Source organism: Aquarana catesbeiana, linkage group LG09, assembly GCF_042186555.1.
Source record: "Aquarana catesbeiana isolate 2022-GZ linkage group LG09, ASM4218655v1, whole genome shotgun sequence".
In the NCBI taxonomy this organism is placed as follows: domain Eukaryota; kingdom Metazoa; phylum Chordata; class Amphibia; order Anura; family Ranidae; genus Aquarana; species Aquarana catesbeiana.
The window spans coordinates 295064103-295135516 of NC_133332.1; the positions used below are offsets into that span (position 1 = coordinate 295064103).

Consider the following 71414-nt stretch of genomic DNA (forward strand, 5'->3'; position numbering starts at 1 on the left):
CGTTTCGGGCGAAAAGGGCCGGGGTGCGATTTTGGTCATTTTTGACCCGTTTTGGGCTAAAAGGGCCGGGGGTGCGATTTTAGTCATTTTTGACCCGTTTTGGGCTAAAAGGGCCGGGGGTGCGAATTTGGTCATTTTTGACCCGTTTTGGGCTAAAAGGGCCGGCGGTGCGATTTTGGCCATTTTTGACTCGTTTTGGGCTAAAAGGGCCGGGGGTGCGATGTTGGCCATTTTTGACCCGTTTTGGGCTAAAAGGGCCGGGGGGGCGAATATGGTCATTTTTGACCCGTTTGGGCTAAACGGGCCGGGGGTGCGAATTTGGTCATTTTTGACCCGTTTTGGGCTAAAAGGGCCGGGGGTGCGAATTTGGTCATTTTTGACCCGTTTTGGGCTAAACGGGCCGGGAGTGCGAATTTGGTCATTTTTGACCCGTTTTGGGCTAAAAGGGCCGGGGGTGCGAATTTGGTCATTTTTGATCCGTTTTCGGCAAAAAGGGCCGGGGGTGAGATTTTGGTCATTTTTGACCCGTTTTGGGCTAAAAGGGCCGGGGGTGCAAATTTGGTCATTTTTGACCCCGTTTTGGGCTAAAAGGGCCGGGGGTGCGATTTTGGCCATTTTTTACCCGTTTTGGGCTAAAAGGGCCGGGGGTGCGATTTTGGCCATTTTTTTACCCGTTTTGGGCTAAAAGGGCCGCGATTTTGGTCATTTTTGACCCGTTTTGGGCTAAAAGGGCCGGGGGTGCAAATTTGGTCATTTTTTACCCGTTTTGGGCTAAAAGGGCCGGGGGTGCGATTTTGGTCATTTTTGACCCGTTTTGGGCTAAACGGGCCGGGAGTGCGATTTTGGTCATTTTTGACCCGTTTTGGGCTAAACGGGCCGGGAGTGCGATTTTGGTCATTTTTGACCCGTTTTGGGCTAAAAGGGCCGGGGATGCGATTTTGGCCATTTTTGACCCGTTTTGGTCTAAAAGGGCCGGGGGTGCGATTTTGGTCATTTTTGACCCGTTTTGGTCTAAAAGGGCCGGGGGTGCAAATTTGGTCATTTTTGACCCGTTTTGGGCTAAAAGGGCCGGGGGTGCGATTTTGGTCGTTTTGGTCTAAAAGGGCCGGGGGTGCGATTTTGGTCATTTTTGACCCGTATTGGGCTAAAAGGGCCGGGGGTGCGATTTTAGTCATTTTTGACCGGTTTTGGGCTAAAAGGGCCGGGGGTGCGAATTTGGTCATTTTTGATCCGTTTTCGGCTAAAAGGGCCGGTGATGCGATTTTGGTTGGCCATTTTTGACCCGTTTTGGGCTAAAAGGGCCGGGGGTGCGATTTTGGTCATTTTTGACCCGTTTTGGGCTAAAAGGGCCGGGGGTGCAAATTTGGTCATTTTTGACCCGTTTTGGGCTAAAAGGGCCGGGGGTGCGAATTTGGTCATTTTTGATCCGTTTTGGGCTAAAAGGGCCGGGGGTGCGATTTTGGCCATTTTTGACCCGTTTTGGGCTAAAAGGGCCGGGGGTGCTATTTTGGCCATTTTTGACCCGTTTTGGGCTAAAAGGGCCGGGGGTGCGATTTTGGTCATTTTTGACCCGTTTTAGGCTTAAAGGGCCGGGGGTGCGATTTTGGTCATTTTTGACCCGTTTTGGGCTAAAAGGGCCGGGGGTGCGATTTTGGCCATTTTTGACCCGTTTTGGGCTAAAAGGGCCAGGGGTGCCATTTTGGCCATTTTTGACCCGTTTTGGGCTAAAAGGGCCGGGGGTGCGATTTTGGTCATTTTTGACCCGTTTTGGGCTAAAAGGGCCGGGGGTGCGATTTTGGCCATTTTTGACCCGTTTTGGGCTAAAAGGGCCAGGGGTGCGATTTTGGCCATTTTTGACCCGTTTTGGGCTAAAAGGGCCGGGGGTGCGATTTTGGTCATTTTTGACCCGTTTTGGGCTAAAAGGGCCGGGGGTGCGAATTTGGTCATTTTTTACCCGTTTTGGGCTAAAAGGGCCGGGGGTGCGAATTTGGTCATTTTTGACCCGTTTTGGGCTAAAAGGGCCGGGGGTGCGAATTTGGTCATTTTTGACCCGTTTTGGGCTAAAAGGGCCGGGGGTGCGAATTTGGTCATTTTTGACCCGTTTTGGGCTAAAAGGGCCGGGGGTGCGAATTTGGTCATTTTTGACCCGTTTTGGGCTAAAAGGGCCAGGGGTGCGATTTTGGCCATTTTTGACCCGTTTTGGGCTAAAAGGGCCGGGGGTGCGATTTTGGTCATTTTTGACCCGTTTTGGGCTAAAAGGGCCGGGGGTGCGATTTTAGTCATTTTTGACCCGTTTTGGGCTAAAAGGGCCGGGGGTGCGTATTTGGTCATTTTTGATCCGTTTTCGGCTAAAGGGGCCGGTGATGCGATTTTGGTCATTTTTGACCCGTTTTGGGCTAAAAGGGCCGGGGGTGCGAATTTGGTCATTTTGACCCGTTTTGGGCTAAAAGGGCCGGGGGTGCGATTTTAGTCATTTTTGACCCGTTTTGGGCGAAAAGGGCCGGGGGTGCAATTTTGGTCATTTTTGACTCGTTTTGGGCTAAAAGGGCCGGGGGTGCGAATTTGGTCATTTTTGACCCGTTTTGGGCTAAAAGGGCCGGGGGTGCGATTTTAGTCATTTTTGACCCGTTTTGGGCTAAAAGGGCCGGGGGTGCGTATTTGGTCATTTTTGATCCGTTTTCGGCTAAAAGGGCCGGTGATGCGATTTTGGTCATTTTTGACCCGTTTTGGGCTAAAAGGGCCGGGGATGCGATTTTGGCCATTTTTGACTCGTTTTGGGCTAAAAGGGCCGGGGGTACGATGTTGGCCATTTTTGACCCGTTTTGGGCTAAAAGGGCCGGGGGTGCGAATTTGGTCATTTTTGACCCGTTTTGGGCTAAAAGGGCCGGGGGTGCGATTTTGGCCATTTTTTACCCGTTTTGGGCTAAAAGGGCCGGGGGTGCGATTTTGGCCATTTTTTTACCCGTTTTGGGCTAAAAGGGCCGGGGGTGCGAATTTGGTCATTTTTTACCCGTTTTGGGCTAAAAGGGCCGGGGGTGCGAATTTGGTCATTTTTTACCCGTTTTGGGCTAAAAGGGCCGGGGGTGCGAATTTGGTCATTTTTTACCCGTTTTGGGCTAAAAGGGCCGGGGGTGCGAATTTGGTCATTTTTGACCCGTTTTGGGCTAAACGGGCCGGGAGTGCGAATTTGGTCATTTTTGACCCGTTTTGGGCTAAAAGGGCCGGGGGTGCGAATTTGGTCATTTTTGATCCGTTTTCGGCAAAAAGGGCCGGGGGTGAGATTTTGGTCATTTTTGACCCGTTTTGGGCTAAAAGGGCCGGGGGTGCAAATTTGGTCATTTTTGACCCGTTTTGGGCTAAAAGGGCCGGGGGTGCGATTTTGGCCATTTTTTACCCGTTTTGGGCTAAAAGGGCCGGGGGTGCGATTTTGGCCATTTTTTTACCCGTTTTGGGCTAAAAGGGCCGCGATTTTGGTCATTTTTGACCCGTTTTGGGCTAAAAGGGCCGGGGGTGCGATTTTGGCCATTTTTTACCCGTTTTGGGCTAAAAGGGCCGGGGGTGCGATTTTGGCCATTTTTTTACCCGTTTTGGGCTAAAAGGGCCGGGGGTGCGAATTTGGTCATTTTTGACCTGTTTTGGGCTAAAAGGGCCGGGGGTGCAAATTTGGTCATTTTTGACCGGTTTTGGTCTAAAAGGGCCGGGGGTGCGATTTTAGTCATTTTTGACCCGTTTTGGGCGAAAAGGGCCGGGGGTGCGATTTTGGTCATTTTTGACTCGTTTTGGGCTAAAAGGGCCGGGGGTGCGAATTTGGTCATTTTTGACCCGTTTTGGGCTAAAAGGGCCGGGGGTGCGATTTTAGTCATTTTTGACCCGTTTTGGGCGAAAAGGGCCGGGGGTGCGATTTTGGTCATTTTTGACTCCTTTTGGGCTAAAAGGGCCGGGGGTGCGATTTTGGCCATTTTTGACTCGTTTTGGGCTAAAAGGGCCGGGGGTGCGATGTTGGCCATTTTTGACCCGTTTTGGGCTAAAAGGGCCGGGGGGGCGAATTTGGTCATTTTTGACCCGTTTTGGGCTAAAAGGGCCGGGGGTGCGAATTTGGTCATTTTTGACCCGTTTTGGGCTAAAAGGGCCGGGGGTGCGAATTTGGTCATTTTTGATCCGTTTTCGGCAAAAAGGGCCGGGGGTGCGATTTTGGTCATTTTTGACCCGTTTTGGGCTAAAAGGGCCGGGGGTGCAAATTTGGTCATTTTTGACCCGTTTTGGGCTAAAAGGGCCGGGGGTGCAAATTTGGTCATTTTTGACCCGTTTTGGTCTAAAAGGGCCGGGGGTGCGATTTTGGTCATTTTTGACCCGTTTTGGGCTAAAAGGTCAGGGGGTGCAAATTTGGTCATTTTTGACCCGTTTTGGGCTAAAAGGGCCGGGGGTGCGATTTTGGTCGTTTTGGTCTAAAAGGGCCGGGGGTGCGATTTTGGTCATTTTTGACCCGTTTTGGGCTAAAAGGGCCGGGGGGTGCGATTTTGGTCATTTTTGACCCGTTTTGGGCTAAAAGGGCCGGGGGTGCGAATTTGGTCATTTTTGACCCGTTTTGGGCTAAAAGGGCCGGGGGTGCGAATTTGGTCATTTTTGACCCGTTTTGGGCGAAAAGGGCCGGGGGTGCGATTTTGGTCATTTTTGACTCGTTTTGGGCTAAAAGGGCCGGGGGTGCGAATTTGGTCATTTTTGACCCGTTTTGGGCTAAAAGGGCCGGGGGTGCGATTTTGGCCATTTTTGACCCGTTTTGGGCTAAAAGGGCCGGGGGTGCGATTTTGGTCATTTTTGACCCGTTTTGGGCTAAAAGGGCCGGGGGTGCAAATTTGGTCATTTTTGACCCGTTTTGGTCTAAAAGGGCCGGGGGTGCGATTTTGGTCATTTTTGACCCGTTTTGGGCTAAAAGGGCCGGGGGTGCAAATTTGGTAATTTTTGACCCGTTTTGGGCTAAAAGGGCCGGGGGTGCGATTTTGGTCATTTTTGACCCGTTTTGGGCTAAAAGGGCCGGGGGTGCGATTTTAGTCATTTTTGACCCGTTTTGGGCTAAAAGGGCCGGGGGTGCGAATTTGGTCATTTTTGACCCGTTTTGGTCTAAAAGGGCCGGGTGTGCGATTTTGGTCATTTTTGACCCGTTTTGGGCTAAAAGGGCCGGGGGTGCAAATTTGTTCATTTTTGACCGGTTTTGGTCTAAAAGGGCCGGGGGTGCGATTTTGGTCATTTTTGACCCGTTTTGGTCTAAAAGGGCAGGGGGTGCGATTTTGGTCATTTTTGACCCGTTTTGGGCTAAAAGGGCCGGGGGTGCGATTTTGGTCATTTTTGACCCGTTTTGGGCTAAAAGGGCCGGAGGTGCGAATTTGGTCATTTTTGACCCGTTTTGGGCTAAAAGGGCCGGGGGTGCGATTTTAGTCATTTTTGACCCGTTTCGGGCGAAAAGGGCCGGGGTGCGATTTTGGTCATTTTTGACTCGTTTTGGGCTAAAAGGGCCGGGGGTGCGAATTTGGTCATTTTTGACCCGTTTTGGGCTAAAAGGGCCGGGGGTGCGATTTTAGTCATTTTTGACCCGTTTTGGGCTAAAAGGGCCGGGGGTGCGAATTTGGTCATTTTTGATCCGTTTTCGGCTAAAAGGGCCGGTGATGCGATTTTGGTCATTTTTGACCCGTTTTGGGCTAAAAGGGCCGGCGGTGCGATTTTGGCCATTTTTGACTCGTTTTGGGCTAAAAGGGCCGGGGGTGCGATGTTGGCCATTTTTGACCCGTTTTGGGCTAAAAGGGCCGGGGGGGCGAATATGGTCATTTTTGACCCGTTTTGGGCTAAACGGGCCGGGGGTGCGAATTTGGTCATTTTTGACCCGTTTTGGGCTAAAAGGGCCGGGGGTGCGAATTTGGTCATTTTTGACCCGTTTTGGGCTAAACGGGCCGGGAGTGCGAATTTGGTCATTTTTGACCCGTTTTGGGCTAAAAGGGCCGGGGGTGCGAATTTGGTCATTTTTGATCCGTTTTCGGCAAAAAGGGCCGGGGGTGAGATTTTGGTCATTTTTGACCCGTTTTGGGCTAAAAGAGCCGGGGGTGCAAATTTGGTCATTTTTGACCCGTTTTGGTCTAAAAGGGCCGGGGGTGCGATTTTGGTCATTTTTGACCCGTTTTGGGCTAAAAGGTCAGGGGGTGCAAATTTGGTCATTTTTGACCCGTTTTGGGCTAAAAGGGCCGGGGGTGCGATTTTGGTCGTTTTGGTCTAAAAGGGCCGGGGTGCGATTTTGGTCATTTTTGACCCGTTTTGGGCTAAAAGGGCCGGGGGTGCGATTTTGGTCATTTTTGACCCGTTTTGGGCTAAAAGGGCCGGGGGTGCGAATTTGGTCATTTTTGACCCGTTTTGGGCGAAAAGGGCCGGGGGTGCGATTTTGGTCATTTTTGACTCGTTTTGGGCTAAAAGGGCCGGGGGTGCGATTTTGGCCATTTTTGACCCGTTTTGGGCTAAAAGGACCGGGGGTGCGATTTTGGTCATTTTTGACCCGTTTTGGGCTAAAAGGGCCGGGGGTGCAAATTTGGTCATTTTTGAGCCGTTTTGGTCTAAAAGGGCCGGGGGTGCGATTTTGGTCATTTTTGACCCGTTTTGGGCTAAAAGGGCCGGGGGTGCAAATTTGGTAATTTTTGACCCGTTTTGGGCTAAAAGGGCCGGGGGTGCGATTTTGGTCATTTTTGACCCGTTTTGGGCTAAAAGGGCCGGAGGTGCGAATTTGGTCATTTTTGACCCGTTTTGGGCTAAGGCCGGGGGTGCGATTTTAGTCATTTTTGACCCGTTTTGGGCTAAAAGGGCCGGGGGTGCGAATTTGGTCATTTTTGATCCGTTTTCGGCTAAAAGGGCCGGTGATGCGATTTTGGTCATTTTTGACTCGTTTTGGGCTAAAAGGGCCGGGGGTGCGATGTTGGCCATTTTTGACCCGTTTTGGGCTAAAAGGGCCGGGGGGGCGAATATGGTCATTTTTGACCCGTTTTGGGCTAAACGGGCCGGGGGTGCGAATTTGGTCATTTTTGACCCGTTTTGGGCTAAAAGGGCCGGGGGTGCGAATTTGGTCATTTTTGACCCGTTTTGGGCTAAACGGGCCGGGAGTGCGAATTTGGTCATTTTTGACCCGTTTTGGGCTAAAAGGGCCGGGGGTGCGAATTTGGTCATTTTTGATACGTTTTCGGCAAAAAGGGCCGGGGGTGAGATTTTGGTCATTTTTGACCCGTTTTGGGCTAAAAGGGCCGGGGGTGCAAATTTGGTCATTTTTGACCCGTTTTGGGCTAAAAGGGCCGGGGGTGCGATTTTGGCCATTTTTTACCCGTTTTGGGCTAAAAGGGCCGGGGGTGCGATTTTGGCCATTTTTTTACCCGTTTTGGGCTAAAAGGGCCGCGATTTTGGTCATTTTTGACCCGTTTTGGGCTAAAAGGGCCGGGGGTGCAAATTTGGTCATTTTTGACCCGTTTTGGGCTAAAAGGGCCGGGGGTGCAAATTTGGTCATTTTTGACCCGTTTTGGTCTAAAAGGGCCGGGGGTGCGATTTTGGTCATTTTTGACCCGTTTTGGGCTAAAAGGGCCGGGGGTGCAAATTTGGTCATTTTTGACCCGTTTTGGGCTAAAAGGGCCGGGGGTGCGATTTTGGTCGTTTTGGTCTAAAAGGGCCGGGGGTGCGATTTTGGTCATTTTTGACCGGTTTTGGGCTAAAAGGGCCGGGGGTGCGAATTTGGTCATTTTTGATCCGTTTTCGGCTAAAAGGCCGGTGATGCGATTTTGGCCATTTTTGACCCGTTTTGGGCTAAAAGGGCCGGGGGTGCGATTTTGGTCATTTTTGACCCGTTTTGGGCTAAAAGGGCCGGGGGTGCAAATTTGGTCATTTTTGACCCGTTTTGGGCTAAAAGGGCCGGGGGTGCGAATTTGGTCATTTTTGATCCGTTTTGGGCTAAAAGGGCCGGGGGTGCGATTTTGGCCATTTTTGACCCGTTTTGGGCTAAAAGGGCCGGGGGTGCTATTTTGGCCATTTTTGACCCGTTTTGGGCTAAAAGGGCCGGGGGTGCGATTTTGGTCATTTTTGACCCGTTTTAGGCTTAAAGGGCCGGGGGTGCGATTTTGGTCATTTTTGACCCGTTTTGGGCTAAAAGGGCCGGGGGTGCGATTTTGGCCATTTTTGACCCGTTTTGGGCTAAAAGGGCCAGGGGTGCGATTTTGGTCATTTTTGACCCGTTTTGGGCTAAAAGGGCCGGGGGTGCGATTTTGGTCATTTTTGACCCGTTTTGGGCTAAAAGGGCCGGGGGTGCGAATTTGGTCATTTTTGACCCGTTTTGGGCTAAAAGGGCCGGGGGTGCGAATTTGGTCATTTTTGACCCGTTTTGGGCTAAAAGGGCCGGGGGTGCGATTTTGGCCATTTTTTACCCGTTTTGGGCTAAAAGGGCCGGGGGTGCGATTTTTGGTCATTTTTGACCCGTTTTGGGCTAAAAGGGCCGGGGGTGCGAATTTGGTCATTTTTGACCCGTTTTGGGCTAAAAGGGCCGGGGGTGCGATTTTGGTCATTTTTGACCCGTTTTGGGCTAAAAGGGCCGGGGGTGCGAATTTGGTCATTTTTGACCCGTTTTGGGCTAAAAGGGCCGGGGGTGCGATTTTAGTCATTTTTGACCCGTTTTGGGCGAAAAGGGCCGGGGGTGCAATTTTGGTCATTTTTGACTCGTTTTGGGCTAAAAGGGCCGGGGGTGCGAATTTGGTCATTTTTGACCCGTTTTGGGCTAAAAGGGCCGGGGGTGCGATTTTAGTCATTTTTGACCCGTTTTGGGCTAAAAGGGCCGGGGGTGCGTATTTGGTCATTTTTGATCCGTTTTCGGCTAAAAGGGCCGGTGATGCGATTTTGGTCATTTTTGACCCGTTTTGGGCTAAAAGGGCCGGGGATGCGATTTTGGCCATTTTTGACTCGTTTTGGGCTAAAAGGGCCGGGGGTACGATGTTGGCCATTTTTGACCCGTTTTGGGCTAAAAGGGCCGGGGGTGCGAATTTGGTCATTTTTGACCCGTTTTGGGCTAAAAGGGCCGGGGGTGCGATTTTGGCCATTTTTTACCCGTTTTGGGCTAAAAGGGCCGGGGGTGCGATTTTGGCCATTTTTTTACCCGTTTTGGGCTAAAAGGGCCGGGGGTGCGAATTTGGTCATTTTTGACCTGTTTTGGGCTAAAAGGGCCGGGGGTGCGATTTTGGTCATTTTTGACCCGTTTTGGGCTAAAAGGGCCGGGGGTGCGAATTTGGTCATTTTTGACCCGTTTTGGGCTAAACGGGCCGGGAGTGCGAATTTGGTCATTTTTGACCCGTTTTGGGCTAAAAGGGCCGGGGGTGCGAATTTGGTCATTTTTGATCCGTTTTCGGCAAAAAGGGCCGGGGTGAGATTTTCGTCATTTTTGACCCGTTTTGGGCTAAAATGGCCGGGGGTGCAAATTTGGTCATTTTTGACCCGTTTTGGGCTAAAAGGGCCGGGGGTGCGATTTTGGCCATTTTTTACCCGTTTTGGGCTAAAAGGGCCGGGGGTGCGATTTTGGCCATTTTTTTACCCGTTTTGGGCTAAAAGGGCCGCGATTTTGGTCATTTTTGACCCGTTTTGGGCTAAAAGGGCCGGGGGTGCAAATTTGGTAATTTTTGACCCGTTTTGGGCTAAAAGGGCCGGGGGTGCAAATTTGGTCATTTTTGACCCGTTTTGGTCTAAAAGGGCCGGGGGTGCGATTTTGGTCATTTTTGACCCGTTTTGGGCTAAAAGGGCCGGGGGTGCGATTTTGGCCATTTTTTACCCGTTTTGGGCTAAAAGGGCCGGGGGTGCGAATTTGGTCATTTTTGACCCGTTTTGGGCTAAAAGGGCCGGGGGTGCGATTTTGGCCATTTTTTTACCCGTTTTGGGCTAAAAGGGCCGGGGGTGCGATTTTGGCCATTTTTTTACCCGTTTTGGGCTAAAAGGGCCGGGGGTGCGAATTTGGTCATTTTTGACCCGTTTTGGGCTAAAAGGGCCGGGGGTGCGATTTTAGTCATTTTTGACCCGTTTTGGGCTAAAAGGGCCGGGGGTGCGAATTTGGTCATTTTTGACCCGTTTTGGGCTAAACGGGCCGGGGGTGCGATTTTGGTCATTTTTGACCCGTTTTGGGCTAAAAGGGCCAGGGGTGCAAATTTGGTCATTTTTGACCCGTTTTGGTCTAAAAGGGCCGGGTGTGCGATTTTGGTCATTTTTGACCCGTTTTGGGCTAAAAGGGCCGGGGGTGCAAATTTGGTCATTTTTGACCGGTTTTGGTCTAAAAGGGCCGGGGGTGCGATTTTAGTCATTTTTGACCCGTTTTGGGCGAAAAGGGCCGGGGGTGCGATTTTGGTCATTTTTGACTCGTTTTGGGCTAAAAGGGCCGGGGGTGCAAATTTGGTCATTTTTGACCTGTTTTGGGCTAAAAGGGCCGGGGGTGCGATTTTGGCCATTTTTTTACCCGTTTTGGGCTAAAAGGGCCGGGGGTGCGATTTTGGTCATTTTTGACCCGTTTTGGGCTAAAAGGGCCGGAGGTGCGAATTTGGTCATTTTTGACCCATTTTGGGCTAAAAGGGCCGGGGTGCGATTTTAGTCATTTTTGACCCGTTTTGGGCTAAAAGGGCCGGGGGTGCGATTTTAGTCATTTTTGACCCGTTTTGGGCTAAAAGGGCCGGGGTGCAAATTTGGTCATTTTTGACCCGTTTTGGGCTAAAAGGGCCGGGGGTGCGATTTTGGCCATTTTTTACCCGTTTTGGGCTAAAAGGGCCGGGGGTGCGATTTTGGCCATTTTTTTACCCGTTTTGGGCTAAAAGGGCCGGGGGTGCGATTTTGGTCATTTTTGACCCCGTTTTGGGCTAAAAGGGCCGGGGGTGCAAATTTGGTCATTTTTGACCAGTTTTGGCTAAAAGGGCCGGGGGTGCAAATTTGGTCATTTTTGACCCGTTTTGTTCTAAAAGGGCCGGGGGTGCGATTTTGGTCATTTTTGACCCGTTTTGGGCTAAAAGGGCCGGGGGTGCAAATTTGGTCATTTTGACCCGTTTTGGGCTAAAAGGGCCGGGGGTGCGATTTTGGCCATTTTTTACCCGTTTTGGGCTAAAAGGGCCGGGGGTGCGATTTTGGCCATTTTTTTACCCGTTTTGGGCTAAAAGGGCCGGGGGTGCGATTTTGGTCATTTTTGACCCGTTTTGGGCTAAAAGGGCCGGGGGTGCAAATTTGGTCATTTTTGACCCGTTTTGTTCTAAAAGGGCCGGGGGTGCGATTTTGGTCATTTTTGACCCGTTTTGGGCTAAAAGGGCCGGGGGTGCAAATTTGGTCATTTTTGACCCGTTTTGGTCTAAAAGGGCCGGGGGTGCGATTTTGGTCATTTTTGACCCGTTTTGGGCTAAAAGGGCCTGGGGTGCAAATTTGGTCATTTTTGACCCGTTTTGGGCTAAAAGGGCCGGGGGTGCGATTTTGGTCGTTTTGGTCTAAAAGGGCCGGGGGTGCGATTTTGGTCATTTTTGACCCGTTTTGGGCTAAAAGGGCCGGGGGTGCGATTTTAGTCATTTTTGACCGGTTTTGGGCTAAAAGGGCCGGGGGTGCGAATTTGGTCATTTTTGATCCGTTTTCGGCTAAAAGGGCCGGTGATGCGATTTTGGCCATTTTTGACCCGTTTTGGGCTAAAAGGGCCGGGGGTGCGATTTTGGTCATTTTTGACCCGTTTTGGGCTAAAAGGGCCAGGGGTGCAAATTTGGTCATTTTTGACCCGTTTTGGGCTAAAAGGGCCGGAGGTGCGAATTTGGTCATTTTTGATCCGTTTTGGGCTAAAAGGGCCGGGGGTGCGATTTTGGCCATTTTTGACCCGTTTTGGGCTAAAAGGGCCGGGGGTGCTATTTTGGCCATTTTTGACCCGTTTTGGGCTAAAAGGGCCGGGGGTGCGATTTTGGTCATTTTTGACCCGTTTTAGGCTTAAAGGGCCGGGGGTGCGATTTGGTCATTTTTTACCCGTTTTGGGCTAAAAGGGCCGGGGGTGCGATTTTGGCCATTTTTGACCCATTTTGGGCTAAAAGGGCCAGGGGTGCGATTTTGGCCATTTTTGACCCGTTTTGGGCTAAAAGGGCCGGGGGTGCGAATTTGGTCATTTTTGACCCGTTTTGGGCTAAAAGGGCCGGGGGTGCGATTTTGGCCATTTTTTACCCGTTTTGGGCTAAAAGGGCCGGGGGTGCGAATTTGGTCATTTTTGACCCGTTTTGGGCTAAAAGGGCCGGGGGTGCGATTTTAGTCATTTTTGACCCGTTTTGGGCTAAAAGGGCCGGGGGTGCGAATTTGGTCATTTTTGACCCGTTTTGGGCTAAAAGGGCCGGGGGTGCGTATTTGGTCATTTTTGATCCGTTTTCGGCTAAAAGGGCCGGTGATGCGATTTTGGTCATTTTTGACCCGTTTTGGGCTAAAAGGGCCGGGGATGCGATTTTGGCCATTTTTGACTCGTTTTGGGCTAAAAGGGCCGGGGGTGCGATGTTGGCCATTTTTGACCCCGTTTCGAATTTGGTCATTTTTGACCCGTTTTGGGCTAAAAGGGCCGGGGGTGCGATTTTGGCCATTTTTTACCCGTTTTGGGCTAAAAGGGCCGGGGGTGCGATTTTGGCCATTTTTTTACCCGTTTTGGGCTAAACGGGCCGGGGGTGCGAATTTGGTCATTTTTGACCCGTTTTGGGCTAAAAGGGCCGGGGGTGCGAATTTGGTCATTTTTGACCCGTTTTGGGCTAAACGGGCCGGGTGTGCGAATTTGGTCATTTTTGACCCGTTTTGGGCTAAAAGGGCCGGGGGTGCGAATTTGGTCATTTTTGATCCGTTTTCGGCAAAAAGGGCCGGGGGTGCGATTTTGGTCATTTTTGACCCGTTTTGGGCTAAAAGGGCCGGGGGTGCAAATTTGGTCATTTTTGACCCGTTTTGGGCTAAAAGGGCCGGGGGTGCAAATTTGGTCATTTTTGACCCGTTTTGGTCTAAAAGGGCCGGGGGTGCGATTTTGGTCATTTTTGACCCGTTTTGGGCTATTTCGGCTAAAAGGGCCGGTGATGCGATTTTGGTCATTTTTGACCCGTTTTGGGCTAAAAGGGCCGGGGATGCGATTTTGGCCATTTTTGACTCGTTTTGGGCTAAAAGGGCCGGGGGTGCGATGTTGGCCATTTTTGACCCGTTTCGAATTTGGTCATTTTTGACCCGTTTTGGGCTAAAAGGGCCGGGGGTGCGATTTTGGCCATTTTTTACCCGTTTTGGGCTAAAAGGGCCGGGGGTGCGATTTTGGCCATTTTTTTACCCGTTTTGGGCTAAACGGGCCGGGGGTGCGAATTTGGTCATTTTTGACCCGTTTTGGGCTAAAAGGGCCGGGGGTGCGAATTTGGTCATTTTTGACCCGTTTTGGGCTAAACGGGCCGGGTGTGCGAATTTGGTCATTTTTGACCCGTTTTGGGCTAAAAGGGCCGGGGGTGCGAATTTGGTCATTTTTGATCCGTTTTCGGCAAAAAGGGCCGGGGGTGCGATTTTGGTCATTTTTGACCCGTTTTGGGCTAAAAGGGCCGGGGGTGCAAATTTGGTCATTTTTGACCCGTTTTGGGCTAAAAGGGCCGGGGGTGCAAATTTGGTCATTTTTGACCCGTTTTGGTCTAAAAGGGCCGGGGGTGCGATTTTGGTCATTTTTGACCCGTTTTGGGCTAAAAGGGCCGGGGGTGCAAATTTGGTCATTTTTGACCCGTTTTGGGCTAAAAGGGCCGGGGGTGCGATTTTGGTAGTTTTGGTCTAAAAGGGCCGGGGGTGCGATTTTGGTCATTTTTGACCCGTTTTGGGCTAAAAGGGCCGGGGGTGCGATTTTAGTCATTTTTGACCGGTTTTGGGCTAAAAGGGCCAGGGGTGCAAATTTGGTCATTTTTGATCCGTTTTGGGCTAAAAGGGCCGGGGGTGCGAATTTGGTCATTTTTGACCCGTTTTGGGCTAAAAGGGCCGGGGGTGCGATTTTGGTCATTTTTGACCCGTTTTGGGCTAAAAGGGCCGGGGGTGCGAATTTGGTCATTTTTGACCCGTTTTGGGCTAAAAGGTCCGGGGGTGCGATTTTAGTCATTTTTGACCCGTTTTGGGCGAAAAGGGCCGGGGGTGCGAATTTGGTCATTTTTGACCCGTTTTGGGCTAAAAGGGCCGGGGGTGCGATTTTAGTCATTTTTGACCCGTTTTGGGCTAAAAGGGCCGGGGGTGCGTATTTGGTCATTTTTGATCCGTTTTCGGCTAAAAGGGCCGGTGATGCGATTTTGGTCATTTTTGACCCGTTTTGGGCTAAAAGGGCCGGGGATGCGATTTTGGCCATTTTTGACCCGTTTTGGGCTAAAAGGGCCGGGGTGCGAATTTGGTCATTTTTGACCCGTTTTGGGCTAAAAGGGCCGGGGGTGCGATTTTGGCCATTTTTTACCCGTTTTGGGCTAAAAGGGCCGGGGGTGCGATTTTGGCCATTTTTTTACCCGTTTTGGGCTAAAAGGGCCGGGGGTGCGAATTTGGTCATTTTTGACCCGTTTTGGGCTAAAAGGGCCGGGGGTGCGATTTTGGTCATTTTTGACCCGCTTTGGGCTAAAAGGGCCGGGGGTGCGATTTTAGTCATTTTTGACCCATTTTGGGCTAAAAGGGCCGGGGGTGCGATTTTGGTCATTTTTGACCCGTTTTGGGCTAAAAGGGCCGGGGGTGCGATTTTAGTCATTTTTGACCCGTTTTGGGCGAAAAGGGCCGGGGGTGCGATTTTGGTCATTTTTTACTCGTTTTGGGCTAAAAGGGCCGGGGGTGCGATTTTAGTCATTTTTGACCCGTTTTGGGCGAAAAGGGCCGGGGGTGCGATTTTGGTCATTTTTGACTCGTTTTGGGCTAAAAGGGCCGGGGGTGCGAATTTGGTCCTTTTTGACCCGTTTTGGGCTAAAATGGCCGGGGGTGCGATTTTAGTCATTTTTGACCCGTTTTGGGCTAAAAGGGCCGGGGGTGCGAATTTGGTCATTTTTGATCCGTTTTCGGCTAAAAGGGCCGGTGATGCGATTTTGGTCATTTTTGACCCGTTTTGGGCTAAAAGGGCCGGGGATGCGATTTTGGCCATTTTTGACTCGTTTTGGGCTAAAAGGGCCGGGGGTACGATGTTGGCCATTTTTGACCCGTTTTGGGCTAAAAGGGCCGGGGGTGCGAATTTGGTCATTTTTGACCCGTTTTGGGCTAAAAGGGCCGGGGGTGCGATTTTGGCCATTTTTTACCCGTTTTGGGCTAAAAGGGCCGGGGGTGCGATTTTGGCCATTTTTTTACCCGTTTTGGGCTAAAAGGGCCGGGGGTGCGAATTTGGTCATTTTTTACCCGTTTTGGGCTAAAAGGGCCGGGGGTGCGAATTTGGTCATTTTTTACCCGTTTTGGGCTAAAAGGGCCGGGGGTGCGAATTTGGTCATTTTTGACCCGTTTTGGGCTAAACGGGCCGGGAGTGCGAATTTGGTCATTTTTGACCCGTTTTGGGCTAAAAGGGCCGGGGGTGCGAATTTGGTCATTTTTGATCCGTTTTCGGCAAAAAGGGCCGGGGGTGAGATTTTGGTCATTTTTGACCCGTTTTGGGCTAAAAGGGCCGGGGGTGCAAATTTGGTCATTTTTGACCCGTTTTGGGCTAAAAGGGCCGGGGGTGCGATTTTGGCCATTTTTTACCCGTTTTGGGCTAAAAGGGCCGGGGGTGCGATTTTGGCCATTTTTTTACCCGTTTTGGGCTAAAAGGGCCGCGATTTTGGTCATTTTTGACCCGTTTTGGGCTAAAAGGGCCGGGGGTGCGATTTTGGCCATTTTTTACCCGTTTTGGGCTAAAAGGGCCGGGGGTGCGATTTTGGCCATTTTTTTACCCGTTTTGGGCTAAAAGGGCCGGGGGTGCGAATTTGGTCATTTTTGACCTGTTTTGGGCTAAAAGGGCCGGGGGTGCAAATTTGGTCATTTTTGACCGGTTTTGGTCTAAAAGGGCCGGGGGTGCGATTTTAGTCATTTTTGACCCGTTTTGGGCGAAAAGGGCCGGGGGTGCGATTTTGGTCATTTTTGACTCGTTTTGGGCTAAAAGGGCCGGGGGTGCGAATTTGGTCATTTTTGACCCGTTTTGGGCTAAAAGGGCCGGGGGTGCGATTTTAGTCATTTTTGACCCGTTTTGGGCGAAAAGGGCCGGGGGTGCGATTTTGGTCATTTTTGACTCCTTTTGGGCTAAAAGGGCCGGGGGTGCGATTTTGGCCATTTTTGACTCGTTTTGGGCTAAAAGGGCCGGGGGTGCGATGTTGGCCATTTTTGACCCGTTTTGGGCTAAAAGGGCCGGGGGTGCGAATTTGGTCATTTTTGATCCGTTTTCGGCAAAAAGGGCCGGGGGTGCGATTTTGGTCATTTTTGACCCGTTTTGGGCTAAAAGGGCCGGGGGTGCAAATTTGGTCATTTTTGACCCGTTTTGGGCTAAAAGGGCCGGGGGTGCAAATTTGGTCATTTTTGACCCGTTTTGGTCTAAAAGGGCCGGGGGTGCGATTTTGGTCATTTTTGACCCGTTTTGGGCTAAAAGGTCAGGGGGTGCAAATTTGGTCATTTTTGACCCGTTTTGGGCTAAAAGGGCCGGGGGTGCGATTTTGGTCGTTTTGGTCTAAAAGGGCCGGGGGTGCGATTTTGGTCATTTTTGACCCGTTTTGGGCTAAAAGGGCCGGGGGTGCGATTTTGGTCATTTTTGACCCGTTTTGGGCTAAAAGGGCCGGGGGTGCGAATTTGGTCATTTTTGACCCGTTTTGGGCTAAAAGGGCCGGGGGTGCGAATTTGGTCATTTTTGACCCGTTTTGGGCGAAAAGGGCCGGGGGTGCGATTTTGGTCATTTTTGACTCGTTTTGGGCTAAAAGGGCCGGGGGTGCGAATTTGGTCATTTTTGACCCGTTTTGGGCTAAAAGGGCCGGGGGTGCGATTTTGGCCATTTTTGACCCGTTTTGGGCTAAAAGGGCCGGGGGTGCGATTTTGGTCATTTTTGACCCGTTTTGGGCTAAAAGGGCCGGGGGTGCAAATTTGGTCATTTTTGACCCGTTTTGGTCTAAAAGGGCCGGGGGTGCGATTTTGGTCATTTTTGACCCGTTTTGGGCTAAAAGGGCCGGGGGTGCAAATTTGGTAATTTTTGACCCGTTTTGGGCTAAAAGGGCCGGGGGTGCGATTTTGGTCATTTTTGACCCGTTTTGGGCTAAAAGGGCCGGGGGTGCGATTTTAGTCATTTTTGACCCGTTTTGGGCTAAAAGGGCCGGGGGTGCGAATTTGGTCATTTTTGACCCGTTTTGGTCTAAAAGGGCCGGGTGTGCGATTTTGGTCATTTTTGACCCGTTTTGGGCTAAAAGGGCCGGGGGTGCAAATTTGTTCATTTTTGACCGGTTTTGGTCTAAAAGGGCCGGGGGTGCGATTTTGGTCATTTTTGACCCGTTTTGGTCTAAAAGGGCAGGGGGTGCGATTTTGGTCATTTTTGACCCGTTTTGGGCTAAAAGGGCCGGGGGTGCGATTTTGGTCATTTTTGACCCGTTTTGGGCTAAAAGGGCCGGAGGTGCGAATTTGGTCATTTTTGACCCGTTTTGGGCTAAAAGGGCCGGGGGTGCGATTTTAGTCATTTTTGACTCGTTTTGGGCTAAAAGGGCCGGGGGTGCGAATTTGGTCATTTTTGACCCGTTTTGGGCTAAAAGGGCCGGGGGTGCGATTTTAGTCATTTTTGACCCGTTTTGGGCTAAAAGGGCCGGGGGTGCGAATTTGGTCATTTTTGATCCGTTTTCGGCTAAAAGGGCCGGTGATGCGATTTTGGTCATTTTTGACCCGTTTTGGGCTAAAAGGGCCGGCGGTGCGATTTTGGCCATTTTTGACTCGTTTTGGGCTAAAAGGGCCGGGGGTGCGATGTTGGCCATTTTTGACCCGTTTTGGGCTAAAAGGGCCGGGGGGGCGAATATGGTCATTTTTGACCCGTTTTGGGCTAAACGGGCCGGGGGTGCGAATTTGGTCATTTTTGACCCGTTTTGGGCTAAAAGGGCCGGGGGTGCGAATTTGGTCATTTTTGACCCGTTTTGGGCTAAACGGGCCGGGAGTGCGAATTTGGTCATTTTTGACCCGTTTTGGGCTAAAAGGGCCGGGGGTGCGAATTTGGTCATTTTTGATCCGTTTTCGGCAAAAAGGGCCGGGGGTGAGATTTTGGTCATTTTTGACCCGTTTTGGGCTAAAAGAGCCGGGGGTGCAAATTTGGTCATTTTTGACCCGTTTTGGTCTAAAAGGGCCGGGGGTGCGATTTTGGTCATTTTTGACCCGTTTTGGGCTAAAAGGTCAGGGGGTGCAAATTTGGTCATTTTTGACCCGTTTTGGGCTAAAAGGGCCGGGGGTGCGATTTTGGTCGTTTTGGTCTAAAAGGGCCGGGGGTGCGATTTTGGTCATTTTTGACCCGTTTTGGGCTAAAAGGGCCGGGGGTGCGATTTTGGTCATTTTTGACCCGTTTTGGGCTAAAAGGGCCGGGGGTGCGAATTTGGTCATTTTTGACCCGTTTTGGGCGAAAAGGGCCGGGGGTGCGATTTTGGTCATTTTTGACTCGTTTTGGGCTAAAAGGGCCGGGGGTGCGATTTTGGCCATTTTTGACCCGTTTTGGGCTAAAAGGGCCGGGGGTGCGATTTTGGTCATTTTTGACCCGTTTTGGGCTAAAAGGGCCGGGGGTGCAAATTTGGTCATTTTTGAGCCGTTTTGGTCTAAAAGGGCCGGGGGTGCGATTTTGGTCATTTTTGACCCGTTTTGGGCTAAAAGGGCCGGGGGTGCAAATTTGGTAATTTTTGACCCGTTTTGGGCTAAAAGGGCCGGGGGTGCGATTTTGGTCATTTTTGACCCGTTTTGGGCTAAAAGGGCCGGAGGTGCGAATTTGGTCATTTTTGACCCGTTTTGGGCTAAAAGGGCCGGGGGTGCGATTTTAGTCATTTTTGACCCGTTTTGGGCTAAAAGGGCCGGGGGTGCGAATTTGGTCATTTTTGATCCGTTTTCGGCTAAAAGGGCCGGTGATGCGATTTTGGTCATTTTTGACCCGTTTTGGGCTAAAAGGGCCGGGGGTGCGAATTTGGTCATTTTTGACCCGTTTTGGGCTAAACGGGCCGGGAGTGCGAATTTGGTCATTTTTGACCCGTTTTGGGCTAAAAGGGCCGGGGGTGCGAATTTGGTCATTTTTGATACGTTTTCGGCAAAAAGGGCCGGGGGTGAGATTTTGGTCATTTTTGACCCGTTTTGGGCTAAAAGGGCCGGGGGTGCAAATTTGGTCATTTTTGACCCGTTTTGGGCTAAAAGGGCCGGGGGTGCGATTTTGGCCATTTTTTACCCGTTTTGGGCTAAAAGGGCCGGGGGTGCAATTTTGGCCATTTTTTTACCCGTTTTGGGCTAAAAGGGCCGCGATTTTGGTCATTTTTGACCCGTTTTGGGCTAAAAGGGCCGGGGGTGCAAATTTGGTCATTTTTGACCCGTTTTGGGCTAAAAGGGCCGGGGGTGCAAATTTGGTCATTTTTGACCCGTTTTGGTCTAAAAGGGCCGGGGGTGCGATTTTGGTCATTTTTGACCCGTTTTGGGCTAAAAGGGCCGGGGGTGCAAATTTGGTCATTTTTGACCCGTTTTGGGCTAAAAGGGCCGGGGGTGCGATTTTGGTCGTTTTGGTCTAAAAGGGCCGGGGGTGCGATTTTGGTCATTTTTGACCGGTTTTGGGCTAAAAGGGCCGGGGGTGCGAATTTGGTCATTTTTGATCCGTTTTCGGCTAAAAGGCCGGTGATGCGATTTTGGCCATTTTTGACCCGTTTTGGGCTAAAAGGGCCGGGGGTGCGATTTTGGTCATTTTTGACCCGTTTTGGGCTAAAAGGGCCGGGGGTGCGAATTTGGTCATTTTTGACCCGTTTTGGGCTAAAAGGGCCGGGGGTGCGAATTTGGTCATTTTTGACCCGTTTTGGGCGAAAAGGGCCGGGGGTGCGATTTTGGTCATTTTTGACTCGTTTTGGGCTAAAAGGGCCGGGGGTGCGAATTTGGTCATTTTTGACCCGTTTTGGGCTAAAAGGGCCGGGGGTGCGATTTTGGCCATTTTTGACCCGTTTTGGGCTAAAAGGGCCGGGGGTGCGATTTTGGTCATTTTTGACCCGTTTTGGGCTAAAAGGGCCGGGGGTGCAAATTTGGTCATTTTTGACCCGTTTTGGTCTAAAAGGGCCGGGGGTGCGATTTTGGTCATTTTTGACCCGTTTTGGGCTAAAAGGGCCGGGGGTGCAAATTTGGTAATTTTTGACCCGTTTTGGGCTAAAAGGGCCGGGGGTGCGATTTTGGTCATTTTTGACCCGTTTTGGGCTAAAAGGGCCGGGGGTGCGATTTTAGTCATTTTTGACCCGTTTTGGGCTAAAAGGGCCGGGGGTGCGAATTTGGTCATTTTTGACCCGTTTTGGTCTAAAAGGGCCGGGTGTGCGATTTTGGTCATTTTTGACCCGTTTTGGGCTAAAAGGGCCGGGGGTGCAAATTTGTTCATTTTTGACCGGTTTTGGTCTAAAAGGGCCGGGGGTGCGATTTTGGTCATTTTTGACCCGTTTTGGTCTAAAAGGGCAGGGGGTGCGATTTTGGTCATTTTTGACCCGTTTTGGGCTAAAAGGGCCGGGGGTGCGATTTTGGTCATTTTTGACCCGTTTTGGGCTAAAAGGGCCGGAGGTGCGAATTTGGTCATTTTTGACCCGTTTTGGGCTAAAAGGGCCGGGGGTGCGATTTTAGTCATTTTTGACTCGTTTTGGGCTAAAAGGGCCGGGGGTGCGAATTTGGTCATTTTTGACCCGTTTTGGGCTAAAAGGGCCGGGGGTGCGATTTTAGTCATTTTTGACCCGTTTTGGGCTAAAAGGGCCGGGGGTGCGAATTTGGTCATTTTTGATCCGTTTTCGGCTAAAAGGGCCGGTGATGCGATTTTGGTCATTTTTGACCCGTTTTGGGCTAAAAGGGCCGGCGGTGCGATTTTGGCCATTTTTGACTCGTTTTGGGCTAAAAGGGCCGGGGGTGCGATGTTGGCCATTTTTGACCCGTTTTGGGCTAAAAGGGCCGGGGGGGCGAATATGGTCATTTTTGACCCGTTTTGGGCTAAACGGGCCGGGGGTGCGAATTTGGTCATTTTTGACCCGTTTTGGGCTAAAAGGGCCGGGGGTGCGAATTTGGTCATTTTTGACCCGTTTTGGGCTAAACGGGCCGGGAGTGCGAATTTGGTCATTTTTGACCCGTTTTGGGCTAAAAGGGCCGGGGGTGCGAATTTGGTCATTTTTGATCCGTTTTCGGCAAAAAGGGCCGGGGGTGAGATTTTGGTCATTTTTGACCCGTTTTGGGCTAAAAGAGCCGGGGGTGCAAATTTGGTCATTTTTGACCCGTTTTGGTCTAAAAGGGCCGGGGGTGCGATTTTGGTCATTTTTGACCCGTTTTGGGCTAAAAGGTCAGGGGGTGCAAATTTGGTCATTTTTGACCCGTTTTGGGCTAAAAGGGCCGGGGGTGCGATTTTGGTCGTTTTGGTCTAAAAGGGCCGGGGGTGCGATTTTGGTCATTTTTGACCCGTTTTGGGCTAAAAGGGCCGGGGGTGCGATTTTGGTCATTTTTGACCCGTTTTGGGCTAAAAGGGCCGGGGGTGCGAATTTGGTCATTTTTGACCCGTTTTGGGCGAAAAGGGCCGGGGGTGCGATTTTGGTCATTTTTGACTCGTTTTGGGCTAAAAGGGCCGGGGGTGCGATTTTGGCCATTTTTGACCCGTTTTGGGCTAAAAGGGCCGGGGGTGCGATTTTGGTCATTTTTGACCCGTTTTGGGCTAAAAGGGCCGGGGGTGCAAATTTGGTCATTTTTGAGCCGTTTTGGTCTAAAAGGGCCGGGGGTGCGATTTTGGTCATTTTTGACCCGTTTTGGGCTAAAAGGGCCGGGGGTGCAAATTTGGTAATTTTTGACCCGTTTTGGGCTAAAAGGGCCGGGGGTGCGATTTTGGTCATTTTTGACCCGTTTTGGGCTAAAAGGGCCGGAGGTGCGAATTTGGTCATTTTTGACCCGTTTTGGGCTAAAAGGGCCGGGGGTGCGATTTTAGTCATTTTTGACCCGTTTTGGGCTAAAAGGGCCGGGGGTGCGAATTTGGTCATTTTTGATCCGTTTTCGGCTAAAAGGGCCGGTGATGCGATTTTGGTCATTTTTGACCCGTTTTGGGCTAAAAGGGCCGGGGGTGCGAATTTGGTCATTTTTGACCCGTTTTGGGCTAAACGGGCCGGGAGTGCGAATTTGGTCATTTTTGACCCGTTTTGGGCTAAAAGGGCCGGGGGTGCGAATTTGGTCATTTTTGATACGTTTTCGGCAAAAAGGGCCGGGGGTGAGATTTTGGTCATTTTTGACCCGTTTTGGGCTAAAAGGGCCGGGGGTGCAAATTTGGTCATTTTTGACCCGTTTTGGGCTAAAAGGGCCGGGGGTGCGATTTTGGCCATTTTTTACCCGTTTTGGGCTAAAAGGGCCGGGGGTGCGATTTTGGCCATTTTTTTACCCGTTTTGGGCTAAAAGGGCCGCGATTTTGGTCATTTTTGACCCGTTTTGGGCTAAAAGGGCCGGGGGTGCAAATTTGGTCATTTTTGACCCGTTTTGGGCTAAAAGGGCCGGGGGTGCAAATTTGGTCATTTTTGACCCGTTTTGGTCTAAAAGGGCCGGGGGTGCGATTTTGGTCATTTTTGACCCGTTTTGGGCTAAAAGGGCCGGGGGTGCAAATTTGGTCATTTTTGACCCGTTTTGGGCTAAAAGGGCCGGGGGTGCGATTTTGGTCGTTTTGGTCTAAAAGGGCCGGGGGTGCGATTTTGGTCATTTTTGACCGGTTTTGGGCTAAAAGGGCCGGGGGTGCGAATTTGGTCATTTTTGATCCGTTTTCGGCTAAAAGGCCGGTGATGCGATTTTGGCCATTTTTGACCCGTTTTGGGCTAAAAGGGCCGGGGGTGCGATTTTGGTCATTTTTGACCCGTTTTGGGCTAAAAGGGCCGGGGGTGCAAATTTGGTCATTTTTGACCCGTTTTGGGCTAAAAGGGCCGGGGGTGCGAATTTGGTCATTTTTGATCCGTTTTGGGCTAAAAGGGCCGGGGGTGCGATTTTGGCCATTTTTGACCCGTTTTGGGCTAAAAGGGCCGGGGGTGCTATTTTGGCCATTTTTGACCCGTTTTGGGCTAAAAGGGCCGGGGGTGCGATTTTGGTCATTTTTGACCCGTTTTAGGCTTAAAGGGCCGGGGGTGCGATTTTGGTCATTTTTGACCCGTTTTGGGCTAAAAGGGCCGGGGGTGCGATTTTGGCCATTTTTGACCCGTTTTGGGCTAAAAGGGCCAGGGGTGCGATTTTGGTCATTTTTGACCCGTTTTGGGCTAAAAGGGCCGGGGGTGCGATTTTGGTCATTTTTGACCCGTTTTGGGCTAAAAGGGCCGGGGGTGCGAATTTGGTCATTTTTGACCCGTTTTGGGCTAAAAGGGCCGGGGGTGCGAATTTGGTCATTTTTGACCCGTTTTGGGCTAAAAGGGCCGGGGGTGCGATTTTGGCCATTTTTTACCCGTTTTGGGCTAAAAGGGCCGGGGGTGCGATTTTTGGTCATTTTTGACCCGTTTTGGGCTAAAAGGGCCGGGGGTGCGAATTTGGTCATTTTTGACCCGTTTTGGGCTAAAAGGGCCGGGGGTGCGATTTTGGTCATTTTTGACCCGTTTTGGGCTAAAAGGGCCGGGGGTGCGAATTTGGTCATTTTTGACCCGTTTTGGGCTAAAAGGGCCGGGGGTGCGATTTTAGTCATTTTTGACCCGTTTTGGGCGAAAAGGGCCGGGGGTGCAATTTTGGTCATTTTTTACTCGTTTTGGGCTAAAAGGGCCGGGGGTGCGAATTTGGTCATTTTTGACCCGTTTTGGGCTAAAAGGGCCGGGGGTGCGATTTTAGTCATTTTTGACCCGTTTTGGGCTAAAAGGGCCGGGGGTGCGTATTTGGTCATTTTTGATCCGTTTTCGGCTAAAAGGGCCGGTGATGCGATTTTGGTCATTTTTGACCCGTTTTGGGCTAAAAGGGCCGGGGATGCGATTTTGGCCATTTTTGACTCGTTTTGGGCTAAAAGGGCCGGGGGTACGATGTTGGCCATTTTTGACCCGTTTTGGGCTAAAAGGGCCGGGGGTGCGAATTTGGTCATTTTTGACCCGTTTTGGGCTAAAAGGGCCGGGGGTGCGATTTTGGCCATTTTTTACCCGTTTTGGGCTAAAAGGGCCGGGGGTGCGATTTTGGCCATTTTTTTACCCGTTTTGGGCTAAAAGGGCCGGGGGTGCGAATTTGGTCATTTTTGACCTGTTTTGGGCTAAAAGGGCCGGGGGTGCGATTTTGGTCATTTTTGACCCGTTTTGGGCTAAAAGGGCCGGGGGTGCGAATTTGGTCATTTTTGACCCGTTTTGGGCTAAACGGGCCGGGAGTGCGAATTTGGTCATTTTTGACCCGTTTTGGGCTAAAAGGGCCGGGGGTGCGAATTTGGTCATTTTTGATCCGTTTTCGGCAAAAAGGGCCGGGGGTGAGATTTTCGTCATTTTTGACCCGTTTTGGGCTAAAAGGGCCGGGGGTGCAAATTTGGTCATTTTTGACCCGTTTTGGGCTAAAAGGGCCGGGGGTGCGATTTTGGCCATTTTTTTACCCGTTTTGGGCTAAAAGGGCCGCGATTTTGGTCATTTTTGACCCGTTTTGGGCTAAAAGGGCCGGGGGTGCAAATTTGGTAATTTTTGACCCGTTTTGGGCTAAAAGGGCCGGGGGTGCAAATTTGGTCATTTTTGACCCGTTTTGGTCTAAAAGGGCCGGGGGTGCGATTTTGGTCATTTTTGACCCGTTTTGGGCTAAAAGGGCCGGGGGTGCGATTTTGGCCATTTTTTACCCGTTTTGGGCTAAAAGGGCCGGGGGTGCGAATTTGGTCATTTTTGACCCGTTTTGGGCTAAAAGGGCCGGGGGTGCGATTTTGGCCATTTTTTACCCGTTTTGGGCTAAAAGGGCCGGGGGTGCGATTTTGGCCATTTTTTTACCCGTTTTGGGCTAAAAGGGCCGGGGGTGCGAATTTGGTCATTTTTGACCCGTTTTGGGCTAAAAGGGCCGGGGGTGCGATTTTAGTCATTTTTGACCCGTTTTGGGCTAAAAGGGCCAGGGGTGCAAATTTGGTCATTTTTGACCCGTTTTGGTCTAAAAGGGCCGGGTGTGCGATTTTGGTCATTTTTGACCCGTTTTGGGCTAAAAGGGCCGGGGGTGCAAATTTGGTCATTTTTGACCGGTTTTGGTCTAAAAGGGCCGGGGGTGCGATTTTAGTCATTTTTGACCCGTTTTGGGCGAAAAGGGCCGGGGGTGCGATTTTGGTCATTTTTGACTCGTTTTGGGCTAAAAGGGCCGGGGGTGCGAATTTGGTCATTTTTGACCCGTTTTGGGCTAAAAGGGCCGGGGGTGCGATTTTAGTCATTTTTGACCCGTTTTGGGCTAAAAGGGCCGGGGGTGCAAATTTGGTCATTTTTGACCTGTTTTGGGCTAAAAGGGCCGGGGGTGCGATTTTGGCCATTTTTTACCCGTTTTGGGCTAAAAGGGCCGGGGGTGCGATTTTGGCCATTTTTTTACCCGTTTTGGGCTAAAAGGGCCGCGATTTTGGTCATTTTTGACCCGTTTTGGGCTAAAAGGGCCGGGGGTGCAAATTTGGTAATTTTTGACCCGTTTTGGGCTAAAAGGGCCGGGGGTGCAAATTTGGTCATTTTTGACCCGTTTTGGTCTAAAAGGGCCGGGGGTGCGATTTTGGTCATTTTTGACCCGTTTTGGGCTAAAAGGGCCGGGGGTGCGATTTTGGCCATTTTTTACCCGTTTTGGGCTAAAAGGGCCGGGGGTGCGAATTTGGTCATTTTTGACCCGTTTTGGGCTAAAAGGGCCGGGGGTGCGATTTTGGCCATTTTTTACCCGTTTTGGGCTAAAAGGGCCGGGGGTGCGATTTTGGCCATTTTTTTACCCGTTTTGGGCTAAAAGGGCCGGGGGTGCGAATTTGGTCATTTTTGACCCGTTTTGGGCTAAAAGGGCCGGGGGTGCGATTTTAGTCATTTTTGACCCGTTTTGGGCTAAAAGGGCCGGGGGTGCGATTTTGGTCATTTTTGACCCGTTTTGGGCTAAAAGGGCCGGAGGTGCGAATTTGGTCATTTTTGACCCATTTTGGGCTAAAAGGGCCGGGGGTGCGATTTTAGTCATTTTTGACCCGTTTTGGGCTAAAAGGGCCGGGGGTGCGATTTTAGTCATTTTTGACCCGTTTTGGGCTAAAAGGGCCGGGGGTGCAAATTTGGTCATTTTTGACCCGTTTTGGGCTAAAAGGGCCGGGGGTGCGATTTTGGCCATTTTTTACCCGTTTTGGGCTAAAAGGGCCGGGGGTGCGATTTTGGCCATTTTTTTACCCGTTTTGGGCTAAAAGGGCCGGGGGTGCGATTTTGGTCATTTTTGACCCGTTTTGGGCTAAAAGGGCCGGGGGTGCAAATTTGGTCATTTTTGACCAGTTTTGGGCTAAAAGGGCCGGGGGTGCAAATTTGGTCATTTTTGACCCGTTTTGTTCTAAAAGGGCCGGGGGTGCGATTTTGGTCATTTTTGACCCGTTTTGGGCTAAAAGGGCCGGGGGTGCAAATTTGGTCATTTTTGACCCGTTTTGGGCTAAAAGGGCCGGGGGTGCGATTTTGGCCATTTTTTACCCGTTTTGGGCTAAAAGGGCCGGGGGTGCGATTTTGGCCATTTTTTTACCCGTTTTGGGCTAAAAGGGCCGGGGGTGCGATTTTGGTCATTTTTGACCCGTTTTGGGCTAAAAGGGCCGGGGGTGCAAATTTGGTCATTTTTGACCCGTTTTGTTCTAAAAGGGCCGGGGGTGCGATTTTGGTCATTTTTGACCCGTTTTGGGCTAAAAGGGCCGGGGGTGCAAATTTGGTCATTTTTGACCCGTTTTGGTCTAAAAGGGCCGGGGGTGCGATTTTGGTCATTTTTGACCCGTTTTGGGCTAAAAGGGCCTGGGGTGCAAATTTGGTCATTTTTGACCCGTTTTGGGCTAAAAGGGCCGGGGGTGCGATTTTGGTCGTTTTGGTCTAAAAGGGCCGGGGGTGCGATTTTGGTCATTTTTGACCCGTTTTGGGCTAAAAGGGCCGGGGGTGCGATTTTAGTCATTTTTGACCGGTTTTGGGCTAAAAGGGCCGGGGGTGCGAATTTGGTCATTTTTGATCCGTTTTCGGCTAAAAGGGCCGGTGATGCGATTTTGGCCATTTTTGACCCGTTTTGGGCTAAAAGGGCCGGGGGTGCGATTTTGGTCATTTTTGACCCGTTTTGGGCTAAAAGGGCCAGGGGTGCAAATTTGGTCATTTTTGACCCGTTTTGGGCTAAAAGGGCCGGAGGTGCGAATATGGTCATTTTTGATCCGTTTTGGGCTAAAAGGGCCGGGGGTGCGATTTTGGCCATTTTTGACCCGTTTTGGGCTAAAAGGGCCGGGGGTGCTATTTTGGCCATTTTTGACCCGTTTTGGGCTAAAAGGGCCGGGGGTGCGATTTTGGTCATTTTTGACCCGTTTTAGGCTTAAAGGGCCGGGGGTGCGATTTTGGTCATTTTTTACCCGTTTTGGGCTAAAAGGGCCGGGGGTGCGATTTTGGCCATTTTTGACCCATTTTGGGCTAAAAGGGCCAGGGGTGCGATTTTGGCCATTTTTGACCCGTTTTGGGCTAAAAGGGCCGGGGGTGCGAATTTGGTCATTTTTGACCCGTTTTGGGCTAAAAGGGCCGGGGGTGCGATTTTGGCCATTTTTTACCCGTTTTGGGCTAAAAGGGCCGGGGGTGCGAATTTGGTCATTTTTGACCCGTTTTGGGCTAAAAGGGCCGGGGGTGCGATTTTAGTCATTTTTGACCCGTTTTGGGCTAAAAGGGCCGGGGGTGCGAATTTGGTCATTTTTGACCCGTTTTGGGCTAAAAGGGCCGGGGGTGCGTATTTGGTCATTTTTGATCCGTTTTCGGCTAAAAGGGCCGGTGATGCGATTTTGGTCATTTTTGACCCGTTTTGGGCTAAAAGGGCCGGGGATGCGATTTTGGCCATTTTTGACTCGTTTTGGGCTAAAAGGGCCGGGGGTGCGATGTTGGCCATTTTTGACCCGTTTCGAATTTGGTCATTTTTGACCCGTTTTGGGCTAAAAGGGCCGGGGGTGCGATTTTGGCCATTTTTTACCCGTTTTGGGCTAAAAGGGCCGGGGGTGCGATTTTGGCCATTTTTTTACCCGTTTTGGGCTAAACGGGCCGGGGGTGCGAATTTGGTCATTTTTGACCCGTTTTGGGCTAAAAGGGCCGGGGGTGCGAATTTGGTCATTTTTGACCCGTTTTGGGCTAAACGGGCCGGGTGTGCGAATTTGGTCATTTTTGACCCGTTTTGGGCTAAAAGGGCCGGGGGTGCGAATTTGGTCATTTTTGATCCGTTTTCGGCAAAAAGGGCCGGGGGTGCGATTTTGGTCATTTTTGACCCGTTTTGGGCTAAAAGGGCCGGGGGTGCAAATTTGGTCATTTTTGACCCGTTTTGGGCTAAAAGGGCCGGGGGTGCAAATTTGGTCATTTTTGACCCGTTTTGGTCTAAAAGGGCCGGGGGTGCGATTTTGGTCATTTTTGACCCGTTTTGGGCTAAAAGGGCCGGGGGTGCAAATTTGGTCATTTTTGACCCGTTTTGGGCTAAAAGGGCCGGGGGTGCGATTTTGGTAGTTTTGGTCTAAAAGGGCCGGGGGTGCGATTTTGGTCATTTTTGACCCGTTTTGGGCTAAAAGGGCCGGGGGTGCGATTTTAGTCATTTTTGACCGGTTTTGGGCTAAAAGGGCCAGGGGTGCAAATTTGGTCATTTTTGATCCGTTTTGGGCTAAAAGGGCCGGGGGTGCGAATTTGGTCATTTTTGACCCGTTTTGGGCTAAAAGGGCCGGGGGTGCGATTTTGGTCATTTTTGACCCGTTTTGGGCTAAAAGGGCCGGGGGTGCGAATTTGGTCATTTTTGACCCGTTTTGGGCTAAAAGGTCCGGGGGTGCGATTTTAGTCATTTTTGACCCGTTTTGGGCGAAAAGGGCCGGGGGTGCGAATTTGGTCATTTTTGACCCGTTTTGGGCTAAAAGGGCCGGGGGTGCGATTTTAGTCATTTTTGACCCGTTTTGGGCTAAAAGGGCCGGGGGTGCGTATTTGGTCATTTTTGATCCGTTTTCGGCTAAAAGGGCCGGTGATGCGATTTTGGTCATTTTTGACCCGTTTTGGGCTAAAAGGGCCGGGGATGCGATTTTGGCCATTTTTGACCCGTTTTGGGCTAAAAGGGCCGGGGTGCGAATTTGGTCATTTTTGACCCGTTTTGGGCTAAAAGGGCCGGGGGTGCGATTTTGGCCATTTTTTACCCGTTTTGGGCTAAAAGGGCCGGGGGTGCGATTTTGGCCATTTTTTTACCCGTTTTGGGCTAAAAGGGCCGGGGGTGCGAATTTGGTCATTTTTGACCCGTTTTGGGCTAAAAGGGCCGGGGGTGCGATTTTGGTCATTTTTGACCCGCTTTGGGCTAAAAGGGCCGGGGGTGCGATTTTAGTCATTTTTGACCCATTTTGGGCTAAAAGGGCCGGGGGTGCGATTTTGGTCATTTTTGACCCGTTTTGGGCTAAAAGGGCCGGGGGTGCGATTTTAGTCATTTTTGACCCGTTTTGGGCGAAAAGGGCCGGGGGTGCGATTTTGGTCATTTTTTACTCGTTTTGGGCTAAAAGGGCCGGGGGTGCGATTTTAGTCATTTTTGACCCGTTTTGGGCGAAAAGGGCCGGGGGTGCGATTTTGGTCATTTTTGACTCGTTTTGGGCTAAAAGGGCCGGGGGTGCGAATTTGGTCCTTTTTGACCCGTTTTGGGCTAAAATGGCCGGGGGTGCGATTTTAGTCATTTTTGACCCGTTTTGGGCTAAAAGGGCCGGGGGTGCGAATTTGGTCATTTTTGATCCGTTTTCGGCTAAAAGGGCCGGTGATGCGATTTTGGTCATTTTTGACCCGTTTTGGGCTAAAAGGGCCGGGGGTGCGAATTTGGTCATTTTTGACCCGTTTTGGGCTAAACGGGCCGGGGGTGCGAATTTGGTCATTTTTTATCCTTTTTGGGCTAAAAGGGCAGGGGGTGCGATTTTGGCCATTTTTGACCCATTTTGGGCTAAAAGGGCCGGGGGTGCTATTTTGGCCATTTTTGACCCGTTTTAGGCTTAAAGGGCCGGGGGTGCGATTTTGGTCATTTTTGACCCGTTTTAGGCTTAAAGGGCCGGGGGTGCGATTTTGGTCATTTTTGACCCGTTTTGGGCTAAAAGGGCCGGGGGTGCGATTTTGGCCATTTTTGACCCGTTTTGGGCTAAAAGGGCCGGGGGTGCGATTTTGGCCATTTTTGACCCGTTTTGGGCTAAAAGGGCCGGGGGTGCGATTTTGGTCATTTTTGACCCAAAAGGGCCGGGGGTGCAAATTTGGTCATTTTTGACCCGTTTTGGGCTAAAAGGGCCGGGGGTGCGATTTTGGTAGTTTTGGTCTAAAAGGGCCGGGGGTGCGATTTTGGTCATTTTTGACCCGTTTTGGGCTAAAAGGGCCGGGGGTGCGATTTTAGTCATTTTTGACCGGTTTTGGGCTAAAAGGGCCAGGGGTGCAAATTTGGTCATTTTTGATCCGTTTTGGGCTAAAAGGGCCGGGGGTGCGAATTTGGTCATTTTTGACCCGTTTTGGGCTAAAAGGGCCGGGGGTGCGATTTTGGTCATTTTTGACCCGTTTTGGGCTAAAAGGGCCGGGGGTGCGAATTTGGTCATTTTTGACCCGTTTTGGGCTAAAAGGTCCGGGGGTGCGATTTTAGTCATTTTTGACCCGTTTTGGGCGAAAAGGGCCGGGGGTGCGATTTTGGTCATTTTTGACTCGTTTTGGGCTAAAAGGGCCGGGGGTGCGAATTTGGTCATTTTTGACCCGTTTTGGGCTAAAAGGGCCGGTGATGCGATTTTGGTCATTTTTGACCCGTTTTGGGCTAAAAGGGCCGGGGATGCGATTTTGGCCATTTTTGACTCGTTTTGAGCTAAAAGGGCCGGGGGTGCGATGTTGGCCATTTTTGACCCGTTTTGGGCTAAAAGGGCCGGGGTGCGAATTTGGTCATTTTTGACCCGTTTTGGGCTAAAAGGGCCGGGGGTGCGATTTTGGCCATTTTTTACCCGTTTTGGGCTAAAAGGGCCGGGGGTGCGATTTTGGCCATTTTTTTACCCGTTTTGGGCTAAAAGGGCCGGGGGTGCGAATTTGGTCATTTTTGACCCGTTTTGGGCTAAAAGGGCCGGGGGTGCGATTTTAGTCATTTTTGACCCGTTTTGGGCGAAAAGGGCCGGGGGTGCGATTTTGATCATTTTTGACTCGTTTTGGGCTAAAAGGGCCGGGGGTGCGAATTTGGTCATTTTTGACCCGTTTTGGGCTAAAATGGCCGGGGGTGCGATTTTAGTCATTTTTGACCCGTTTTGGGCTAAAAGGGCCGGGGGTGCGAATTTGGTCATTTTTGATCCGTTTTCGGCTAAAAGGGCCGGTGATGCGATTTTGGTCATTTTTGACCCGTTTTGGGCTAAAAGGGCCGGGGGTGCGATGTTGGCCATTTTTGACCCGTTTTGGGCTAAAAGGGCCGGGGGTGCGAATTTGGTCATTTTTGACCCGTTTTGGGCTAAACGGGCCGGGGGTGCGAATTTGGTCATTTTTGACCCGTTTTGGGCTAAAAGGGCCGGGGGTGCGAATTTGGTCATTTTTTATCCTTTTTGGGCTAAAAGGGCCGGGGGTGCTATTTTGGCCATTTTTGACCCGTTTTAGGCTTAAAGGGCCGGGGGTGCGATTTTGGTCATTTTTGACCCGTTTTAGGCTTAAAGGGCCGGGGGTGCGATTTTGGTCATTTTTGACCCGTTTTGGGCTAAAAGGGCCGGGGGTGCGATTTTGGCCATTTTTGACCCGTTTTGGGCTAAAAGGGCCGGGGGTGCGATTTTGGCCATTTTTGACCCGTTTTGGGCTAAAAGGGCCGGGGGTGCGATTTTGGCCATTTTTGACCCGTTTTGGGCTAAAAGGGCCGGGGGTGCGATTTTGGCCATTTTTGACCCGTTTTGGGCTAAAAGGGCCGGGGGTGCGATTTTGGTCATTTTTGACCCAAAAGGGCCGGGGGTGCAAATTTGGTCATTTTTGACCCGTTTTGGGCTAAAAGGGCCGGGGGTACGAATTTGGTCATTTTTGACCCGTTTTGGGCTAAAAGGGCCGGGGGTGCGATTTTGGCCATTTTTTACCCGTTTTGGGCTAAAAGGGCCGGGGGTGCGAATTTGGTCATTTTTGACCCGTTTTGGGCTGAAAGGGCCGGGGGTGCGATTTTGGCCATTTTTTACCCGTTTTGGGCTAAAAGGGCCGGGGGTGTGATTTTGGCCATTTTTTTACCCGTTTTGGGCTAAAAGGGCCGGGGGTGCGAATTTGGTCATTTTTGACCCGTTTTGGGCTAAAAGGGCCGGGGGTGCGATTTTGGCCATTTTTGACCCGTTTTGGGCTAAAAGGGCCGGGGGTGCGAATTTGGTAATTTTTGACCCGTTTTGGGCTAAAAGGGCCGGGGGTGCGAATTTATTCATTTTTGACCCGTTTTGGGCTAAAAGGGCCGGGGGTGTGATTTTGGCCATTTTTGACCCGTTTTGGGCTAAAAGGGCCGGGGGTGCGATTTTGGCCATTTTTGACCCGTTTTGGGCTAAAAGGGCCGGGGGTGCGATTTTGGCCATTTTTGACCCGTTTTGGGCTAAAAGGGCCGGGGGTGTGATTTTGGCCATTTTTGACCCGTTTTGGGCTAAAAGGGCCGGGGGTGCGATTTTGGTCATTTTTGACCCGTTTTGGGCTAAAAGGGCCGGGGGTGCAAATTTGGTCATTTTTGACCCGTTTTGGTCTAAAAGGGCCGGGGGTGCGATTTTGGTCATTTTTGACCCGTTTTGGTCTAAAAGGGCCGGGGGTGCGATTTTGGTCATTTTTGACCCGTTTTGGGCTAAAAGGGCCGGGGGTGCAAATTTGGTCATTTTTGACCCGTTTTGGTCTAAAAGGGCCGGGGGTGCGATTTTGGTCATTTTGGAGCCATTTTGGGCTAAAAGGTCCGGAAGGAGCGATTTTGGTCATTTTTGACCCATTTTGCCCTGCCTTAAAGATGGCCCTGGGTGGGTAGGAAAACACAAAGAATGGGTTTGGGGAGAAGAGCAGTGTGGTGGGTGGGGGAACACTGAAATAGGGTTCAGCAAGAGTGGGGGGAGAAGAGCAGGTAGTTGGGGGAACACAGATAAGGGGTTCAGAAAGGGGGGGGGGAGGTGAAGCCTGGGTGGGTACGGCAACACCAAAAAGGGGTTTGGGGGAGTAGGGATGTGTCCCTTTTCATCTCATAGGACCTACTAGTCTTCTAAATTTTCCCTAGACCATCTGGCAGCACTTCTACATGCAGACTTGACCAACGAAGGGGCAGGAACTTAGACGCTGCCATACCGAGGTCTATGGGGCCAAACCTGGGACGGTGCCAATGACTGTGCAGGGGTCAAAAGAGGGTTCAGGCAAGGAGGGGGCAGAAGAGGAGGGGGCAGAAGAGGAGGTCGGTTTTGCACCACAGGAAGGGTAGGGGGAAGAAGTGTATAGGGGAACACCAAAACAGGGTTCAGAAGAGGAGGTCGGCATTCGTTACTGGGTTCAGAAAAGGCATCTGGTGAGTAGGTGTTTAGTAGGCTTATTATTTAGTAGTACCCCTTTTCACCAAAACCCCCTTTTTATTTTTCCCCTGATAGCTTTCCCTGCGCTCATTGCCACACCCACTTCTATGGAACCAACCTTAGGCATGCACCCCTGTTCAGCAGCTCCATGCTACTATGCTTCACATACCAAGTTCCTCCCTTTTTCTATGAGGCACCCCAACCATGTCTGCACCAATCCCTCCATGCTTGTTGAGCTGTGTTTCCTAGACAACCCCCTCCGCACAAGCCCTCCCCCACTGATTCTATTTCCTCCAGCTCTACACACCCGGTGCCTCTTGGCCCCGACAACCCGCTCCCTTAAGGGATACTGTGGATACTTTCCTCCCTCAAGGTCTCTTTTGACCGCCACATGTACAACCCAACTCCCTTGCTCATTTTTTTGAGCCTGCACTATAGGGAAACCGAATTATATTCTCCCACATTCTTAGCACACACCGGTCCAGGGATTTGAACTTGTGACTTCTCGCTTATGAGCCCATTGCTCTACCACTTGCGCCACCGTCCGGGGTGCTTGTGAGGCTTCTGAAAATGCTGGGGCCTTATCATGTGTTTTTGAGGCAGCCTATCTAACCTTAACCACCTGCTGAATTTGTAAAAATTACTTAGAACCGCCAAACACCATATCTTTTTTTATCAAAGGCCCTCTTGCTGAGCCAAAGCAATTCAATAACTTTCCCCAACAAATTCAGCATGTGGTTAAGGCTGCCTCAAAAACACATAAGGCCCTAGCATTTTCAGAAGCATCACAAGAACCTTGGACGGTGGCGCAAGTGGTTGAGCACCGGGCTCGTAAGCGAGAAGTCACTAGTTCGAATCCCTGGACCGGTGTGTGCCAAGAATGTGGGAGAATGTAATTCGGATTCCCTATAGTGCAGGCTCAAAAAATGAGCAAGGGAGCTGGCTGGTACATGTGGCGATCAAAGGAGACCCTGAGGGAGGAAAGTATCCACAGTATCCCTTAAGGGGTGGAGCCGGATGTCGGGGCCAAGAGGCACCGGGTGTGTAGAGCTGGGGGAGGGCTTGTGTGGAGGGGAGTTGAATAGGAAACACAGTTCACCAAGCATGGAGGGATTGGTGCAGGCAAGGTTGGGGTCCCCCATAGAAAAGGAGGAGGTTGGCATGTGAAGCATAGTAGCATGGAGCTGCTGAACAGAGGTGCATAGAAGTGTGGTAGGTGGCAGTGGGTGTGGCAAAGAGAGAAGGGATAGCTATCGGGGGAAAGTGAAAAGGGGTACTACTAAATAATATGCCTACTAAACCCTTACTCACCAGTCGCTTTTTTTGAAGCCAGTAACCAACAGCGACCTCCTCTTCTGAACCCTGTTTTGGTGTTCCCCTATACACTTCTTCCCCCCTACCCTTCCTGTGGTGCAACACCGACCCTCTCTTCTGACCCCCCCCATCTAGTGAGCCCTGTTTTGGTGTTCCCCTATACACCTCTCCCCCGTACCCATGGTCCAACACCAACCTCCTCTTCTGCCCCCTCCTCTCCTGAACCCTCTTTTGACCCCTGCGCGGTCATTGGCACCGTCCCAGGTTTGGCCCCAGAGACCTCGTTATGGCAGCTTCCAAGTTCCTGCCCCTTCGCTGGTCAAGTCTGCATGTAGAAGTGCTGCCAGATGGTCTAGGGAAAATTTAGAAGACTAGTAGGTCCTATGAGATAAAAAGGGACACATCCCTACTCCCCCCAACCCCTTTTTGGTGTTGCCGTACCCACCCAGGCTTCACCTCCCCCCCTTTCTGAACCTCTTATCTGTGTCCCCCAACTACCTCCTCTTCTCCCCCCACTCTTGCTGAACCCTATTTCAGTGTTCCCCCATCCACCGCACTGCTCTTCTCCCCAAACCCTTTTCTTGGTGTTTTCCTACCCACCCAGGGCCGTCTTTAAGGCAGGACAAAAGGGGCAGCAGCCCTGGGCCCTGATCCTTTATCTCTCCAGTGGGTAGCATTCAGTATAGGTGATGGTGGATACGACCTCGGGGGGGCATGATATACATATGAATAACACCTCTGTTTACATAGAATGCTGCTGGTCTGCCACTATTTACATGTAAATACAGGGTCTGCAGGTGAGTCATCTGTACACAAGACAGAGCTGGGCAGCATTAATAACAGAACTTCACACTGAGATATCAACATGAGACTAAAACCTCAAGGGATGAGGGAATTTAAACTGGGAAAGTTGACAAGTATGAGGCAGCTGCTTTGGGCCCTGTTAGAGAGACCCCCCTCCAGAACCTATTGGAGACTACAAAGAAGTATAATGGGACCTGGAGGGGGGCCTCTTTCTAACAGAGTGTACAGTGAACACCTTCACTCTGGTCCTCATAGGACCCCTCCTTGTGCCATGACTCTCACCCCTGCCCAAACCTCTCACAAAGTAGAAATAAAATTGGCACTGTGTAGAGCTCTTCTTACCTTAACTATGTGTACTGTAGCTGTGGCTGGCTCCCGCATCCTCTGTGGCCGGCTGGCTGGCTCCCGCATCCTCTGTGGCCGGCTGGCTGGCTCCCGCATCCTCTGTGGCCGGCTGGCTGGCTCCCGCATCCTCTGTGGCCGGCTCCTGTGGGTGGCTATACGCAAGAGTAAAATCAGCACGATAATGATATATGATATTCAGCAGCTGAACACCAGGGTCAAAAATCTAATCCCTAAAGTAATAATCTAAACAGATGGTGCAGCGCTAATTAGAGACACATAAATAGAATATAGACATATAATCAGTGTAAAACGGAGCACTATATTGATCAAATATCTCAAAGTTCATAAAAGCACAGAGAAGTCCATAGATAATCCAATCCTCGTGTATGGTCAAACAGCATGGATTTTGTAATTTTGGACCGATTTCAGGCTAAAAGGGCCGGGGGTGCGATTTTGGTCGATTTGGACCAATTTTGGGCTAAAAGGGCCAGAGGTGCTATTTTGGTCTTTTTTGACTGATTTTGGGCTAAAAAGGGACGGGGGTACGATTTTTGCCATTTTGGACTGCTTTCGGGCTAAAAGGGCCGGGGGTGCTATTTTGGTCATTTTGGACCAAATCAGGCCAAAAGGGCCGGGGGTGCTATTTTGGTCATTTTGGACCGAATCAGGCTAAAAGGGCCGGGGGTGCTATTTTGGTCATTTTGGACCGATTTCAGGCTAAAAGTGTCGGAGGTGCGATTTTAGGCATTTTGAACCGATTTCAGGCTAAAAGGGCCGGGGTGCGATTTTAGGCATTTTGGACCAATTTCGGGCTAAAAGGGCCGGGGTTGCGATTTTGGTCATTTTGGACCGATTTCAGGCTAAAAGGGCCGGGGGTGCAATTTTTGTCATTTGGGACCGATTTCAGGCCAAAAGGGCCGGGGTTGCGATTTTAGTCATTTGGGACCGATTTCAGGCTAAAAGGGCCGGGGGTTGCGATTTTGGTCATTTGGGACCGATTTCAGGCTAAAAGGGCCAGGGTTGCGATTTTGGTCATTTGGGACCGATTTCAGGCCAAAAGGGCCGGGGTTGCGATTTTAGTCATTTGGGACCGATTTCAGGCTAAAAGGGCCGGGGGTTGCGATTTTGGTCATTTGGGACCGATTTCAGGCTAAAAGGGCCAGGGTTGCGATTTTGGTCATTTGGGACCGATTTCGGGTTAAAAGGGCCGGGGGTGCGATTTTGGCCATTTTGGACCGTTTTGGGGCTAAAAGGGCCGAGGTGTGATTTTATTCATTTTGGACCATTTCCAGGCTTAATGGGCAGGGGGTGCGATTTTGGTCACCAAAGACTCAATTTTTCTGCCCCTGTTTAACAAGGGCATGTAATTACAATTTTTGTATACCTTAAACTTACCGGTGATGGTATTTCAATAAGCCTTTCAGGACAGCACCTTGGAGAGAGTGAAGCTCCACCTCTTCACAGGAAACACTACATGACAACCCTCCCTTTTAAAAGTGGCTGCTTCCACCATGCTGTCAGCTGTTACCGAGAAATTCTGACATGCTGGAAGATATAAGCAGACAATTACCAAACCACGATTATATTTTACATTTGATAACCTAGGGAGGGAAGTAGGCTGCTGTCCTGAAAGGTTCGTAGAAATACCGTCACCGGTAAGTCTAACTAAGGTTTTCTCCCTTCGCCTTTCAGGACAGCACCTTGCAGAGGATAACCTTCCTTCAGGGTGGGACTACTGCCTGTAAAACCTTCCTACCAAAGGATTGGTCTGAGGCAGATAGTAGCGCCAACCGGTAGTGCCTTATGAAGGTCGAACAACTGGACCATAAGGCAGCCTTGCAGATTTGCTCAGGAGATGCCCCGGCCCTTTCTGCCCATGATGCTGCCACTGCTCAGGAAGAATGAGGTAAGATTCCCTCCGGAGGTTCCAGACCTAAAGAGATGTACGCCTCTTTTATGGCTTGTTTTAGCCATATTCCAAGGGTACTTTTGGAAGCTTTACACCTTTTGTGAGTACCTTTCATTAAGACAAAGAGGGAAGACTATTTCCTAACTTCCTTTATTATCTCCAGATATTTTAGAAGGCATCTCCTGACATCAAGAGTATGGAAGGCTTCTCCTGGTCCCCCGAAGCTAAAGGTAGGGAGAATGACCTCCTGTGTACGGTGAAAGACTGAGGCTACCTTCGGCAGGAAGGCTGGATCTGTCCTTAAGACTACCATATCCGGTAGACATCTCAAAAGGTTCTTTAATTGAAAGTGCTTGTATCTCACTAATTCAGGCAGATGTTACTGCAACCAGCAGAATAGTTTTGAGCTTCTAAAATTCTAATGAAGATTCTTCTATAGGTTCAAACGGAGACTTAGTGAGAACCTGAAGAACTAAAGATAAATCCCATTTGGGAAAACTATCAATGGGTCTCAGCTTTCACTTATAAAGTCTGTTTATTGAACAAATAAGGGGAATTACATACAGTAGAGAATCATGACATGTATCGTATTCAATGTACAGTATTTGGTACAAAACATAACTATATCCCTCATTTTAATATATTTTCATGTAAGACATTCACATTGGCACCATGTATAGTTTACTCCTTCTGAATAACATGTGGTTTATAGTAAATCTGGCTCCATCTTCCCCATATAAGCACATTTTGTAAGGTTAAAAAAAAAAAAAAAAAAAAAAAGGAGCCCCAAGCAGGGATAAGAAGACTACCAATACAAGATCTGTAAGTCAGGGTAAATTAGGCACTATTGATGCAGGTTTCAGAGGATTTGACCCACCTCTCCCATATTTTTTCATATTTAGTGGGGCATCCTCTATGGGAGTATATTAGCTTCTTATATGGCAGAACATTATTTACTTCTATCACCCATTGTGAGAACTCGGGTGGAGTGGGTCTCATCCATACTCTGGCTATTACTTTGCGTGCAGAGAAGAGTGATTCGTGTAAGAATATTTTCGTAAATTTATTGAGTTCTGGGTCAGGAAAAGTTCCTAATAGACACTGTTTTGGTTGTAGCATGATGGGCGAGCCCATAGTATCATGCAAGAACTTTACCACCTGAGTCCAAAACTGTTGGATTTTGGGGCATTGCCAGAGTAGATGAAAGGTGGTGCCTATTGCTTGGTTACACATTGGGCAATTGGTAGATTGGCTGCTTTTGTATCTTGAGACCCTAAGTGGCGTGAGGTAGGCTTTGTGTGTAATGAAAATCTGGGTGAGTCGGTCTGATATTTTAGGGGATACTAACTTGCATGTATCTAGAGCATCACTCCATTCATCATCCTCAAGAGTACCTATTTCCCCCTCCCATCTGAAATTCAAAGCGTATGCTAGAACAGTTGCCCGTGGGATTGTTAACATGGCATAAAATTGGGAGATCAGTTTTTTAGGGTCTGGGAATTTTATGGCAGCCATTAAGGGGTTATCCTTTAAGGCGAGATCATCTGCAGGGTATTGTGCATGAAATGCATGCCTTAGTTGTATATACCTAAAGAACATTTGATTGGGTAGTGCAAATTCACATTTTAGGGTTTCAAATGTTTTCAATTTCCCATTGTTTGTTATGTGAAATAAGTATATTATTCCTCTAGAGCTCCATATTCCACTATCCTGTATGAGTCCAAACTCAGGGAAAGACTCATTATGCCATAGGGGAGGATAAGCATTTGGTGTTTCAATGTGCAGTTTTTTTGAGGCAATATCCCAAATTTTCTTATATTGGTAAAGTAAGGACCTGCGGTATGTCTTTGGTCTCTCTCTTCCTCCCCCTCCTGTTATAGCCAGCAATGGGTCTAGGGTCTGCTGTATCCACTTTGGGCATAAAAAGAATAAAAATCTTTTCCCATCTGTTTTATTACTGTGAAAGTTGAGATGCAAGGTAGTACATATTAAAGGTCAGGGAGTGCCAATCCAGCGAGATCAGTGGGGTTTATTAACTTATGCCATGGGAGTTTGTGCCTATTGTTGCCCCAGACAAATGGTTTGAGTAAGGTTTCCATTATTTTAAAGTGTCTAAGTATCAAGTATACTGGCGAGTGCCAAATCATATATAAAATTTTTGGGAGTAGGACCATTTTTATTAGGTTTATGCGGCCCACTACTCCGAGTGGAAGGCGTGCCCATATCTGGATTTTCTGCTTAATCATTTCAATTAACAGTGTTATATTAAGTGCGATGTAGTCTGTTGAGTCCCGGGTGGTTTGCACTCCTAGGTATTTTATTTTGTCAACTCTCTGCAAAACAAGGACGGCCCTGTCCCTGTTTGGTGGGAAGCTATCTAATGGGAGTATCTGGGATTTGTCCCAATTAATCCTTAGGCCAGAGAATATACCAAATCGTTTTATCAGGGCCAGGGCTAATGGCAGAGATTCCTCCGAGTCGTCCAGATATAGTAGAGTGTCATCCGCATATGTGCCAATTTTCTCTGTCACCTCACCTCTACGCAATCCCACTATACCCGGGTGTGCACGGATAGCGATCGCGAGTGGCTCTGCCGCCAGTGCATATAGCAGAGGCGACAGAGGGCACCCCTGTCTAGATAGGGGAAATTGTTCGGATGGCCATCCGTTTTGCCACCACTCTTGCCACTGGGTTTTGATAAAGGAGTTGGACCCATTTTATAAACTGGGGACCAAGTCCAAATCTATCTACGCAGGTCCAACGGTATCTCCATTCGACTGAGTCAAATACCTTGGCTGTGTCCAAAGCCACGATAACCCTGGACCCTGGGTTGTCATGTGTTGCCTGTAAGTTGATAAACAATCTACGGAGATTAAAAGATGTGTTCCGCCCTGGCATAAATCCAGCCTGGTCTTCATGCACTAGGGACAAGATGACTGTATTTAGTCGTATGGCGAGGATTTTTGCTATTATTTTTCCATCCACCTGGAGTAAAGAGATGGGGCGATAGGATTCCGGGAGGTGCGGATCTTTACCAGGTTTGGGAATTAGCACTATTGTAGCCTCTCTCATGGAAGCTGGGAGCTCAGATTCGGCAAATATGGAGTTATACAGTTTTAGCAGTCTGGGAATTAATATTTCTGAATAGGTGGAGTAAAATTCCACTGGTAGCCTGTCTGACCCAGGGGCCTTAGCCTTGGGGAATTCCGCAATGGCTTTGAGAATTTCATCTGTCGTTAATGGGGCTTCTAGGATCTCAGTCTGAGCTTCCGTTAGGCGGGGAATAGAAAGATCATTTAAAAATGCCTCCATTAAAGTGTTATCGGTCGGGGCTTTGGAGGCATACAGTGCTGTGAAAAAGTCTCGAAATAATGTTGTGACTTGGGTAGGTTCTGTCACCAAAGTGCCGTCAGGGGAGTGAAGTGAAATCACAACCGGGGGTCTATCTTCGCAATGCACAAGATAAGCCAGTAGTTTCCCAGCTCTTTCCCCTTGTTCAAATGACCTTTGTCTTTGAAAAAAGAGGTTTCTCTTGGATTTTTCATATAGGAGTTGATCTGTAGCCCTAGAGCACAGTTTGAGGTTGTTTACCTTGTCTGGGGTGGGGTCTTCCGTAAATGCCTTTTCTGCTGAAAGCAGGCTCTCATTAGCAGCAGTGATAGCTGCTTCAGAGGTGTGTTTCAGTTTATTAATATGTGCTGTGAGTGTCATGCGGGCATGTTTCTTGAATGTTTCCAAGACTGTGGAGATGCAGAGCCCTCAGTCTCAAAAAATTGTGTCCAGTTTGAGGAGAGGTCATCCTCTTCCGGAAAAAGGGTCAGCCAGAAAGGATTTAGTCGCCATGAGGTTGGCGGTCTGTTATGACATAGGGAGAGTTTAACCCAATATGGGCAGTGGTCAGAGAGTGATCTAGGAGAGAATCCTGCGTCAATTAGTCTGGGCAGGAGTGGTTTGGAAATTAATATAAAGTCTATGCGGGACATAGATTGATGAAACGTGGAGAAGCAAGAATATGCCCGGATTGAGGGGTTTCTGTATTTCCACGTGTCAACCAAGTTGAAGTCTGAGAGTAGTCTCGCAAATCTCGTTTGGTGATGGGGAGCGCTAGGTGAAGGAGTTAGTCAGTCTATCTAGCGTCGGGTCTAATACATTATTGAAATCACCTAACCACATTGCTGGCACATTAGGGTGTAAGGCCATAAAATTGAACCCATCTGATAGAATAGAGGACTGAAATTGTGGAGGCACATAAAATGCCAGTAATAGAATCATTTCACCATGCAGTTTTGCTTTAAAAAAACATAGCGACCCTGTGGATCTGATGCGGAGTCATGGAGTTCAAATTGGGTATGCTTGGCAATAAATATCGAAACCCCTCTAGAGTGTGAGGTGTACATAGAATGATATGCCCATCCCAGCCAGGGGAGTTTGAGTGCTCTTTGAACCGAGCCCTCAGCATGTGTTTCCACCAGAACCACTACGTCAGCTCTTTGCCATTTAAGTAGACCAAATACCGCCGACCATTTAATTGGGTCCCTCACTCCACGCACATTCCACGTGAGAAATGTCAATGCGGCCATGGTGTGAGGTATTTGGGGTGTGGAACTCCATGACTTCTACCAACCACTGAATACTTTATGGGGATCAACTTGTTCAGGTATAAAATTTACTGTGGTGTTGCATCGCTATCATCATGGTACCAGGTAGAAAATAACAAACTTAAGCGAATTGAGAGATTCCGTCTTACAATATAATACATATATTACATCCCCCCTCCCTGCCCTATCCCCAACATGGCATGAACATTGTCCAACCTGCAAGAGAAATGTGAAGAACATAAAATAAAAAAAAGTTACTAGCATTGCCACCCCAGAGAGAGCAAACCTCTTCTCGACGGTGGCAATAACTGCAGGCTGTATATCAGCAGGTAACATAGTCCATCTTGGGTTGGGTGCTTTGTGTGGTAGGGTGAAACTTTGCTGCATAACATAGCATAGTGTAGAACTGAGCCCACTTTCTGCAGTGAGCCCATTAGCCAATCACCTTCCTCCGCTGGGAAAGGATGGCTGAGTTATATAAAAGAGCAAATTTTCCATCTGAACGTACTCTATGTGGGCCATAGTAATGGGTATATTTTCCTCCCAAATATGCCGCCATAAAGAGAAGACAAGTAGATAGATTTAGCTTCCTCAGACCTCACAGTCATCTATCCAAGGGCCACGCAAATGTGGGTGATATCTGCTTCATGCACTCATAGGTTGGATATGGAGAATTTTGCAGCTCGGGGGCAAGCATAACAGAGAGCAATGTCCATATGCAGTCCATTGTCCCGTCGCATTGCAAGGGGCTAGCCAAAGTCATCGGCAAAACAAGGATGAAAAAAAAGTGTAGCAGACAAAGAAAAAGGGAAAAGAGCTTGGCATTAGAAATTGGATCACTTATCTATGGGCATCTCTCCGCTCCAGCCACGCAATGGCCGCCTCTGGATCTTCAAAGAAGTGTGCTCTGTCCTCTCCTTCTACTCGAAGGCGGGCTGGGAAAAGCATTGCATATTTGATGTTTTTAATGCGTAGACGTCGCTTCGATTCCATGAAGGTTTTAAGTTTTCTTTGTACCTCTGCGGAAAAATCCGGGAAAACAGCTACCATTTTATTACCAAAGGGGATATTGCCTTTTTCTCGGCTGAGACGAAGTATGTCATCCCTATCTCTGTAATTGAGAAATTTGGCGATAAAGGTGCGGGGGGTGCACCTACCGGTGGGGGTCTGCCCGCTCCACAGTAAATGTGGGGGAGAATGCCTCTCTGCCATACGTGTCACACAGTAATGTTTCTAGGAATGTAGGGGGGTCTCTTCCTTCCACTTCCTCCGGGAGGCTTAGGAATCTGAGGTTGCACCTCCGAACTCTATTTTCCAGGTCATCCTGCTTTTGTAGGAGCTGGTTCACCTGCGTCTGTATGGCCTCAGTGGAATGTTGAAGAGGGGGGAGGGAGTCTTCCACCATGATGATTCTAGTTTTAGTAACTCACTCCCTCAGCTTTTGAAAGTCCTGCCGTACTAGTGAAATATCCACTTTAACCTCTTCTATTCTGGCTGTGAGGGTGGATTGACATGAAGCGATAGCTTCTTGACAAGAAGTAATCGCTTCTAGTACCTTAGCGGTGTCTGTAGTCACGGCCGTCTCCTCTCTCCTCATGGCGCCACCATCTTTGTCCGGAGAGTCCCTCTCCTGGCAGCGATACTAATCTAGCTTGGAGGACGTATTGGCCGTTTTTTTCAGTGGCGACATGGTGCCGGTGATTGCCCGATGTAGCGTGGCTCTTTTAAAGTGTCTAGCGGTGAGAACGATGGCAGGATGTGCATAAAAGGATATGTGACTGGCGGAGCTCAGCTTCTCAGCGTCCTATTCCATGCCGCTCTAGGCCACGCCCAATGGGTCTCAGCTTTACTTTTGCCACAGCCCTAAAAAACCTAAAGGTTCCCTTTTTTTCCCCAAAAAACTGATAAAGCAGCTACCTGCGTCTTCAGCATACTCGCTGCTAAACCTTTCTCCAATCCCTCTTGAAGAAATTCCAAAACTGAAATAGTGCTAAGAAAATTAAAGTTTTTGCTGGAACACCAGGTAATATAAATTTTCCAGACTTTAAAGTAGATGTCTCTGGCGAATTTTTTCCTACTTGCAAGAAAGGTAGTAATAAGCTTTTCTGATAACCCCTTCTGCCTTAAGATTTGTTCTTCAGAAACCAGGCTATTAGATTGAGATAGGCTGGATTTGGATGGAGAATTGGACCCTGACTCAACAGATCTGTCCTGATCGGCAATCTCCAGGGGGGTTTCACTGAGGTTCATCAAGGTGGAAAACCAGGGTCTTTTCAGCCAGTAGGGAGTTATTAAGATTAGTTCTGTGGACTCCACTCTGAATTTTGCCAATACCCTTGGTATCAGTTGAAACGGGAGGAATGTGTAAGACAAATGGAAGTCAAAATGCATCTACACCGAGAGCTTGATCCTGCCTCTGAAGAGAGAAGAAAGCCAGTGTTTTTGCATTGTCTTGTTTTGCAAAGAGGTCTACCTGAGGGCAACCCCAACTTTTGGGGATTGTTTCGAATAACTCCTGGTTTAGAGACCACTCGGCTTCTCTTATCTCCCTCCTGCTGAGGTCTGCCAGGGTGTTCCCCAAACCCTTTAGATGAGCTGTGGAAAGAGAGGCCAAATTGTACTCTGCCCATCTTAGGATTTGATGAGCTAGCTAGCTCCATCAAGGTTCTGCTTTTTGTACCCCCTTGCTTTTTTAAATATAATACAGCTGTCATGTTGTCCGACAGTATATGGACATGTTGTTTCACTAGAACTCCCTGGAAGGAGAGAAGGCTTAGGTGACTAGTAAGGATGAGCTCCAGTGTGTTTGCATGCTGTACGCGCCCAGCGCTAATCACAAGCAGTGAAACATTGTCCCGATGCGCAGCTGCAGAGATCGAGAAATGTCTCACTGCCTGTGGTTAGCGCTACGCAGTGCCGACTTCCTGGCGGGCTCGAAACGTGCAGCATGCAAACACGCCAGAGCTCATCCTTAGTGACTAGCCTTCAACTCTCTCCAATTTGATGATGATTTTCTCGCCTCTGGCTCGGACCAAACCCCCTGAATTGTTTGTTATTCTAGGTGAGCTCCCCACCCCTCAAGCGCTGGCATCTGTGGTCAACCTCCGGGTTACCAGAAAGGTCCAAAGAAGTCCTTTTGAGATATTTCTTTGGTCTCTCCACCACCAGAGCGATTTTTGCTCTTGACCCTATGCTGAACTTCTTCTCCAGAGGTTCCTGGTAAGACCAATTCATGAGAATATTGGCCTGCAGCAGACCGGCATGAAACCTGTCCCACTGTACCGAGGGAATTGCCGCCGTCAACAAGCCCAGAGCGGGCATGGCTTGTCTTACAGAAATCTCAGAGTTGGTTTGAAGTGCTCTCAGGGTCGACTGCATCTTCTCTATTTTCTCCTGGGGCAGAAACATTCTCTGTTCTAAAGAATGTATTTCGTACCCCAGAAACCTTACCCTTTGGGATGGTATTAGATTTGACTTCTGAAGGTCGAGAAGCCAACCCAACCTCTTTAGATGTGCGTGAGTTGTTTGTAGATTGACCTCTACTTGATTTCTTGAGTTGGCAAACAGCAGCAGGTCATCCAAGTATTGGGATGACCAATACTTCAGTCTCAGGGACTCCAAGGCTTCTGCCATCACTTTCGTGAATACTCTAGGGGAGGAGGAAAAGCCGAAGGGCAGAGCCCAGAACTGCAGATGCCAAACCTCCCCCCCCAAATTGACTGCAAGACGCAGGAATCTTTGTGATGGGGGAGCTATTGGAATATGGAGATAGGCATCTCTCAAATCGATGGAAGCCATGTAGCATGGGGGGGTTAGTAAATTCCTCAAAATTGTATCCATCCTGAATTTTTAGCATTTTATGGATTTTTTTTTGAGCAGAAAAATATGGGAGTTCCCCTCCTGATTTTTCGGGACCTGGGAAATGACCTTCTGTTGCATCAGTTCTTGTAGAAGAGACTTCATGTCCAGAGCCTTCTCCCAATCTCTTGGTAGGTTTGTGATGTAAAACCAATTTGGGGGACTTTGTGAAAATTCTAGTTGATAACCCTGTTTGATCGACCCCAGAACGAATGGACTTCTTGTTTTTTCCCAAGCTGGTAAGAAGTCCTGTAGTCTCCCGCCTACTAGGAGATGGTCATTGTTTTTTTAGGGGTTTGCTCGGGGGGTCTAAAGAGCAACCCTCTGCCTCTTCCTCTGAGGATTCCAGGGTCTTTTCTGTGTCTGGTCTTTTTCCTTATTGGTTTGTGGAAAAGGATGAAAATGTTTCCTTTGCTGCACCACTTTCTTTTTCTGATGGAAAGCCTTCTTTTTATCTGCTGCCCTGTTAATGACAGTCTCCAGTTCTGGCCCTAACATCAGATCTCCTGAAAGGGGAATTCTGCACAGTTTTACTTTAGAAGCAGAATCCCCTGACCAGGTCTTTAGCCAGAGGGCTCTTCTGGCTGATTTAACTAATGGAGGACCTGGCCGACATCCTAATAGATTCTGCTGTAGCATCTGCCATATATTTGACTGCTTTCAGTAGAGTAGGGAAAGACTCCAATAGAACTTTCCTGGAGGTTCCTGCAACCACATGGTTTTTAAGTTGATCTAGCCAGCATTCCATGTTCCTAGCCACAACTGTAGCTGCCATTGCAGGTTTAAGATTGGCTAGGGATGAATCCCAGCCTTTCTTCAGTAGCCCATCTACCTTCTTGTCCATAGCGTCCTTAAAAATGCCCATATCCTCGAAAGCCAGATCTGTCTTTCTAGATACTTGTGAAAAGGCGGCATCTATTTTTATTTTTTTATTCCAAACCAATTCTTCATTTTCCTCAAAAGGAAACCTTTTGAGGGCTTTGGAAAATGAAATTGTCCTTTTTATGAATCCTTCCATTCCTTTTTAATGGCGTCTGTTAGAACTTTATGAACAGGGAAGACTATCCTGAATCTGCAAAGTGCTATAAATAGCTTTGAGTAAGTCGTCCACCTTGTCAAGCGAAAGCTTATACCTAGATGATCTAGTTTCCTCTGCCGCCCCCTCATCCTCAGAATCAATGGTTGAGGGGGGAACACTTGCCCTTTCCTCCTCAGACTCAGTTTCCACTTGCCTGGAAGGTTTTTTACCAGCTTGCTTCCAATAGGACAGTGGTCTCCAATTGGTGGCCCAGGGGCCAGATGCAGCCCTTTGCTTGCCGTTATCTCACCCTTGGGACACTATTCCTTCCACCGACACCAATGATGGAGCATTATACCTCCCACTTCTTAGGTCTTCTGGTTCTGTGGTGCAGTCTGTAAGCTCTTGAAGTTTGAATCAGAGGGTTGAAGGTTCAATTCCCATGGCACCCTAGAACTGTGGGCAGGAATACAGTGAAGGACATGTTGATGTAAAATGCAAGATAGCGAAGCCGGGGAGAGATAGCGGAGCTTGCAAAAAATATTCTAAAACCCGAAAATTGAAAAATCTGAATTTATAACCAACTATTACTAGGTATTAAATTAAATAGTAATTATACTATTTAATATCAGATTTTGGTAGCCCCCCCTTTAACAAAGGCACCCCCTGACCCCACCCCTATGTGAATACATTGTACCCCTACCCATTCTCTAAAAAAAGGGGGTCAAAGTAAAAATCAGACAGTTCCTTTATTTAAAAAAATTTAATCTAAGTGTCCCGCGATATACATCAATCACACCAACCGCCAGACTCAGAAAATAGAATACTCCGCCTCCACGGGAGGTCTCCCAGTGAATTTTTTTGTAGTGACAGCTCTTACATAGCTGACCCCACCCTCCTCTGATGTCACATGTCAGAAGAGGCAGGGTCTCAGTTACATCACCCTGTGGCCCTCTCCCCTCCTATATAACAGCTGTCAATTGAGGAGTTTTTTCCCTATTTTTTGGGTCTGTCGGGCGGCGTGATTGAAGATGGATGGACATCACTGGACACTTTCTTTTTTTAATAAAAGGAATTGTCAAAAACTGTGTTGTGGTTTTTACTTTGAGACTTTTTTTGGTGAATGGGTAGGGGTACAATGTACCCGATACCCATTCACATTGGGGTGCTGGGATCTGGGAGTCCCCTTGTTTAAGGGGGCTTCCAGATTCTGTAAAGCCCCCACCCACAGATCTTGACAACCAATGGCCAGGGTTGTCAGGAAGAGGCTCTTGTCCCCATCAACATGGGGAAGGTGTGCTTTGGGAGGTAAGCGGCCTGGTATGGTTCAGGCACTCGCTCGTCCCCCTTTCCAGGCCTGCCAGGGTGCTTGTTCGGATAAAGGTCTGGTATGGATTTAGAGGGGACCCACACCAATTTTTAAAATTTTTTTAGATTTTGGCATGGAGTTCCCCTTAAAAATTGATGCCAGACCTAAAGAGCCTGGTATGAATTTTAGGGGGAACCCACCCTGTTTTTTGACAGCTATCGGCTTGAGCAGAGAGCTCTGCATAGAATCCGGAAAATGCCTTTAAGATAGAGAGGGGGGAAGAATCACAATCTCGATTCTTAACGATTAACCGTGCAGCCCTTTTTCACACATATGCGATACGGGAACCAATGTGATTCCTGTGCAGGTTGCTGCATCGCATATCTCTGGCAGGCAGGTCACACTGCCCTATGCGGACCACTGTGGGTGTCAATACAAAGTTAATGACACCCCGAGATCGGTTCGCAGTGCAAACTGAAATGGTGCAGGAATTGGATCGCATTGGTGTGAACGCCCATGAGATCCAATTCCAGTGGATACCAAAAGAGGGTCCCTGCTCCATTTTGGTACGAATGCGATGCAAATTCAGCCACAATCTGTATGGCTGAAAATGCATCACATAGACATTGCATGTGATGGGAATCACATACGATGTCTGACATCACAATAGTGGGAACCTAGCTGCAAAATATACAGATCAGCAATCTACTGCCTGCAGGACTGATCGTCCTGGGATAAACTGATTTCTGTTCTATCACAGTGGTCAAACATGGATCGAAATTCAGCTGGACCCCGCTGAATCGCCCAAATTTCAATCCTTGTATGGACAGCTTAAGTAACAAGTGTCTCTGCATACTTGTCATTAGGGATGAGCCGAACACCCAGAACCTGCGAACGGACCGAAAATTCGAACGAACGTTAGAACCCCATTGACGTCTATGGGACTCAAACGTTCCAAATCAAAAGTGCTAATTTTAAAGGCTAATTTGCATGGTATTGTCCTAAAAAGGGTTTGGGGACCCGGGTCCTGCCCCAAGGGACATGTATCAATGCAAAAAGAACTTTTAAAAAAACGGACGTTTTTTCAGGAGCAGTGATTTTAATGATGTTTAAAGTAAAAAAAAAAAAAAAAAAAAAGTGAAATATTTCTTTAAATATCGTACCTGGGGGGTGTCTATAGTATGCCTGTAAAGTGGCGCGTGTTTCCCGTGTTTAGAACAGTCCCTGCACAAAATGTCATTTTTAAAGGAAAAAAAATCTCATTTAAAACTGCTTGCGGGTTTAATGTAATGTCGGGTCCTGGCAATATGGATGAAAATCAGTGAGACAAACGGCATGGGTACCCCACAGTCCATTACCAGGCCCTTTGGGTCTTGTATGGATATTAAGGGGAACCCCGCACCCAAATTAAAATAAGGAAAGGTGTGGGGTCACCAGGCCCTATACACTCTGAACAGCAGTATACAGGCGGTGCAAACAAGACAGGGAGGTAGGTTTGTTGTTAAGTAGAATCTGTTTGTAATTTTGAACGGGTACATTTTTAACGTGTTTAGCTCCAGCCAAAAAATCTTTTTTAAGCTTTTTGGAAAACATAGGGAAGGGTTATCACCCCTGTGACATTTGTTTTACTGTCTGTCCTCCTCTTCAGAAGATTTCACCTCACTTTTTGTCCCAATGACAAATGTTTTTTAAAAATTTGGGGTTTTTTGTGGAACAAGGATTGGAAAGCATCAGTGGAAAGGAGAAATGTTTTTTCCATATTAACTCTTACAGGAGAGAATTTCCCTTCCTAGGGGTAGATTTCATCTCACTTCCTGTTGTCTCCTTCCATTTGCAAGTAGGAGTCATTTGTAATTTAGATGTTTGAAAGTAGGGCCTGCCCTATATAACTCAGCAGAAATTTGGGCCTTAGGTGTTGTTGTGGCCACAACACTGTAAGCCCTCACAGGGCCCTGCTGTGAAATATTAGATCAAGAATTGTAATTACATGCCCCTGTTGAACAGGGGCTGAAAAATTAGGCCTTAGGCACTGGTGCCACAACACTGCAGCCCCTCACAGATACTCTAGTTGTAACGCAGAAACGAGCCCTGCTGCAAAGTATTGCATCAAAAATTGTAATTACACGCCCCTGTTAAACAGGGGCTGAAAAATTGGGCCTTAGGCACTGGTGGTGGCGCCCAGAACCAAAAATGTTCTTACAAGCTATCAGCGTGATCATTGAGGAGTAAGAGGATAATTACTCAGGGATAGTCACTCAACATCAGCATAGGCAGTCTTTGAAGGGATCTGAGATTTCAAAAAAAATTATTCGGTTACATCAGCATCAGGTGCTTGGTAGCTGGTGGTGATCCAAGACTGATTCATTTTTATGAAGGTCAGTCGATCGACCGAGTCGGTGGACAGACGCACCCTGTGATCGGTTACAAAGCCTCCAGCAGCACTGAATGTGCGTTTCGAAAGAACGCTGCATGCAGGACAGGCTAGTAGCTCAATTGCATACTGTGCAAGCTCTGGCCAGTGATCCATCCTCAAGACCCAGTAACCCTAGGATTTTCGGTGGGAAAGGTGTCCAAGTCAGATCTTGCCCTGCACCTGTATTCCTGCACCATGTAAATCAGACGCTGGCGATGGTTGCTGGAACCGATCATACCTTGGGGCTGCGGACCAAAAAATTGTCTGAACGCATCGGTCAAATGGCCACCTTCTCCACTGCTGCTCCTTTGACTGACCGAAGCCTCAGCAACACGTTGTCCAGAAACAGGAGTTTGTAACCTTCCAGTCTCTGGGAACGCGTTGCACAGACCTTTCTGCAAGGCCTCCCAAAGATGTTTCATCCTCTGCTCCCTCTGCGATGGCAAGATAAGGTCCGCAACCTTACCCTTGTAACGTGGATCAAGGAGGGTTGCCAGCCAGTATTGGTCCTTGTCCTTGATACCACGAATACGAGGATCCTTATGCAGGCTTTGCAGGATCAGGGAGGCCATGCAGCGTAGGTTTGCTGAGGCATTCGGTCCGGAGTCCTCTGGGTCACTAAGGACGACATGGTCCACAGCCACCTCCTCCCAGCCACGTACAAGTCCATGTGTTTCTTGGGACTGATCCCTTAAAGACTGCTGCTTATGCTGAGTGCCAGGCTCCACCTCCATACTGACACAATCTTCCTCCTCCTCCTCTTCCTGTGTGATTGGCGGGCACGCAGAAACACTGTCTGGATAAAGGGGGCATTGAGAGCTAAGGAAGTCCTCCTCTTCCTGCCTCAAGTGCCCTGTCCATTATTCCACACAGCGTGTGCTCCAACAGGTGGACAAGGGGGACAGTGTCACTGATGCATGCACTGTCACTGCACACCATCCTCGTGGCCTCCTCAAATGGTGACAGGACAGTGCATGCATCCCTGATCATGGCCCACTGGCGTGGGGGAAAAAAAACAAGCTCCCCTGACCCTGTCCTGGTGCCATAGTCGCACAGGTACTCATTGATGGCCCTCTGCTGCGTGTGCAGCCGCTGCAGCATGGCCAACGTTGAGTTCCACCTGGTGGGCATGTCACAGATTAGGCGGTTCTTGGGCAGGTTAAACTCCTTTTGGAGGTCCGTCAGCCAAGCACTGGCATTATATGACTGGCGGAAATGCACACAGACTTTCCCGGCCTGCCTCAGGACATCCTGTAAGCCCGGGTACCTGCCCAAGAACCGCTGCACCAAGTTAAGGACGTGAGCCAAACAGGGCACATGGGTCATTTGTCCCTGTCGGAGGGCAGAGAGGAGGTTGGTGCCATTGTCGCAAACCACCATTCCTGCCTTAAGCTGGCGTGGCGTCAACCACCTCTGAACCTGCCCCTGCAGAGCTGACAGAACCTCTGCCCCAGTGTGGCTCCTGTCCCCCAAGCACACCAGCTCAAGCACCGCATGGCATCTTTTGGCCTGCGTACTTGCGTAGCCCCTTGAATGGCTACGAAGCACCGCTGGTTCCGAGGACAAAGCACAGGAAGAGGCCATGGAGGAAGAAGAAGAGGAGGGGGTGGAGGAAAGAGGTGCGTCACAATCATTAGCATTTTGGAGGCGTGATGGCGGAACAACCTCCAACTCTACTGCACCTTGTCCTGCATCCTTCCCAGTTGCCAGCAGAGTCACCCAATTCGCCGTGAAACTTAGGTAACGTCCCTGTCCATGCCTGCTGGACCATGAGTCAGCGGTAATATGCACCTTACCGCTGACCGCCCTGTCCAGCGAGGCATGGACATTGCCTTCCACATGCCGGTAGAGAGCCGGAATCGCCTTCCGTGAGAAAAAGTGGCGTTTGGGTACCTGCCACTGAGGAACCGCACATTCCACAAACTCACGGAAGGGGGCAGAGTCTACCAACTGAAAAGGCAGCAGTTGAAGTGCTAGCAATTTTGCCAAGCTAGCATTCAACCGCTGGGCATGTGGATGGCTGGGAGCAAACTTCTTTCGGCGGTGCAGCAGCTGGGGCAGGGAAATTTGCCTGGTACAATCTGACATCGGTGTACCAAAAGCAGATTGCTCACAAGTACTTGGCTGTGACACACCTAATTCTACACCTTCATTCCTCTCAATGCAGGTCTCGGAGGACTGAAGGTATAGTGGGGTTGGAGATCTCAGCTGATGAGGAGCAAGGAGAGGTCCTCTTTGTTGTGGGTCTTTTAGATACGCTTGCCAACGAACTGCATGGCAGGTCAACATATGTCTGGTCAAGCATGTGGTACCCAAGCGGGAGATGTTTTGGCCACGCAAGATACGCTTGAGACATATGTTGCAAATAGCAGCGGTGCGATCTGATGCACTCGTCTCAAAAAAGGCCCACACCAAAGAACTTTTTGAATAACGCGCAGAGACTGCAGCGCCCTGCACATGTGGAGCTTTGGGGTGTGATGCAGTCAATGTGCTGCCCTTAGGCTGGCCCCTGGAGGGCACCCTGCCTCATTGATGATGTGCCGCCTCCTCCTCCTCCTCTCTCCTATCAGGCACCCACGTTGAGTCAGTAACCTCATCATCCCCTCCCTCCTCATCACTGGAGCAAACCTGGCAGTATGCTGCAGCAGGGGGAGCATGACTGCCAGATTGCTGTCCTTCTTGGGCACTCCCTCTGTCCGTGCTCATATTACTGCCTTCATCGAGCTCAGTATCATCATCAGAGCCTTCCAAACGCTGGGCATCCTCCTGGAGCATGTACCCAACACTGTGGTCAAACAGTTCGAGGGACTCCTCAAGGAAGGAGTCACTGATGACATTGAGCCAAGGGAAGAGGCCGCTGCTTTGCCAGACAAAGTACCCTGGGCATGGGTGAGAGAGGATGAGGAGGATGAGGACGGCTTGGTCATCCACTCGACCAAGTCTTCCGCATGTTGCGACTCAACACGGCCAGCTGCCAAAAAAAATGCCAAGCGTGTCCCACAGCCACTTGCTGATGAGGATGCACCGTCTCCACAGCCAGCACTGTTGCCTCTAGACACAGAGCCTGCTTGCCCTCTTTTATTGGCTTGTGACTGCCTCTCCTTGTTGGCCTTTCAGACATACTAATGGCCTGTAGCTGCACTAAGCTGGGATATATATACTGATACTGCAGCTAGCAAAATCAACTGCCTGCCTGTTGTATGAGAACACCACCAACCTTCTACAGGTAGCTTTAGCTGAACACTGTGCAGAGCTCGCAAAAAACTAAACTTTTAGCTTATTTAGCTGCCTGCGGTAGTGATAGGATCAGGAAAACACCACCAACCTTCTACAGGTAGCTTTAGCTAAACACTATGCAGAGCTCGCAAAAAAATAACTTGTAGGTTTAGCTGAACACTGAGGAGGACGCACCACACTAACTTGTAGTTTTAGCTGAACACTGAGCAGGACGCACCGCACTAACTTGTAGTTTTAGCTGAACACTGAGCAGGACGCACCGCACTAACTTGTAGTTTTAGCTGAACACTGTGAGCAGGACGCACCACACTAACTTATAGCTTTAGATGAACACTGTGCAGAGCTCGCAAAAAAATAACTTGTAGGTTTAGCTGAACACTGTGATGAGGACGCACCACACTAACTTGTAGTTTTAGCTGAACACAGTGAGCAGGATGCACCACACTAACTTGTTGCTTTAGATGAACATTGTGCAGAGGTCTCACTACACTAACTTATAGTTTTAGCTGAACGCTGTGAGCAGGACGCACTACACTAACTGTAAATAGTCTAGCTGCCTGACTGTGGTACTAATAGGATCAAAAGAACACCAGCAATTTTCTTCAGGTAGCTGTAAATACTGTAACAAGACAAGCCTGCCTGTCAGTAAGAAGATAACAGGAACGGATCTAGCTAAACTGAATACAAAATATAGTGTGGGGCTTGTTCTAAACCCCCTGAGCCATACAGCTCGCTCTACTGACAGCGCTGTGATTGGCCAAGCATGCGGGTCATAGTGCATGCTTGGCCAATCATCAGCCAGCAATGCACTGCGATGCCGCAGTGAATTATGGGCTGTGACGTGCCACACGAATTTGGCACGAACGGCCCACATCGTTCGCAATTCGATGAACGATCGAACAGCCGATGTTCGAGTCGAACATGGGTTCAACTCGAACACGAAGCTCATCCCTACTTGTCATGGTTTAGTTACTCTAAGGCTAGCCATACAGTTACAGTCAAACTGAACCTATTCTTCGTCCACTTAAGCGAGGTGGATAGAGAAATCCTTCCTGCTGTGTTATTGTATTCTGACAGTGGACCCCCTCTGCTGTCAGAATACAATGATCAGTGCTCCTTTAAAAGGAACATTTTCTGCAAACTACAAAACGCTCTAAAAACACATAGGTGTGAACCGAGGGTGAATGACTCCTAGGGTACATTCTCACAAGTGTTACAATGGATTGAGAAATTCAACAAGCAACATTTCCTGCAAAGCACATCTTCCAAATGGGTGAACAATTGACAATAAATGAAGTCTACACTGGAGCTCAGCAGCCAAAGAGCCAGACAACTAGCATTTTCTGCAGGAGAGATCCATAGCAGCAGGCCACTGTCTCCTGGTAATGTAGGTCTTTATTTCTAAAACCAGTTTTAGTCAAGATAAAAAGTTCTAGAAAAACCAAGCTAAATAATGGTTTATAGTACGGCTGACTGCTCAGTATGCATCTGGGCTTGGAAACCAACACAGGGCATATAGGAAAGTACAATAACCATAGTAGCCAATCAGCAACTGACCCATGTGGTTTTACAGCAGTCATGTGATTGTTTGCTATAAGGGTATTACACATTGTACTGTTTATTAAACAAGCCCCAATTATCACTGAACTATTAATGTAACAACCCCCCACTAGAAAATTTAAACCAACCCAATGGCAAAGGGGGGCCCAAGCCTGCCACCCACCCCCATTGGCAAAGGGGGGCCCAAGCCTGCCACCCACCCCCATTGGCAAAGGGGGGGCCAAGCCTGCCACCCACCCCCATTGGCAAAGGGGGGCCCAAGCCTGCCACCCACCCCCAATGGCAAATGGGAGAGTTGTTAATGCTTCCCACTCTCCAGCAATGGCAAAGGGATTCAAGCTTCCCATTCATCTACAGTGGATTGGATTTAGCAGGGTTCCCTGGAGTTAAAAGATGTGTCTAGATAGTGCAAGAGCTTGTCTGTTTGAACACAAACCATTAAATCAGGCCCGAGCATAACACAAATCTGAGATTATACATTCGCATTGTAACACGTATTTGTCACATTTAAACAAACTAACTTTTACACTAATCTTGCAAATATAATAAAAGCACAACTTACCAAACCAACATGGCGGCAGCAAGCCAAGTGCTCACATCTGAAGGCCAAAGGGAAGACTGCACCACAAGTGGGCGTATTTATATGTAAAGCAGCAAAAAAATTTTCACCCAACTTTATTTGTGACAGTACCAAACTGACAAAAAAAAAGTTTAAAAAAACTCTTTTTCTTTTACAATCAGGGTTGGGATGTGTCGCTGTGCCTGGACAGCTGCACAGAAGGGGAAATAAAATAAAGTGAAAATTAAAAAACAAACAAACTGCATGGTGGATTAGAAAGTTAAAGGTCAGCTGACACATCCACACCTCTTCAATATTAACCTCTTATTGCCCAGATTCAGTGTTGCTTTTGCATTGCACAGCACAACTTGCCTAAGGTTGTTGTTTGATGGTTTACAGAAGAAAAAAAAGGTTTGTCACTTTTTTTTGGTCAAATTCAGCAATCAAATTACACAAATAGGTTTATTGAATATTATATTAAGGGCCTGTTCACATGTGTGTGTTGTGAAATGCACGTTGCGTTTTTGTTGCGTTTTTTCATGTGTTTTCCTCCATGGTCCCCTGGGAAAAATGGACATGTGACTCAAAAAACACACTAAAAAAAAGCGTGTTGCTTTTTCATGCGTTAACATTGACTATAATGATAGGTGTATTTTCAATGCATTTTTTCACAAAATGCACTAAAGATGCAGCACACAGGACTTTTCAAAAGGACAGCCCACAGGTTCACATCTGATACATAGTATGAAAAGGTCCGCGTCCTGCAGGGTGTTATTTTCCTTTCAACACTGATGATATGGGACTTATTTTGCTTCTGTTGACACCATCAATACAGTTTATTTTCCTCCCATTGATGCCAGCGATGGAGCTTATTCTATCCCCACTTACACCGATGATGGGGCTTATTCTCTCCTCACTCACACCAATGATGGGGCTTATTCTCTCCTCACTCACACCAATGATGGGGCTTATTCTATCCTCAAACAATATATTTGGGGGCACACCCTAAAAGATGCAGTAAAGATGGTGCAGCCATAAGACCATACAACAGAACAAAATATTACAGCGCACACATGCAAAAAAGACATTTACCTCCTGCAGGGCTAAAATAGCCCTATATTTTAAAAATGAATTAAGGTTGGTAAATTGGCAAAGTTACCAATACATATATACATAATCATATGAATGAAAACACAGAAATATAGGTGTGGGAGGGAGACTAATCTTACCTGGGCTGCCAAAAAGCTAAGTATAAACTTGGTTTGAAAATAGAAAAATTATACGTCCCATAGAGGTTCAGAGCACCCCACCTGCGTGTCCTTTCCAAGTGGTCGCAGGAGGAAAAGAATGTATGTGTCCCTGGAGAAGGGAAAATGAAGAGATCGTTGGAAAATAGAGTCAAATATAGGCCGCTGATGTCAAAAGAGACACCAAAGACCAAAAACGACTAAAAATATGACAAATCTTTTTTCATTTAAAGGGATAATACCAAAGATGGATTCAATTAGTATCCTGCTGAATCCAAAAATAAATCCAGCACAGGTTTGGACATAGGGGAGATGTCCAGCTCAGGTATGAAAAAACGCAAGGCTGGACTAACTTGGTATTTGATTATACTGGATTCAAGTTGTGCTCTGCCAAGGAAACAAAATCTAAAGCAATAAAACAAAGAAGAAAACGACCTAGATCAATGTTGAATTAGTCACTGAGGCTGCTCACTGTAAAGCATTTATTCTGAGCATGCGTGGCACTTTGTCCGTCGGATTTGTGTACACGATCGGAATTTCCGACAACGGATTTTGTTGTCGGAAAATTTTATATCCTGCTCTCAAACTTTGTGTGTCGGAAAATCCGATGGAAAATGTCCGATGGAGACCACACACGGTCGGAATTTCCGACAACACGCTCCGATTGGACATTTTCCATCGGAAAATCCGACCGTGTGTACGGGGCATAATGCTTCGTACACACGATCAGACTTCTCGTCGGAAAAAGATATGATGGCTTTTCCGATGGGAGTCCGCTCAAGCTTGCCATGCATACACACGGTCACACAAAAGTTTGCTGAACTTTCGACCGTCAAAAAATGCGGTGACATACAACACTACGACAAGCCGAGAAAATGAAGTTCAATGTTTCCGAGCATGCGTATGAATCTTGCGCGGCGGAATTGCTACAGACGATCACATTTTCGGATAGGAACTTTTTCCGACAGAAAAATTGAGAACATGCTCTCAATCTTTTGCTGGCTGGAATTCGGCCAGCAAAAGTCCGATGGAGCATTAGTCTTTTGCTGGCCGAATTTCCGATTGTGTGTACGCGGCATAAGACTGCCCTGTATTTGACTCCATTATCTTCCCATCAACTCTGACCAGCTTCCCTGAAGAAAAGCATCCCCACAACATGATGCTGCCACCACCAATTTTCATGGTGGGGATGGTGTGTTCAGGGTGATGTGCAGTGTTATGCCGCGTACACACGAGCGGTTTTGTCATCTGAATAAACTCTGAAGGTTTCTCCGATGGAATTCCGCTCAAGCTGTCTTGCATACACACAGTCACACCAAATTCTGACCCTCAAGAACTCGGTGACGTACAGCACGTACGACAGGACAACACGTACGTTGTCTCGTACTTGCTTCAGCGTATGCATCATTTTTGGTACGTCGGAACAGCATATAGACTAGCTGTTTTCCTGATAGGAATTTGTTCCATCAGAAATATATAGAACTTGTTCTCTATCTATGTCCGTCTGAAATTTTGACGGAAGAAGACCGATGGGGCATACACACAGTCGGAATATACGATGAAAAGCTCCCATCGGACATTTTCTGATGGACATTCCGCTCGTGTGTAGGCGGCATTAGTTTTTCACCAAACATAACATGTTTGCTGTGTCCCCCACATGGCTTCTCGCAAATTAGAAAGAGGACTTCTTATGGCTTTCTTTCAACAATTAGAAAAAAATTGTAAATTCGGGAAAAAATGGAAATTCAGAAATTAGAAAGAAATTGAAAATTTGAAAAAACAAAAAAAAAAAACGGAAATTCTAAAAAAATTGTAAATTCGAAAACGCGAAAATTAGAAAATCTGAAATAGTAACGAACTAATAATAACTTAACTATTACTAGGTATTCAATTTATATAATAATTATACTAATTATTACTTATCAGAATTTGAAAGCCCACTTTAACAATGAGGCCCCCAGGTCCCACCCCCCCATGTGAATGGTTATTGGGTACATTGTACCCCTACCCATGCACTAAAAAAAAGGGTAAAAACCACAACAGACACTTTTTAACACTTCCTTTATTAAAAAGAAAAAAGTGTCCCGTGATGTACATCAATCATCAATCACATCGCCCAATGGACCCAAAAAATAGAAAAAAAAAAACCTCAGCCTCCATGGGAGGCCTCCTGTCGACTGCTGTTTTTTTGCTTTGACAGCTCCTATATAGGCAAGGGCGGGGCCACATGCTGACATAATCAGATGACCCTGCCCCCCTCTAATGTCACATGATGTCAGAAGGGGGCAGGGTCACTCAGTTACATCACCGGGTGGCCCGCCCTTGCCTATACAACAGCTGTCAAAGCAAAAAGACAGCAATTGCCATGAGGCCTCCCGTCGAGGTGGAGCTTTTAAAAAAAAAAAAATTCTATTTTCCGTTGGGCAGCATGATTGAAGATGAAGGCACATCGTGGGACACTTTTTTCTTTTTTATAAAGGAATTGTCAACAACTTTCTGTTGTGGTTTTTACATTTTAACACTTTTTTTGCTGAATGGGTAGGGGTACAATGTAGTTTGGGCGGCACTCCAAAGCACCATCCCTATGTTAAGGGCAAGCGGCCTGGTATGGTTTAGGAGGGGGCGCTCGCTCGTCCCCCTTTCCTGGCCTGTCAGGCTGCTGGCTCGGATAAGGGTGTGGTATGGATTTTGGGGGAACCCCACGCCATTTTTTTCCTTAATTCTTAAGCATGAAGTGTGTTATATTCTACTGTACACTGTAATATACACCTGCACTGTAATATATATATACTGTACACCGCCTGCACTGTTTAATATACTGTACGACTTTACTGTATTACAGTATACTGTACACTGCCTGCACTGTATTATATACTGTATACACTAACATACTGTACACTGCCTGCACTGTATTATATACTGTACACCATCTGAAGTGTATTATATACTGTACACTGCCTGCACTGTATTATATACTGTACACACTGTATTAAATACTGTGTACACCATCTGAAGTGTATTATATACTGTACACCAACTGCACTGTATTATATACTGTACACCAACTGCACTGTATTATATACTATACACTGACTGCAATGTATTATATACTGTACACACTGTATTATATACTGTGTACGCTGCCTGCACTGTATTATATATTGTACCCTGCTATTGGCCAATCATAGCTCTCACAGCACATTGCGCTGTGATTGGCCAAAGCATGCAGGTCAGGTGCATGCTTTGGCCAATCAGCAGCCGTCAATGCACGGTGATCTCACGGCGGGCAAACTCCGCCTGTACTGCCTCACTCCGCCTGTACTGTATTATATACTGTATACCGGCTGCACTTTATTATATAATGTACACCACCTGAAGTGTATTATATACTGTACACAGTGTATTATATACTGTGTACTCCGTCTGCACTGTATTATATACTGTACACTGACTGCACCCTACTATTGGCCAATCATAGCTCTCACAGCACATTGCGCTGTGATTGGCCAAAGCATGCAGGTCAGGTGCATGCTTTGGCCAATCAGCAGCCGTCAATGCACGGTGATCTCACGGCGGGCAAACTCCGCCTGTACTGCCTCACTCCGCCTGTACTGTATTATATACTGTATACCGGCTGCACTTTATTATATACTGTACACCGCCTGAAGTGTATATATACTGTGTACTCTGCCTGCACTGTATTATATACTGTACACTGACTGCACTCTGCTATTGGCCAATCATAGCTCTCACAGAACATCGAGCTGTGATTGGCCAAAGCATGTAGGTCAGGTGCATGCTTTGGCCAATCAGCAGCTATCAATGCACTGTGATTTCGCAGTGCATTATGTTCCGGTCCGCGGGGAGGTGAACATAACTGCACTATATTATATACTGTACACTGCCTGAAGTGTATTATATACTGTACACACTCTATTATATACTATGTACACTGCCTTCACTGTATTATATATTGTACAATGACTGTACTGTATTATATACTGTACACACGGTATTATATACTGTACACCGCCTGCACAGTATTATGTACTGTACACCGCCTGTACTGTATTATATACTGTACACTGCCTGGAGTGTATTATATGCTGTACTCCGCCTGAAATGTATTATATACTGTACTCCACCTGTACTGTATTATATACTGTATACCGGCTGCACTTTATTATATAATGTACACCACCTGAAGTGTATTATATACTGTACACAGTGTATTATATACTGTGTACTCCGTCTGCACTGTATTATATACTGTACACTGACTGCACCCTACTATTGGCCAATCATAGCTCTCACAGCACATCGAGCTGTGATTGGCCAAAGCATGCAGGTCAGGTGCATGCTTTGGCCAATCAGCAGCTGTCAATGCACTGTGATTTCACAGTGCATTGTGTTCCGCTCCACGGTGGTTGAACTTGCTGCGAGCGCCCCATATGTTTGAGTCGAACATAACTGCACTGCATTATATACTGTACACACTCTATTATATACTATGTACACTGCCTGTACTGTATTTAATACTGTACACTGCCTGCACTGTATATACTGTACACTGTATTATATACTGTACACTGACTAAAATGTATATACTGTAAACACTGTTATATACTGTGTAGACTGCCTGCACTGTATTATATACTGTACACCGACTGCACTGTATTATATACTGTACACCGCCTGAAGTGTATTATATACTCTACACAGCCTGTACTGTATTATATACTGTACACCGGCTGCACTGTATTATATACTGTAAAAGAAAAAAAACCCTAAGGTCAACGCTGCGCTAGAAAAAAATCAGCAATTAAAAATCAATGATAAGAGTGTTAAGTGTAACGCAGCCAGCACCCAAAGTTCAATACCAAAAAACTTCCAATAGAATAAACAACACAGCGAGTGCAGTGCTAATATTGATATTAAATATGATATCGTTATGATAACAAAAATTGTGAAATAATCAGTGATACATACAATGGTAAGTGAAATAAAAAAATAATAACTTCATAAAAAAAAGAAAAATAGGAGGTGAAGGTAATGTTACCTTAGAGCTCCGCTCCTCGGGAGTTTTCATCGGAGGACTACAGGTCCCAGTGAATCAGCAAGTATCCCAAAACTGCAGAAAAATCCTACCTAATACTGTCAGCTTCACTGACAATGGTCTTGAGAGCTCCTAAAACGAAAATGAAAGCAGGAAAAACGAAGGAAACGGCACACAGGCTGGCGACTGGAATGGCGGCGGCATCCTCTCCCCCACAGCACAGCGGTGAATACACTGGAAAATCTTTACCTCACAGTCAGCACAGCGGTGAATACACTGAAAAATCTTTACCTCACAGTCAGAAGACACAGGCTGCCAACGGTGAGTCTGAGTCTGACTATGAATACTGTGAATTACAAGCTGCTACACAGTCTGACATCTTCAAAAAATTTGAATGTATGCTTCAGAAAGGCCTCAAACAGACTTCTGATCATATAACTGACAAACTGACTAAAGAAATTAGAGAACTAGGTCAGAGAACAGCTGACTTAGAACTGAGGGTTGATGAAATTGATAATTTTACACAGAACTACATGTCTGAGATGAAGGTACTAAAAGAGGAAAACCTTACATTACAAAATCGTTTAGAGGACCAAGAGAACAGAGATCGTCGATCAAATCTGCGAATCAGGGGAATCCCTGAATCTGTTCTAGACCTGCAGGCTAATATCACGGCGCTCTTTCAAGAATTATTACCTGGAACCCCTATTGACAGGTTCGAAATGGATAGAGTGCATAGAGCGTTAGCCCCACGCAAAATAAATGGTCCCCCGAGGGATATTATGGCTAAATTGCACTTTTACAGAACCAAAGAACAGATACTAACAGCTGCCAGAGGGAGAGAATCTCTTAGCTTCCAGGGCAATACCTATCAACTCTTCACAGATTTGTCCCCACTAACGGTTGCAAAAAGACGTGCACTTAAACCTCAACTCCAGGTACTCCAGAGAAATCAAATTTCCTATCAATGGGGATTTCCTTTTTGTCTCAGATTTACTCATTTGGAAACAAAATATGTTTGTCTCTCTTCAGAGGACTTGAAGTCAGCCCTATTTGATATGGGCCTAGCCGAAGCAATCTTACCAAATGACCAATCTCATAGGCGCTCAGCTTTTCGTTCTACACAGCAAAACAAAGACCCAAAACCCAGCTATTCCACATCTTTCCATCAAAATCTTAACAAGCGAGGTCGATATGAACATTCACCACCAAACAATGAGGATTCAATGGACTGACAATCTAAGCCAGACTAGTTATTTGTCCTTGCTACTTTTTTCCAGCACAGTATGCTGACAGAGTTAATAAACTGGCCATATTCATGACTAAAATGAGTTATGGCTACATACTACTGTTATATTACAAAAATATTTTTTTTTTATATTTTTTTTTATATTAACTTTTTTCTGTTTTTTTTTCCTCTCAAGTTTTTGAACTTATTTTTTTCTTTTTTTGTAACAATTTAAGCAAAATTTTTCCATGATAGTAATGGAATAGTTCCTGTGGTCCTCCGATGTTATACATCCCTTAGGAATTTCTTGTTGCCCTTTATTCCACCTAAGGACTCCTACCATTGTTATGGGGGTCTCTATTGGTGGTCCCGGACCCTCTCAGAGAGTTCTAAAAACTCTCCTGAGATGCTCCTACACCCTATTATTTAGCCTTTATATACTGCTAAATTGTCTTCATATTGGGTTTGTTCGATTCTCCTCTCCTTTTTTCTTTTTCTATTCTATTGCTTCTTTCTTTAATCTTTGCTATTCCCTCCTGACTCTCGGGTTGGGGATCCTGGCTCTCGGTGAGTACTCTGCTTGTTATGCTATAATATTCGCATTCGTTGTTTTATGGCTCCTATAAATATCTTGTCATTAAATGTACAGGGGTTTAATACTCCACATAAGCGAACCAAGGCTTTACGCTCTTTTGCTATGAAAAAAGCTAATATTATATGTTTGCAGGAAACGCATTTTACTGACAAAGTTTATTCCACATTTCTTTCATCATCATATCCACAATTCTATACTGCTTCAGCTACGGTTAAACAGCGTGGAACTCTCATTGGTTTTCACCGTTCCACTCCGTTTAACCTTGTATCCAAAATAACAGACCCTGAAGGACGATATGTTCTCCTAACAGGATTTATTTCTGATAATCCTATTACTATTGTGTCTTATTATGCCCCTAACAAACGCCCAACTGCTTTCTTATCCCACCTTTTTCAACTTATAGAAGTACATAAGTTTGGTACTGTTGTTATTTGTGGGGATTCTAATGCTACTATTTTCCCGTTCTTAGATAAATCTCCCCCTGAACCTACCACAAACTCAATAAACCTAACTTTTCAACATCTACTCACCACTCAAAGCCTGGTAGATACTTGGCGAGAGATGAACCCTATTAGTAGGCGCTTCACTCATTATTCTTATCTGCATAACTCTTTTTCACGAATAGATCATATTCTAATCCCGTCAAGTATGCTACCAGAAATCATATCATCCAAAATCATTCCTTTTCCATGGACAGACCACTGCGCAGTATTCATTACCATTGCTTCCACAATTCCTAGATCACACGATACCACTTGGTGTATAAACGATCAATTCTGACCCACCCTTCTCATCGTGTTGGAGATTAAAAAAAGCACTTTCTGATTACCTAAAATCCAATGATACAGACAATGTCTCTGCTATTACATTACGGGAGGCGCACAAGGTAGTCATTAGGGGTAGACTGATACAACAAGCAACTAACCTTAAGGCTGGGTTCACACTGCTGCAGTGCGAATTTAGCACGATTTTGATCCGGTTGCGTTGCGAATTTGCATTGCGAATTCTTTATGTGTTCTTGCGATTCTACGCCAAATTTTACAATCTATGGAGCTGAATTCGCATCGCACACGGATCAAACTCGGACAGGACCCTTTTTTTACGCAGGTTAGATTCGCAACGCATTGATGTGAACGGCACTCGTGGAAAATGATGTTATTAAAATGACTTGCGAATTTGAGCGATCGCAGCGGCTCAAATTCACAATAAAATTGGCAGCAGTGTGAACCTAGCCTAAAAGAGAACGCAAACTGTTGTTCGCAAAACTTGAATCTACCTTTAATGACTGTCATCAAACTTTTCAAACCTCCCCGAATGCTACCAACAATACCAAACTAGAAAAAGCCCGCCTGGATCTAGATCTTTTTCTTACTGATACCGCAGATAAACTTATAAGTAAACGCCAGCATGTTCAATATCGCAGGGCAAATAAACCTGATACACCTATGGCCAGAATTTTAAAAACTCACACCATATACATACGTCTATCAGATTGAGAGTATCCCGGGAATCTTACACTAGTAACCCAGTGAAAATACTTGAAATTTTTCACTCTAAGTTATCTAAACTATATTCTTCTGCCTCAAATTTTGATAAAACTAAAGCAGACACACTGTTCTCCAATATCACGCTTCCTAACCTTGATCAACAACAGAAAGATCTTCTTGAATGTCCAATTACAGATACTGAAGTCCTTAACACAATAAAATCTTTAAAATTACGTAAAAGACCAGGCCCAGATGGATTTTCGGCAACATATTATAGACAATTTGCATCAATCTTAACACCTGTCTTAACTAAAGCCTTCAATTCGATCCTTAAAAGGTAACTCATTTAGAACAGAGACTCTCACCTCTATAATAGCAATGATCCCCAAACCACATTCTGACTCCACCTCCTGGACTAATTATCATCCTATATCCCTCCTAAATCTCAATATAAAATTAATTGCTAAAATTTTGGCCACTAGACTGAATAAAATTATTGGCCTACTAATCCATAAAGACCAAACAGGCTTTATGCCTAAACGCCAAGTGGAGATAATATCAGGAGCGCACTCTTACTTATTAATGCGGCTAAAACTAGACGAATCCCAGCTTGCCTTGTATCCTTAGACATAAGGAAAGCATTCGATTCGGTTACGTGGCCTTATATGGAATATGTTCTTGGTAAATGGGGATTTGGAAACAATTTTTTAACCTGGGTCTCATCCTCATACAATAATCCTAGAGCATATATCAAATATGCAGGCTATAAGTCAACAATGATTGATATCAAAAGAGGCACTAGACAAGGATGCCCTCTTTCCCCTCTACTTTTTGCCCTAATAATAGAACCCCTGGCACACCTTATTAGAACCAATCCTGACATTAAAAGGTATCGAACTAGGTGGTTATCACCATAAACTATGTCTCTTTGCGGATGACATTCTCATATTTTTGACTCATCCCCATATATCCACCCCTAATCTACTAAAAACACTAGATAATTTTGCCCAAATATCAGGACTACATGTTAATCCAACAAAATCAAATGCATTAAATATTTCCTTATCTCAATTAGAACTTCAGCAGGCACAAACTTCCTTACCCTTTTACTTGGGTTCCAAAGCTGCTTCCATACCTAGGAATAAAACTCACAATGTCTCTTAAAGACCTTTTTGCGGCAAATTACTTACCCCTCCTTAAACAAACTTCCGGCTTCCTGAAACAATGGGCTCTTCTATCATTGTCATGGTTGGGAAGGATTAATGCGGTAAAGATGTCAATCCTGCCGAAATTCTTATATTTATTTAGGGTACTCCCTATTTCTTTACCATCTTACTTTCTTAGACTTACTCAACGTAGAGTTATGTCCTTCATTTGGGGTACCACCAAACCTCGTATACCTAAATCTACGCTTTACCTTAATAAATTGAGTGGTGGTTTGGGATTGACCAACTTTTCCTCCTATTTCTACGCTGCACAGCTAGCACTTATATCCAAGTATCATACTTCTGTAGAAGCTCCCCTATGGGTAGCTATTGAATCAGTGGAAAGTGACCCTATCTCAGTGGCAAATATGTTTTGGCTCTGTTCTGCTGATAGGATTAGAAAGATGTATTCTATCACGAAACAGACCCTAGCAGTATGGGATAAATGTAAATTTGCACATAATCTTCAATCAACATATAATCCCTTGCTTTCATTTCTTAATAATCCAGCTTTTTATCCTGCCTGGAAATTCCCAAAAACATTCTCTGCATGGACCTCTACGAACCTGACTTGTTTATACAATCTTTCCTCGACTAAAGCTATTTATGCATTTCCTGTACTATGTGAAACCTTTGGGTTACCTAAAACTGAAATATTTTGATATTTACAAATTAAAAATTTTTATGAACCACTTCTTAGTACAGGCTCAACTCTTAATCAAATGACTCAATTTGAGCAGATTTGTATAAGTGATCCACACATTAGAGGACTTATCTCAATATTATATTTCCAACTTAATATGATATCTAATGAGTTTCTACCCTCATACACAACTAAATGGGCACAAGATACGAATCGAGTGTTTAATAAACAAGATTGGTCGAATATATGGTCAGCCACCAAAACTTTCTCTCCAAATTGTTTTGCTGTAGAAATTAATTACAAGGTTCTAGCACGCTGGTACCTTGTACCAGCTAGAATAGCTAAATTTGTCCCCACATATTCACCCAATTGCTTTAGAGGATGTGACACAGCAGGAACACATTTTCACATATGGTGGCAATGCCCCGTAGTTGAAGAATCCTGGAAGAATATATTTCTTATGGCTTCTAAAGCCCTGGAAATCCTGATTCCTCCAGATCCTGCAACAGCACTCCTAAACCTTAAACCCACAATACTCACCCATACTCAATTCCAATTGTTTATCCAACTTAACACTGCAGCTAAACAAACGATTGCCAAGGCGTGGAAGTCCCAAAATCTAATTCTTGCTGAAGCTAAACACAGAATGAACAGAGCACTTTTATACGCCAAGATGACAGCTATTGAAGAAAATAAAATAAATACATTTCGCAAAATTTGGCAACCATGGGTTAAAAACTACCTGCCTACAGATTTTGACCAATCTCTGTTGTTACCACACTAAGATATATATCATATTATTACTCAAATATATATTATATTTGTATACCTAATGAGAGCTGGATCATCAGCCCGGGAAACTCTTTTTTTTTTCTCTTCTTTCCATCTTTATCTCTCCTCCCTCTCCTTTTCTTTTATTATTTCCTAAAATATTCCTATGGATACTTAGTCTAATAACTTGATTTATTTCTCTAATCTTACATCTAGAATCCCAACTAGTGTATAGTAAATATGGTTGTAAGATATCTCTAAAATTACTTTATTTTATTAACTTATTTATTTATCTTTTTTTATCATACTGCAAAGATCTTCTGATGATTGATATGTATCCATGTATTGTATCATTTTATTTCTTCTTCTGTGAAAACTCAATAAATATATTTAACTAGAATAGTAAAATTATATATATATATATATATATATATATATATATATATATATATATATATATATATATATATATATATATATATATATATATATATATATATATATATATATATATATATATATATATATATATTATATATAATTTTAAAAAAGAAAAAAAGGAAAACTAAAGCAATGTCCCATAGTGATCAATGAGAATATCCATAAGCAATATGCCTCCACAGGAAAAAAGGTGAATTGCAGGAAACAGAAGCTGTGACACCAATCTTCCCAATGCAAAACCAACATGTGTTCAGGTCAACACCCAAAAGTGAGGTAGCTTGCTTACCAAAAAGCCGTGACTGCTACTAGCAGGCTCGCCCAGCACAAGGAATTTAAAAGTCTCCCCAAAACTTAAGATCATCCGGACCAGACGATCTTTCTAATGTTGCTCAAAGATAAAAGATAGAAACTTCCATAGTGCAATATGTCAGTTCAATATCATTTATTAAAGAAAGAGTTTGCACTTACAGGATCGACGTGTTATCATAAGCGGTTGTGTCACATAAAAGCTGCGGTGTCTCTATTCGCTACTCCCTATTGCGTTCGTCTCACCACTGTCGCGGAAGGCTAGTGTGATGACGTCACCGTCAGAGGCTCCACCCTCTGACCGTAAAAGGGTGGAACCTCTGATGGTGACGTTTTGGGGAGACATTTAAATTAGCAGAAGTCACGGCTTTTTGGTAAGCAAGCTTCCTCACTTTAAGGTGTTGACCTGAACACATGTTGGTTTTGCATTGGGAAGATTGGTGTCACAGCTTCTGTTTCCTGCAATTCACCTTTTTTCCTATGGAGGCATATTGCTTATGGATATTCTCATTGATCATTATGAAACATTGCTTTAGTTTTCCTCTTTTTTTTTTTTCTTTTTAAAAAAATATTTTTTTCTTTTTTATGTAGTTATTTATTGATTTCACTTACCATTGTATGTATCACTGTTTGATTATTTCACAATTTTTATTATCATAACGATATCATATTTAATATCAATATTAGCGCTGCACTTGCTGTGTTATTATATACTGTACACCGACTGCACTGTATTATATAATGTACACCGACTGAAGTGTATTATATACTGTGCACAGACTGCACTGTATTATAGACTGTACACTCACTGCAATGTATTATATACTGTACACTGACTGCAATGTATTATATACTGTACACTGATTGCAATGAATTACATACTGTATTATATACTGTACACTAGTTATGTGCACATTGAAATATTTTGTTTCGGAATTTCGTTTTCGTCCGCAAAATACATTTATTTAGTTACTCCCGAAATTCGTTTTTATTTATTTTGTTTCGTTAAAAAAATTGAAGGCTTATGGTGTCTGTCGAATGTTCTAAGAAAATTTAAGGGAGCAGCTAAACTCTATGACGCCGCAATCATACATTTCCGGTTGAATGTTCCACCTACAAGCTATAGTAGAATTCTAATGTTGTATGACACTAGTAATAGATATATTTATTTATTATTATTACTAGTCAACCAACATTAGAATTCTTCTATAGCCTATGGGCCGAGCATTTGACCATAAATGTCCGTTCGCGGCGACTGCTTCATCTAATCTTCATGTCGAATCTTTTCTCTCTCTGTCAAATAATCTTGGACTAATAGAGTTAGGTTAGGCACATTCAACCTTTTTTGCTTTTGTCTCTATAATGTCAGAATCTTTTCTCTCTATGTCAAATAAACTTGAACTAATAAAGCTAAGGTTAGGCACATTCGTCCACAGGTTCGATGGACACAGATCGCTATTGTCAGCGTCATGTCAAATCTCCTATCTATATTGAACTGTTGTCACAACGAAAACGAAAATAAAGCATTTGTTTATGTCGGATCTTTTGGTTTTCGGATTCTGCATGTTCGTTATCGTTTGTTAAAACGATAACGAAAATACCCAAATTTCGGACGAAAATGCATTCGGACGAAAACGTATGCACATGTCTACTGTACACAGACTGCAGTGTATTATATACTGTACACAGACTGCAATGTATTA

General features: G+C 47.0%; 1 long non-coding RNA gene across 1 annotated transcript; it reads right to left on the reverse strand.

Moving 5' to 3' along the window:
* Positions 1–36268: 36268 nt before the first annotated feature.
* Positions 36269–56956, reverse strand: LOC141107305 (uncharacterized). Its single transcript, XR_012235860.1, has 3 exons — positions 56736–56956; positions 37667–37816; positions 36269–36423 (listed from the first exon to the last, which is right to left on the reverse strand). It is a non-coding gene; the product is annotated as an uncharacterized lncRNA (long non-coding RNA).
* Between the last annotated feature and the right edge of the window lie 14458 nt (positions 56957–71414).